The sequence below is a fragment of the Anabas testudineus genome, chromosome 4, assembly GCF_900324465.2.
Source record: "Anabas testudineus chromosome 4, fAnaTes1.2, whole genome shotgun sequence".
NCBI classification, from domain to species: Eukaryota; Metazoa; Chordata; class Actinopteri; order Anabantiformes; family Anabantidae; genus Anabas; species Anabas testudineus.
Genome location: NC_046613.1, coordinates 3,468,579 through 3,532,589, shown reverse-complemented (window position 1 = coordinate 3,532,589; position 64,011 = coordinate 3,468,579). Strand labels below are relative to the sequence as shown.

The 64,011-nt window shown below is 41.3% G+C and overlaps 1 protein-coding gene and 7 non-coding genes across 10 annotated transcripts; 4 read left to right on the top strand and 4 right to left on the bottom strand.

The window, feature by feature from the left end:
- Nucleotides 1-12,986: 12,986 nt before the first annotated feature.
- On the bottom strand, nucleotides 12,987-13,078 carry trnar-ucu. Its single transcript is given in 2 exon segments — nucleotides 12,987-13,022; nucleotides 13,042-13,078. It is a non-coding gene; the product is annotated as a tRNA-Arg (tRNA).
- A 1,708-nt stretch (nucleotides 13,079-14,786) lies between these two features.
- On the top strand, nucleotides 14,787-14,859 carry trnak-cuu. Its single transcript has one exon. It is a non-coding gene; the product is annotated as a tRNA-Lys (tRNA).
- A 14-nt stretch (nucleotides 14,860-14,873) lies between these two features.
- Nucleotides 14,874-14,945, top strand: trnad-guc. The gene has a single exon. It is a non-coding gene; the product is annotated as a tRNA-Asp (tRNA).
- Nucleotides 14,946-22,238: 7,293 nt separating this feature from the next.
- On the bottom strand, nucleotides 22,239-22,329 carry trnar-ucu. The gene is given in 2 exon segments: nucleotides 22,239-22,273; nucleotides 22,293-22,329. It is a non-coding gene; the product is annotated as a tRNA-Arg (tRNA).
- Nucleotides 22,330-24,037: 1,708 nt separating this feature from the next.
- trnak-cuu lies at nucleotides 24,038-24,110 on the top strand. The gene has a single exon. It is a non-coding gene; the product is annotated as a tRNA-Lys (tRNA).
- Nucleotides 24,111-24,124: 14 nt separating this feature from the next.
- trnad-guc lies at nucleotides 24,125-24,196 on the top strand. The gene has a single exon. It is a non-coding gene; the product is annotated as a tRNA-Asp (tRNA).
- Nucleotides 24,197-42,768: 18,572 nt separating this feature from the next.
- On the bottom strand, nucleotides 42,769-52,828 carry LOC113152877 (meprin A subunit beta-like). 3 transcript variants are annotated; one of them, XM_026346382.1, is made up of 15 exons: nucleotides 52,731-52,822; nucleotides 52,523-52,550; nucleotides 51,885-51,935; nucleotides 51,765-51,808; nucleotides 50,173-50,251; nucleotides 49,958-50,075; nucleotides 48,170-48,348; nucleotides 46,459-46,677; nucleotides 45,550-45,699; nucleotides 44,720-44,935; nucleotides 44,282-44,538; nucleotides 43,826-44,036; nucleotides 43,581-43,757; nucleotides 42,959-43,473; nucleotides 42,769-42,846 (listed from the first exon to the last, which is right to left on the bottom strand). In XM_026346382.1, exons 1-15 carry the CDS (start codon nucleotides 52,770-52,772, stop codon nucleotides 42,826-42,828), a joined length of 2,307 nt encoding a protein of 768 aa, XP_026202167.1. In that variant the 5' UTR covers nucleotides 52,773-52,822; the 3' UTR covers nucleotides 42,769-42,825. The 3 variants fall into 3 exon arrangements, with proteins under 3 accessions (XP_026202167.1, XP_026202166.1, XP_026202168.1); XM_026346381.1 differs by lacking the exon at nucleotides 42,769-42,846 and having other exon boundaries at nucleotides 42,850-43,473; XM_026346383.1 differs by lacking the exons at nucleotides 42,769-42,846; nucleotides 51,765-51,808 and having other exon boundaries at nucleotides 42,850-43,473; nucleotides 52,731-52,828.
- Nucleotides 52,829-63,057: 10,229 nt separating this feature from the next.
- trnar-ucu lies at nucleotides 63,058-63,149 on the bottom strand. Its single transcript is given in 2 exon segments — nucleotides 63,058-63,093; nucleotides 63,113-63,149. It is a non-coding gene; the product is annotated as a tRNA-Arg (tRNA).
- Nucleotides 63,150-64,011: the final 862 nt, after the last annotated feature.

The following is a 64,011-nucleotide window of genomic DNA, read 5'->3' as shown; positions in this document are numbered from 1 at the left end:
ACACCATCTCAGCAACGTGAGTTTGTTTTTGTTACAAGTCATTTATGGAGTTTTTTTTATTAATTTCAATTTCAAGTGATCAAGAAGTTATTTTAGATCACATTAAACTTACCATAGTTGTGTTTCTTCCTCTCTGTCTCTGTGTCTCTGGACCTTTCTACAGGGATCCTCAGCTTCAGAGCTGTATTGTACTGAGTGCAGCTGTGGACCACCAACCTGCTCAGTGTTTGTCTGCTGCTGGTCTTTGAGATCTGAACCTTATGATGTCAAGTGTCTGAACACAACTGCACTGAACTGAAAATGTATAAACTGTAAACTGTTATTATTTTGTGTCAATATGTCATGAAATATCTGAAATTGTTCTAAATTAAATATATTATTATTATAACATTCTCTTTGAACAACACATGATATATTGACTCTGGAGTGTGATGTAACCCAGAAATAACAGCAGAATATGATGTGTTGGAGAAAAATAGATTCACACAAATATCTACTCTTTCATTCATCACCTGTTACCTAATTATTGATCTTTTTTTTTTACAATAAAATGTAAATACTGAAACATAACTATATATTAATGGGACTAATGTGATTGGTAAATAAAAATTATATTTATTTTCAATCAACAGTAGAAATGGAAACATGTACATTACAGTTACATTGTGACCTCGTGGTTATGATGAGCTCAGTGTTAAAGAGTCTTTGACAAACAACATGATATTTGTATTTTCCTAAACTAAAAAGATAAATAATGTGTTTTTGAAAAAGTTTCAAACAGACAGTGAGTTTTCCTGCCCACAGGAAGCTCATTCTACACTTTGATGAACAAAGCCTTAATCGTCAATGTCACTTACATGCTTAATGAAATTGGTCCTCTGCTTTAACCATCACGCTGCTTTACTGATGACTTGGTTAAGCATCTGTGTCACCGAGGCAAGTCACCCATCACTCACCCAGCGGGGAGTAGTGTGGATGTCTGCTCACGACCACACTGTGTCTGTGACAGGGTTTGAACCCCAAACCTTCTGCATCTAAGGTCAACAATCTACCCATTGAGCACCAGGCCGCAAAGATGACTCTGGTGGGACGTCGACCCCACAACCTTTGAATATCACTAACTGTTTATAGAAGTCCAATGCGCTATCCTGTGCCACAGGCCCATTAATAACACACATTTAACAAAACAGCTTTTGTAATATGAAACTCTCTTTTGTTTTACTACCCTGAACAGTAGTACACATTTTTCAAATGTCATGTAAGTAGCAGTACTTAGTATCTTAGTAAAGTATCACTCTGTGACTAAAGTAGAAATGGGAAGGTCAAATCAAATTCACATTCCCCTATTTATAAATGCAATGTCAAAGTCCAGCATATTTAATATAAGTATATAAGTATTGTTGTGTTGAAATCAATTAACATAAAATGTGGAGATATTGACATTGGTAATATCCTGCAGAGACCAAGAAAAAGATGGTTGAACTTGTTTAATAATCTAGCAAATTCCTGTTGCTGTGATTGAATCCATGCTAACACATGTTCTCTTCAACAGATATTTAACTAACTTACTAATAAAAAACATGAAATCTACTTCTGTTTAACTGAAGAATAATTCACAGCAACTGTCTACACTCAGACAATAAATGTAATTTAATAAACGCATAAGTGAATTGCCTTTAGCCTGAGTTGTGAGCTGACACTTATTGTTGAGTCAGTCAGTTCTGCTTATTAAAGCTGAATGAAACATTTAATGAGAAAAATAAATAAGCATCTGTGTCTCCAACTACCGATGGCCAAGCTCACCTCATCACTTCACAGCAAAAGGTGAGAGATGAAAGAAAGAGATTGCATGTGGGTTTGAATGGAGATTGCAATCTAATAAACTATTTATCATGCAGCCATTGAAAGAGGTGTGTATCCCTAGTAGTGTGTGCCTATAGTGTCTAAATACTGCCATTTCTAAAGATAAAATCATTACTGATAAAAATAAGCTGCTGTCAGGCAGCATTTTTCAGTAAGTTCACAAATCTAAGTGTGCCTCTAAACAACAGCCATATTAACACTGAAATCATTTTGAATTGGTGTCAACATTGCTCCAATTGATGTTTGACTTTAAAAGTTGTTTATTTGAAAGTTTTCTTAACATCGTGTCAGTTCTTTCAACAACTGCTCAGAATACACTACATGAAAAGAGAACACATCGGTTATCACCAAGCAATTATTCAAATCAGGGCTTTCCTGTATTGATGAGCCTTCGTCAGAGACACAAATGACTTGCTCTTTGCACAGTTTTCAACATCGTGGAAGTTTCACACATACACTGCCTCATGTGGGTAGAAGGTGCACCTGTGTTTGAGGAAGATGATGATCAAACAGTGTGTGATTTTCGTGTCAAATACATCCAGCAGAGTCCTGATCCACATACACAGTCTGAAGACTATAGGAAAGTCACGAGAAGTGCAAATGCATCGCAAGACCACTCTAGAGTTGTTTTCACAAGTCTCAGCTCAGGTTGCAGATACCACCTTCCTTAGTTTGTAGCCGCTCCGGATAGATGCAAGTTAACACTCAGTGGGTTTGTAAAATGTCTCATGTGATCAATGAGTCCGTACAGTGATACAAAAGACTGCTGGGTAAATGGCGACAACCTCATCAATACTTGATGCATTATGTGAGCTTTATTCTAAATGTCTATTCTTGTGTGGTGTATTTATCTTTGTATATCATGAAAAAGGAGTCTGGTCTATCAGAGTACCTGAAACGGTCATTCAAAGCTCAAATATGGACGACATCAGTGAATGTAGTGAAATCATGAAGGGATACACAACAGAATAGCCCGGCTAGCTCAGTCGGTAGAGCGTGGACTCTTAATCTCAGGGTTTGGGTTCGAGCCCCACGTTGGGTGCTGTGGTTATCCTTCCTCGTTAGTATAGTGGACAGTATCTCCGCCTGTCACGCGGAGACCGGGGTTCGATTCCCCGAGGGGAGTATATCACACTTTTGGAGCAGCTCAGGTGTAGAGTAGTCGTCTACTGAACTCCAGGGGGAGTGTTCAGTTCCCTGTTCCTCCTGGCTACTCGCTGAGGTGTCCTTAGACAAGATATCAACAACATACATGCTCTTCTCAAACTGCCAAGAAGCTTCAAACCTCCCATCCAGATGTGAGATTATAAATGCTGAGAGTGATTGATGAAGTGTCTATGGTCTCAGAGCCCCTTTTGAAGGAATGTCAGTAATAGCTGTAGGAGGCTTGATCTATACGACAGACAGTGATGGATCATTTGCAACTTTACATAAAGTCCAAGCTGTGACAACTAGATCAGCTGTAGTCTCACTGGGACACATTTCTGAGTCTGGCATGTCATATGTAGCTGTCAGTAGAGTGACCTCCCTCAGTGGGCTCATATCCATATAGTGGATATGGATGAGACAAAGTTGTCTGTCCACCCAGAGCCATCATGAATTGTGTTTTATTCTTAAATGAAACTTATTCCATGGATCCTTTGTTACAGAGAGTCTTCACTTACAAGGCTTCACTATGTAACATGTAAATGTAACTACATCAACTACAAATGATGTGTTACTGATGTAACACCTACTTTCTGATACTACCAGCTACTGATATTGTATAATGGACATTTTCCATCCCACCTAATTAGTAACCAGCCCGTATGAGCTTTGATCAGACACTATACCTTCAACTAGTTTTCCTTCTTCTTGCTGGAGATATGTTTTTTCCTGAGTTCTCTGTGATGAAACCACTACATAAAAAATTCTGATGATCAGTTCACATCATAGGATCCCATGCTATACAACAGATTCACACTCAAACACCATTTATATGTATATCTATCTAAGATACTGAGATGATGCTGGAAAAGTCATTTATTCCATTGTTACTGCAACGTGCTGCCATTTGTTTTCACCATGAACAGAAGCTGTTTTTTAGTCATTTTAGTAGGAATCAAAATGTCCTGACTGCGTGATGGAGCTGGACTCATCCTGAGAACAGCTGATTGCTGGTTCCACATCAGCCTGTGATCTGTGTGATGTGGGAGGAAACTCTGCAGCTCACTAACTGGCTCATCCTCACTGATCCTGTCCCAGTGTGCAGAGTGCGTAAAATGCGCGCGGCGCCTCTTCCACCTGGAGACGACAAATGGATTCAGTGCTGTGATGACGACAAGTATTTAATAAGTCCAAGAAGAAAAACAACAACAACAACAATGAAGATGTGTTTGAGCATCAATCATACATACATACAATCAATCATACATCAGCTTTTGTGAGGACATGTGTGTACAAACCAAGACCTTCCGTACATACAACACAAGAAACCCTGGTTCACCCCCACCTTAGAAGGCTGCGACAGGACAAAGAGGAAGCTCACAGGAGCGGGGACTGGACCCTGTACAAGCAAGCAAGGAACAAACTGACTAATGCAATCAGGTGTGGCCAAGAGGAACTTTGGGAAAAAGCTGCAGAATAACATCTTTGCCTCTGATCCAACTTCAGTTTGGAGAAACCTTCAGTCCCCCCAACTACAGAAAACCATCCCCCCGCCCTGAGGAGAAACCAGTCACTTGCAGACGACCTCAACGACTTCTACTGCAGTTTGAAAAGGACCATTCACACCTCACACACAGCTGAACGACCTGCCAGCAACCCCCTCGTCACACCCACCCTGCACTGACGATCTGTGAAGATGAGGTGAAAAAACTCTTCTTGAAACAAAAGACCAGGAAAGCAGCAGGCCCAGACAAAGTCTCACCCATGTCTGAAAGCCTGTGCAACTGATTAGCACCCATCTTCACCAGAATCTTCAACCTCTCCCTGGAGCAGTGCAAAGTCCCCTTCTGCTTCAAACGCTCACCATCATCCCGGTCCCCAAGCAACCCTCCATCACGGAAAAACAGTTACAGACCAGTTGCTGTTTGTTCAGCGCAATGAAAACGTTGAAAAACTGGTTCTGACTTACCTGAAAGACATCACTGGACCCCTGCTGGACCCCCTGCAGTTCGCCTATAGAGCAAACAGGTCACGGACGACGCAGTCAACATGGGACTACACCTCATCCTACAACATCTTGACTCCCCAGGCACCTACGCCCGGATCCTGTATGTGGACTACAGTCGGCCTTCAATACCATCATCCCTGAAATCCTCAACCAGAAGCTCACCAGCTCACAGTGCCTGACTGTACCTGTAAGTGGATTAACAGCTTCTTGCAGACAGGACTCAGCAGGTGGGCTGGAGTATACATCTGGTATCGAACCATCCAGCACCGGCGCCCCCCAGGGGTGCGTACTCTCCCCACTACTCTTCCTCCTCTACACCAACGACTGCACCTCAGGAGACCCATCTGGGAGGATCCTCAAGTACGCGGATGACACCACGGTCATTGGAATGATCCAGAACAACGATGAGTCTGCATACAGACAGGAAGTAGAGCAGCTGGCTCACTGGTGCAGTCAGAACCATCTGGAGCTGAACCGCTCAAAACTGTGGAGATGATAGTGGACTTCAGGAAGTCCCCCCCTACTCTGCCCCCTATCTCCATTCTCAACACCACAGTACCTACAGTGGAGACTGTCAAAGTTCTGGGCTCCACAATCTCACGGGACCTGAAATGGTCCTCACACATAGACTCCATCAGGAAGAAGGCCGCAGAGGGTACTTCTGAGGCAGCTCAGGAAGTTTACCTGCCACAGGAACGCTGGTCACCTTCTACACAGGCATCATACAGTCGTTCTCTGTTCCTCCATCACTTCTGGTTTGGATCAGCCACCAAACTGACAAGAGCAGACTGCAACGGACAATTCGTCTGCAGAGGTCATAGGAGCAGATCTCCTCCATCCTGGACCTGTACAGGTCCAGAGTCAGGAACTAGGAAAAACATCTCTGCAGACCCCACACACCCGTAAGGACTGTCAGACTCTCCCCCTCAGGAAAACGGTACAGAGCCTGTCACAAAACAACACGTCACAAAGACAGTTTTTCCCTCGCTGTAGTCTGCTGAACACTGAGTGACAACAGTTCTTTTCTTCTTTGGCTTTTCCACAGGGTCGCACAGCGAACATCCGCTCCACAACTCTATCTGGGCACTTCTACCCAACACTAGACAACCCAATGTCTCTGTAAGACATCCAATACTCACTCTTTGGTCGTCCTCTGCCCTCATGCCTGGCAGCTCCACTCCAACACCTCTAACACTAATCACTCCTCCTCCTGAAACAGTCCAAACCTCTCAGTCGCCCTCTGACTTTGTCGCTAAACTGGTGACAGTCCTCACCAATAATTGTGTCCACAATATGGACTGGGGTATAATGTTTACAAGAAGTTCCATATATCGTATATGCACACACGTAATTTTTGCACTCTGCACATGCACAACAAAGACACTTGTCAGTACAGCACACTACATGTTGTAAAATCACACAGTTTTCATATTTGTTCCCCTTTCCTGAAAAAAAACTGTACCTGAGAGCGAAGTTACCGGAGTCAAATTCCTTGTTGAAAAACTTGGCAATAAGCTGTCTGATTCTGATTCGATGATTCTGATTCTGATTCTGATCTGAAACACGATCAAATGTAGCGAAGTGAAACAAGAAAGAGAAAAAGACGAACTCCAAATAGGTGAAGGAGACTTTTGGAGACGTGTCAGCGCGTCTCAGTCTGTATCATCAGGATTTGACTGAGAGAGAGAGTTTGTTATTTGTTCCGAGTTTGTTTTGGATGAAATAGAAAATGAAGAGAAAACCCAGATGACACATGAAGAAGAAGAGAAATGTGGATTTATTTCCTGTGGGGAAAATGTGGTCAAACAGCAGAGACACGGGGACTTGATGACAAGATGTGGACAGAAAGAGTGAAAGTGAACTTGGAGCAGAGAAGAAGTGGGACCAGTCAGATCCCAAAATGGAGGACAGAGATTCTGTGGTTGCCATGGTGAATCATGTCCATCAGATCACCATTTAAAATCAAACAACCTCAGCGGTCAAGAAAAGTTTTTCTCCGGGTTTCACTTGACGATTTCTTCCAGATTGTCTCTTTTACTGAGGACTTGTTCCGTCCTACGAAAACTAAAGACTCCCAGTCAGAGACAAAGACCAACATCCGAGTTTCATGATGGAAATGTGAGATCTGAACCCTTTGAAAGTCTCTGCTGTTTTCTTGTGTTTGTGAGTTGACTGAGACATGAACAGTGTCCACCCCGGTGCTCACAGCATCCACAAAACCCACCGATCAGGAAATGAGATTTATTATTTCTTGATTATTAAATGAGTGGAAACACACAGACAGGACGCATGAGCCAGTGTGAAGTCGGAGCAGACATTTGAATGAAATGATGGAAAGTGAAGTGAACCACGTCCATTTGTGTGTCATGAAATAGAGTTAATATACATCAAACAGGAAATAACAGCAACATCTCTTTAAAAACACTGAAATAAAGTGAACTAGAAGGAGAAAGTGACTTTTTGTGCAGGAAGCTGTGAATTGAAACGTCCACTGATGTGGTCCAAACACTGGAAGTCTGGTTGGAACTTAGTTGTTGTTGTGTGTCGTTGCAGTGTGACGACACCATCGAGCAGAGAGGAAGGAGAATCTCTGCACGTCGCTCGAGAGTGGAGAAGCTCGGAGCCTCCACAAAGTGTCCGTGCTGCAGGGACGACCAGGTAGACACTGACTTTTATATTTTAGATGAAAAGTGTCTGATTGTCCGTTGTTTAGGCAGCCTGGTGTAAAATCAAAGAATGTTGAAGTCGTGTGTTTCCATTTCCTACCAAAGCTCAACCAGGCTGCTGCTGTCCAGCGTCCCAGGAAGAGGAGAGACCTCAGAGGCTCTGCTAAAACAGCCGAGGAGGACGTGGTGTCCTCTCCTCAGACCTCCACCTCAGCTCTGCTGACTCTGGTCCCGAGGCCTCAGTCCACCATCCCCACACTCCCACCTGCCAGTTGTCTCCAAGTGGCCCCCGGCCTCCGACCTCCACTGCTCCACTGCAGCACGACGTCCCTCTGAGGATCCACAGTGCTCAGTGGGAGAGTACCAGCAGATCTACCAGGAGTGGTGGATGAGCTGCTGAAGTCTGTTCCCTCACCTTGAATCACATTATGTCCACATTTTTCCACATGTGAGATTTGGATCATAGTTTGGTTTTGTGTTCTTTCTGCTCCTCACAGGTACAAGAGCGGTCGACCTCGTCCCCACAGTTTGGAGCTGGGTCGTCGCATCAAGCAGAAGCTGTGGGAGACGCTGAATCGTCCCCTGGAGACGTCAGCCGGTGAGGACGGACGTTTGGACGTGGTGTGTCATACGAGGTTGGTGTCTGTCCTCCACTTTATGACGTGGATGTTTCAGGAGAACCAGAGCCTCAGAATCCAGAAAGAAAAAGAACAAAGAGCAAAAAGTAAAGAGACTTACTCTCTGCTTCCTGGAAATCCACCTAACCCCCTCCTCCACCGTCAGCCTCTGCCTTCAACATCCTACAGCACCACCTTCATCCTCCCACCTCTACCTCCACTCTTGTTCTGCTGCCTTTAACATCCTACAGCACCATCTTCATCCTTCAGCCTCCCTATGCTGTATTTAACATCATGCAGCACCACCTTCAGCATCCACCTTCACTCTGTGCTTTTACACATCATGCAAGCACCACCCTCATCCTCCAAATCCAGCCTCACTCAGCTGCTTTTAACATCTGGCGCACCACCTTCAGCATTTACCTTCTCTCTGCGCTTTTAACATCATGCAGCACCACCTTCATCCTCCCTCTGCTGCTATTATCTTCATGCAGCTCCACCTTCACCCTCCCTCTGCTGCCTTTAAATCTGGCAGCCCACCTCATCCTTCACCCTCCCTCCCGCTGCCTTCAACATCTGCAGCACCACCTTCGTCCTCCACCTACATCCACTATATACAGTCTCTAACATCCACTCAGATATCATCCACCTTCAACCTTTGTCTGTCAGCTTCTACCAGCTCTCTTCGTCGCTGCCTCCACCCACAGATTCCAGCAGTCACCTGTTCAAGTATTTTCTGCAGCTTTTCCCGTCTGATCATTTCAACCGTGTTTAGTGTTCATGAACCAAATGTCTTTGTGTTTCTCAGGTGTTTCCATGTTCTGGATGAACAGAAGAGAAGTTATTTTGATCACATTAACTACCTCGTTGTGTTTCCTCCTCTCTGTCTCTGTGTCTCTGGACCTTTCTGCAGGGATCCTCCGCTTCAGAGCTGTATTGTACTGAGTGCAGCTGTGGGACAACCAACCGCCGTCAGTGTTTTGTCGCGGGCTGGCTTGAGATCTGAACCAGAGGTCAAGTGCTGAACACAACGGCACGGAACTGAAAATGAATAAACTGTAAACTGTAAGTATGGCATATAGTGTCAAGAATACTGAAAATGTGCGAAAAAATAATATATACATTTCCTTGAACAACACAGATATATTGACTCTGGAGTGTGAGTTAACCCAAAATAACGCAGAATATGATGTGTTGGGAAAAATAGATTCACACAAATATCTACTCTTCATTCATCACCTGTTACCTCAAATTAATTGATCTTTTTTTTTTTTACAATAAAATGTAAATACTGAAACATAACTATATTATAAGGGACTAATGTGATTGGTAAAATTAAAACTAATAACTGATTTACTCACTTTTTGGTTGATATGAAATGTACCCTAAATTATAGAATGAGCCAGGTAAGTGAAAGAGCTTGTTACTGTGTGGAGGTTAGTGCCAGTGGACACGACTTCAGGATTCATCACAGTGAGCGGACATCGCTGGATAGATTTGAAAAGGCCACTCAGAAGCAACCTGACCTGTGAGGAACTATGAGTACTGACAGAACACGGTAAACAGGAACCACAGGAGATCCACGATATGGTTCCATAAAGTGTTTAGAAAATCCCGGGTATTCGACTTTACTTTATGTGTTCAATGCAATTAAATGGTTCTTTTCCAACGGGGGCTGGTTTAAAGGTATAAACTGCCCATAATTCGATGTTCTATTCTGTGAGTATAGTGTCCGTCTCTTCCTTTATGGTTACTTCAAGTCTTCACAGACATGAATGGAGTGATTTATGGGTACAGTTAACTCAGGTAATTCATGGGAGTTCAGCTTATTTGTATTGTAGCTATATACCAGGACTAAACAGAGATCTTGGCACCGTAGCCAAAATCATAGCTCTCACTGGTCAGTCTCATATCCTGGTATTTAAATGAATGAGTAGGTCTCCTGTCTTTTCATCTCCCATGTAAGATTTAAATGTGTGAGATAATGTTGAAACAATACAAACAGTAGCAGCAGAAACAAAGCAATTGTATGTGTGGGCTACAAGTAGAAAGTGAAACATTGTATATTTACAGTTCCAGTGTAACCTCATGGTTCTGATGAGCTCAGTATTAAAGATGCTTCAACAAAACACTCTCGCTCCACTTACTCACACTATGGTCTGTTGATAGTCAACAATACAAAGATGCAGGAAAACACAGTTTAGACAAAGAGAAAGTTCTGGTGAGATGTTGATCAAAGATGTGTTCAGATATGTCGGCCTGTTTCTGAAATCCTATAAAGTTCTACTGATTCAATGTTGATTCACTGGGAGTCATTTTAAAGAGTCCGTGAAGAATCATGGTTGACTTTGGAAATCTGTTGGAGATTGTTGATGTTTCTATGAGTGGATCAGTCCATTTTGGTGTCCTCTCCTTGTTTCAGAGAACAAGTGACAAAGCTGCAGCAGCGTTTCTAAACACACAGACCTTGAATGATCTTGAGTTGTTTTCTCTGCAGCATCAGTCAAGTGTTGTATTCAAAGCTGCTCTTTACTTTGTACGTGTAGTTTCCATGTTGCTGACTTCAATGACTGAGCAACATTGCAGCTTGACAAACGTCTCTGCAACTGTTCAGCAACTCAAACACAACATCAACATCTGTCTTCAAATAATTCTCTTTAAGCTGAAAAAAAAAAAGATTGAAAGATTTAATTGAAGTTAATGTTCCCATAGCTGCTGCTCCACCCTTCAACACCACAGCTCCTATTTACACGTTTTCAGAACTGGCAGCACAGTAGCCAATATTATACTGTAAAATTAAAAGAGCTTTAATGAAGCTACAATGTACAGTTTGGAAAGGTTTTTTAAAGACAGCTAAAAGCTGTTATTGTGTACTGTAACAGGAAGAAACTGGCTTAGAGGAAACCTTTGCTTCACAATACAAAAATACAAAACAATAGAAATACTCCCCTGTACACACATACATCGTCAGATGACACATACTGTAGATTACCGTGAACAGTCAGTAGGAAGCACTCAGACCTGTAAAGAGAGGTGCTGATGAGAATGATGCAGCTCCCGTATGTACTGAGTGAAGGAAAAGAAACCACGTGACCTGAGCACCTCAGTAGTTTAGAGCGTCCTCTGCTGGACTCTCTCTGTAATTACATTCTCTCCTAATCCAGTGTGAAACTGATACTGACATAAGACACAATACAAAATACTGTGTTTTAGTTCTGACAATAACATTATGAACATAAAACCACAAACAAAACAGACAGGACAGAAAGTGTTTCTCTAGAGGAACTGGTGTTTTGTTTTTAGTAGGACACCCTCATCCTCCACATCCAGCCTCACTCAGCTGCTTTTAACATCTGGCAGCACCATCTTCATCCTTCAGCCTCCCTATGCTGTATTTAACATCATGCAGCACCACCTTCAGCATCCACCTTCACTCTGCTACCTTTAACATCATGCAGCACCACCTTCGTCCTCCACCTACATCCACTATCTACAGTCTCTAACATCCACTCAGATATCATCCACCTTCAACCTTTGTCTGTCAGCTTCTACCAGCTCTCTTCAGTCGCTGCCTCCACCCACAGATTCCAGCAGTCACCTGTTCAAAGTATTTTCTGCAGCTTTTCCCGTCTGATCATTTCAACCTGTGTTTATTGTTCAATGAACCAAATGTTCTTTGTTTCTCAGGTGTTTCCATGTTCTGGATGAACAAGAAGAAGTTATTTTAGATCACATTAAACTTACCATAGTTGTGTTTCCTCCTCTCTGTCTCTGTGTCTCTGGACCTTTCTACAGGGATCCTCAGCTTCAGAGCTGTATTGTACTGAGTGCAGCTGTGGACCAACCAACCTGCTCAGTGTTTTGTCTGCTGCTGGTCTTTGAGATCTGAACCTTATGATGTCAAGTGTCTGAACACAACTGCACTGAACTGAAAATGTAATAAACTGTAAACTGTTAATTATTTTGTGTCATATATGTCAATGAAATATCTGAAATTGTTCTAAATTAAATATATTATTATATTATAACATTTCCTTTGAACAACACATGATATATTGACTCTGGAGTGTGATGTAACCCAGAAATAACAGCAGAATATGATGTGTTGGAGAAAAATAGATTCACACAAATATCTACTCTTTCATTCATCACCTGTTACCTCAAATTAATTGATCTTTTTTTTTTACAATAAAATGTAAATACTGAAACATAACTATATATCAATGGGACTAATGTGATTGGTAAAATAAAATATTAATATTTCATTTCAATCAACAGTAGAAATGGAAACATGTACATTACAGTTACATTGTGACCTCGTGGTTATGATGAGCTCAGTGTTAAAGAGTCTTTGACAAACATGATATTTGTTATTTCCTAAACTAAAAAGATAAAATAATGTGTTTTTCTGAAAAGATTTCAAACAGACAGTGAGTTTTCCTGCCCACAGGAAGCTCATTCTACACTTTGATGAACAAAGCCTTTAATCGTCATATGTCACCTTTACATGTTACAATGAAATTGGTCCTCTGCATTTAACCCGTCCCCCTGGGGGGAGCAGTGGGAGCTAGTGTGGAGTGTCTTGCTCCACAAGACCCACCTGATTTCTGTGACAGGGTTTGAACCCCAAACCTTCTGCATCTAAGGTCAACAATCTACCCATTGAGCCACCAGGCCGCAAAGTATTGACACTGGTGGGACTCAAACCCACAACCTTTGAATATCACCTCAACTGTTTGACTAGAAGTCCAATGCGCTATCCATTGCGCCACAGAGCCTCACTAATCACAACTCAATTTAACCAAACAGCTGTATTGTTAATATGAAACCTTTCTCTTTGTTTTACTACCCTGAACAGTAAGTACACATTTTTCAAATGTCAGTAAGTAGCAGTACTTAGTATCTTAGTAAAGTATCACTCTGTGACATAAAGTAGAAATGGGAAGGTCAAATCAAATTCACATTCCCCTATTTATAAATGCAATGTCAAAGTCCAGCATATTTAATATAAGTATATAAGTATTGTTGTGTTTGAAATCACATTAGCTATAACAAATGTGGAGATATTGACCATTGGTATATCCTGCAGAGACCAAGAAAAAGATGGTTGAACTTGTTTAATAATCTCAGCAAATTCCTGTTGACTGTGATTGAATCCAGTGCTAACACATGTTCTCTTCAACAGATATTTAACTAACTTACTAAATAAAAACATGAAATCTACTTCTGTTTAACTGAAGAATAATTCACAGCAACTGTCTTACACTCAGACAATAAATGTAATTTATATAAACGCATAAGTGAATTGCCTTTAGCCTGAGTTGTGAGCTGACACTTATTGTTGAGTCAGTCAGTTCTGCTTATTAAAGCTGAATGAAACATTTAATGAGAAAAATAAATAAGCATCTGTGTCTCCAACTACCGATGGCCAAAGCTCACCTCATCACTTCACAGCAAAAGGGTGAGAGATGAAAGAAAGAGATTGCATGTGGGTTTGAATGGAGATTGCAATCTAATAAACTATTTATCATGCAGCCATTGAAAGAGGTGTGTATCCATAGTAGTGTGTGCACTATAGTGTCTAAATACTGCCAATTTCTAAAGATAAAATCATTACTGATAAAAATAAGCTGCTGTCAGGCAGCATTTTATCAGTAAGTTCACAAATCTAAGTGTGCCTCTAAACAACAGCCATATTAACACTGAAATCATTTTGAATTGGTGTCAACATTGCTCCAATTGATGTTTGACTTTAAAAGTTGTTTATTTGAAAGATTTTCTTAACATCGTGTCAGTTCTTTCAACAACTGCTCAGAATACACTACATGAAAAGAGACACATCAGGTTATCACCAAGCAATTATTTCAAATCAGGGCTTTCCTGTATTGATGAGCGCTTCGTCAGAGACACAAATGACTTGCTCTTTGCACAGTTTTCAACATCGTGGAAGTTCACACATACACTGCCTCATGTGGGTAGAAGGTGCACCTGTGTTTGAGGAAGATGATGATCAAACAGTGTGTGATTTCGTGTCCAAATACATCCCAGCAGAGCTCCCTGATCCACATACACAGTCTGAAGACTATAGGAAAGTCACAGAAGTGCAAATGCATCGCAAAGACCACTCTAAGAGTTGTTTCACAAGTCTCAGCTCAGGTTGCAGATACCACCTTCCTTAGTTTGTAGCAGCTCCTGGATAGATGCAAGTTAACACTCAGTGGGTTTGTAAAATGTCTCAATGTGATCAATGAGTCCAGTACAGTGATACAAAAGACTGCTGGGTAAATGGCGACAACCCTCATCAATACTTGATGCATTGATGTGAGCTTTATTCTAAATGTCTATTCTTGTGTGGTGTATCTATCTTTGTATATCATGAAAAAGGAGTCTGGTCTATCAGAGTACCTGAAAACGGTCATTCAAAGCTCAAATATGGACGACATCAGTGAATGTAGTGAAATCATGAAGGGATACACAACAGAAGTAGCCCGGCTAGCTCAGTCGGTAGAGCGTGAGACTCTTAATCTCAGGGTTGTGGGTTCGAGCCCCACGTTGGGTGCTGTGGTTTATCCTTCCTCGTTAGTATAGTGGACAGTATCTCCGCCTGTCACGCGGAAGACCGGGGTTCGATTCCCCGACGGGGAGTATATCACACTTTTGGAGCAGCTCAGGTGGTAGAGTAGTCGTCTACTGAACTCCAGGGGGAGTGGTTCAGTTCCCTGTTCCTCCTGGCTACTCGCTGAGGTGTCCTTAGACAAGATATCAACAACACTACATGCTCTTCTCAAACTGCCAAGAAGCTTCAAACCTCCGATCCAGATGTGAGATTATAAATGCTGAGAGTGATTGATGAAGTGTCTATGGTCTCAGAGCCCCTTTTGAAGGAATGTCAGTAATAGCTGTAGGAGGCTTGATCTATACGACAGACAGTGAATGGATCATTTGCAACTTTACATAAAGTCCAAGCTGTGACAACTAGATCAGCTGTAGTCTCACTGGGACACATTTCTGAGTCTGGCATGTCATATGTAGCTGTCAGTAGAGTGACCTCCCTCAGTGGGCTTCATATCCATATAGTGGATATGGATGAGACAAAGTTGTCTGTCCACCCAGAGCCATCATGAATTGTGTTTTATTCTTAAATGAAACTTATTTCCATGGATCCTTTGTTACAGAGAGTCTTCACTTACAAGGCTTCACTATGTAACATGTAAATGTAACTACATCAACTACAAATGATGTGTTACTGATGTAACACCTACTTTCTGATACCTACCAGCTACTGATATTGTATAATGGACATTTCCATCCCACCTAATTAGTAACCAGCCCGTATGAGCTTTGATCAGACACTATACCTTCAACTAGTTTTCCTTCTTCTTGCTGGGAGATATGTTTTTTCCTGAGTTCTCTGTGATGAAACCCACTACATAAAAAATTCTGATGATCAGTTCACATCATAGGATCCCATGCTACAACAGACTTCACACTCAAACACCATTTTATATGTATATCTATCTAAGATACTGAGATGATGCTGGAAAAGTCATTTTATTCCATTGTTACTGCAACGTGCTGCCATTTGTTTTCACCATGAACAGAAGCTGTTTTTAGTCATTTTAGTAGGAATCAAAATGTCCTGACTGCTGTGATGGAGCTGGACTCATCCTGAGAACAGCTGATCTGCTGGTTCCACATCAGCCTGTGATCTGTGTGTGATGTGGAGGAAACTCTGCAGCTCACTAACTGGCTCATCCTCACTGATCCTGTCCCAGTGTGCAGAGTGCGTAAAATGCGCGCGGCGCCTCTTTCCACCTGGAGACGCACAAATGGATTCAGCTGCTGTGATGACGACAAGTATTTAATAAAGTCCAAGAAGAAAAACAACAACAACAACATGAAGATTGATGTTTGAGCATCAATCATACATACATACAATCAATCATACATCAGCTTTTGTGAGGACATGTGTGTACAAACCAAGACCTTCCGTACATACAACAACAAGAAACCCTGGTTCACTCCCAACCTTAGAAGGCTGCGACAGGACAAAGAGGAAGCTCACAGGAGCGGGGACTGGACCCTGTACAAGCAAGCAAGGAACAAACTGACTAATGCAATCAGGGTGGCCAAGAGGAACTTTGGGAAAAAGCTGCAGAATAACATCTCTGCCTCTGATCCAACTTCAGTTTGGAGAAACCTTCAGTCCCTCACCAACTACAAGAAACCATCCCCCCGCCCTGAGGAGAACCAGTCACTTGCAGACGACCTCAACGACTTCTACTGCAGGTTTGAAAAGGGACCATTCACACCTCACACACAGCTGAACGACCTGCCAGCAACCCCCTCGTCACACCACCCTGCACTGACGATCTGTGAAGATGAGGTGAAAAAACTCTTCTTGAAACAAAAGACCAGGAAAGCAGCAGGCCCAGACAAAGTCTCACCATCATGTCTGAAAGCCTGTGCAACTGAGTTAGCACCCATCTTCACCAGAATCTTCAACCTCTCCCTGGAGCAGTGCAAAGTCCCCTTCTGCTTCAAACGCTCCACCATCATCCCGGTCCCCAAGCAACCCTCCATCACAGGACTAAACAGTTACAGACCAGTTGCTGTTTGTTCAGCTGCAATGAAAACGTTTGAAAAACTGGTTCTGACTTACCTGAAAGACATCACTGGACCCCTGCTGGACCCCCTGCAGTTCGCCTATAGAGCAAACAGGTCAGCGGACGACGCAGTCAACATGGGACTACACCTCATCCTACAACATCTTGACTCCCCAGGCACCTACGCCCGGATCCTGTATGTGGACTACAGCTCGGCCTTCAATACCATCATCCCTGAAATCCTCAACCAGAAGCTCACCCAGCTCACAGTGCCTGACTGTACCTGTAAGTGGATTAACAGCTTCTTGACAGACAGGACTCAGCAGGTGAGGCTGGGAAGTATCACATCTGGTATCAGAACCATCAGCACCGGCGCCCCCCAGGGGTGCGTACTCTCCCCACTACTCTTCTCCCTCTACACCAACGACTGCACCTCAGGAGACCCATCTGTGAGGATCCTCAAGTACGCGGATGACACCACGGTCATTGGAATGATCCAGAACAACGATGAGTCTGCATACAGACAGGAAGTAGAGCAGCTGGCTCACTGGTGCAGTCAGAACCATCTGGAGCTGAACCCGCTCAAAACTGTGGAGATGATAGTGGACTTCAGGAAGTCCCCCCCTACTCTGCCCCCTATCTCCATTCTCAACACCACAGTACCTACAGTGGAGACTGTCAAATTTCTGGGCTCCACAATCTCACGGGACCTGAAATGGTCCTCACACATAGACTCCATCAGGAAGAAGGCCCAGCAGAGGCTGTACTTCCTGAGGCAGCTCAGGAAGTTTAACCTGCCACAGGAACTGCTGGTCACCTTCTACACAGGCATCATACAGTCTGTTCTCTGTTCCTCCATCACTGTCTGGTTTGGATCAGCCACCAAACTGGACAAGAGCAGACTGCAACGGACAATTCGGTCTGCAGAGAGGATCATAGGAGCAGATCTTCCCTCCATCCTGGACCTGTACAGGTCCAGAGTCAGGAAACGAGGAAAAAACATCTCTGCAGACCCCACACACCCCGGTAATGGACTGTTCAGACTCCTCCCCTCAGGAAAACGGTACAGAGCACTGTGCACAAAAACAACACGTCACAAAGACAGTTTTTTCCCTCAGGCTGTAGCTCTGCTGAACACTGAGTGACAACAGGTCTTCTTCTTCTTCTTTCGGCTTTTCCCATCAGGGGTCGCCACAGCGAATCATCCTTCTCCACCTAACTCTATCATGGGCATCTTCTACCCTAACACTAGCCAACCTCATGTCCTCTGTTAAGACATCCATATATCTCCTCTTTGGTCGTCCTCTTGCCCTCCTGCCTGGCAGCTCCATCTCCAACATCCTTCTACCAATATACTCACTATCCCTCCTCTGAACATATCCAAACCATCTCAGTCTGGCCTCTCTGACTTTGTCGCTAAACTGAGTGACAACAGGTCCTCACCAATAATTGTGTCAACAACAATATGGACTGAGGGTATAATGTTTACAAGAAGTTCCATATATGCGTATATGCACACGAGTAATTTTGCACATCTGCACATGCACAACAAAGACACTTGTCAGTACAGCACACTACATGTTGTAAATAATCACACAGTTTTTCATATTATGTTCCCCTTTCCTGAAAAACACTGTACCTGAGAGCGAAGTGAACCGGAGTCAAATTCCTTGTTGAAAAACTTGGCAATAAAGCTGATTCTGATTCTGATTCTGATTCTGATTCTGATTCTGATTCTGATTCTGAAACACGGATCAAATGTAGCGAAGTGAAAACAAGAAAGAGAAAAAGACGAACTCCAAATAGGTGAAGGAGACTTTTGGAGACGTGTCAGCGCGTCTCAGTCTGTATCATCAGGATTTGACTGAGAGAGAGAGTTTGTTATTTGTTCCGAGTTTGTTTTGGATGAAATAGAAAATGAAGAGAAAACCCAGATGAACACATGAAGAAGAAGAAGAAATGAAGTGTGGATTTATTTCCTGTGGGAAAATGTGGTCAAACAGCAGAGACACGGGGACTTGATGACAAGATGTGGACAGAAAGAGTGAAAGTGAACTTGGAGCAGAGAAGAAGTGAGGACCAGTCAGATCCCAAAATGGAGGACAGAGATTCTGTGGTTGCCATGGTGAATCATGTCCATCAGATCACCATTTAAAAATCAACACAACCTCAGACGGTCAAGAAAAGTTTTTCTCCGAGTTTCACTTGACGATTTCTTCCAGATTGTCTCTTGTACTGAGGACTTGTTCCGTCCTAACGAAAACTAAAGACTCCCAGTCAGAGAACAAAGACCAACATCCGAGTTTCATGATGGAAAATGTGAGATCTGAACCCTTTGAAAGTCTCTGCTGTTTTCTCTGTGTTTGTGAGTTGACTGAGACATGAACAGTGTCCACCCCGGTGCTCACAGCATCCACAAAACCCACCGATCAGGAAATGAGATTTATTTATTTCTATGATTATTAAATGAGTGGAAACACACAGACAGGACGCATGAGCCAGTGATAGAAAGTCGGAGCAGACATTTGAATGAAATGATGGAAAGTGAAGTGAACCACGTCCATTTGTGTGTCATGAAAATAGAGTTAAATATACATCAAACAGGAAATAACAGCAACATCATCTTTAAAATCACTGAAATAAAGTGAACTAGAAGGAGAAAGTGACTTTTTGTGCAGGAAGCTGTGAATTGAAACGTCCACTGATGTGGTCCAAACACTGGAAAGTCTGGTTGGAACTTCATGTTGTTGTTGTGTGTCGTTGCAGTGTGACGACACCATCGAGCAGAGAGGAAGGAGAATCTCTGCACGTCGCTCAGAGAGTGAGAGGAAGCTCGGAGCCTCCACAAAGTGTCCATGCTGCAGGGACGACCAGGTGAGACACTGGACTTTTATATTTTAGATGAAAAGTGTCTGATTGTCCGTTGTTTAGCAGCCTGGTGTAAAATCAAAGAAATGTTGAAGTCGTGTGTTTCCATTTCCTACCAAAGCTCCACCAGGCTGCTGCTGTCCAGCGTCCCAGGAAGAGGAAGAGGACCTCAGAGGCTCCTGCTAAACAGCCAGAGGAGGACGTGGTGTCCTCTCCTCAGACCTCCACCTCAGCTCTGCTGACTCTGGTCCCGAGGCCTCAGTCCACCATCCCACACGCCCACCTGCCGGTTGTCTCCAACGTGGCCCCCCGGCCCCCAACCCTCCACTGCTCCACTGCAGCACGACGTCCCTCTGAGGATCCACAGCTGCTCAGTGGGAGAGTACCAGCAGATCTACCAGCGAGTGGTGGATGAGCTGCTGAAGTCTGTTCCCGACTCTTTGAATCACATCATGTCCACATTTTTCCACATGTGAGATTTTGGATCAATAAGATTTGGTTTGTGTTTCTTCTGCTCCTCACAGGTACAAGAGCGGTCGACCTCGTCCCCACAGTTTGGAGCTGGGTCGTCGCATCAAGCAGAAGCTGTGGGAGACGCTGAATCGTCCCCAGATGGAGACGTCAGCCGGTGAGGACGGACGTTTGGACGTGGTGGTGTCATACGAGGTTGGTGTCTGTCCTCCACTTTATGACGTGGATGTTTCAGGAGAACCAGAGCCTCAGAATCCAGAAAGAAAAAGAACAAAGAAGCAAAAGTAAAGAGACTTTACTCTCTGCTTCCTGGAACATCCACCTACACCACCTCCTCCACCGTCAGCCTCTGCCTTCAACATCCTACAGCACCACCTTCATCCTCCACCTCTACCTCCACTCTTGTTCTGCTGCCTTTAACATCCTACAGCACCATCTTCATCCTTCAGCCTCCCTATGCTGTATTTAACATCATGCAGCACCACCTTCAGCATCCACCTTCACTCTGCTGCTTTTACCATCATGCAGCACCACCCTCATCCTCCAAATCCAGCCTCACTCAGCTGCTTTTAACATCTGGCAGCACCACCTTCAGCATTTACCTTCTCTCTGCTGCTTTTAACATCATGCAGCACCACCTTCATCCTCCCTCTGCTGCTATTATCTTCATGCAGCTCCACCTTCACCCTCCCTCTGCTGCCTTTAACATCTGGCAGCACCACCTTCATCCTTCACCCTCCCTCCGCTGCCTTCAACATCATGCAGCACCACCTTCGTCCTCCACCTACATCCACTATCTACAGTCTCTAACATCCACTCAGATATCATCCACCTTCAACCTTTGTCTGTCAGCTTCTACCAGCTCTCTTCAGTCGCTGCCTCCACCCACAGATTCCAGCAGTCACCTGTTCAAAGTATTTTCTGCAGCTTTTCCCGTCTGATCATTTCAACCTGTGTTTATTGTTCAATGAACCAAATGTTCTTTGTTTCTCAGGTGTTTCCATGTTCTGGATGAACAAGAAGAAGTTATTTTAGATCACATTAAACTTACCATAGTTGTGTTTCCTCCTCTCTGTCTCTGTGTCTCTGGACCTTTCTACAGGGATCCTCAGCTTCAGAGCTGTATTGTACTGAGTGCAGCTGTGGACCAACCAACCTGCTCAGTGTTTTGTCTGCTGCTGGTCTTTGAGATCTGAACCTTATGATGTCAAGTGTCTGAACACAACTGCACTGAACTGAAAATGTAATAAACTGTAAACTGTTAATTATTTTGTGTCATATATGTCAATGAAATATCTGAAATTGTTCTAAATTTAAAATATTATTATATTATAACATTTCCTTTGAACAACACATGATATATTGACTCTGGAGTGTGATGTAACCCAGAAATAACAGCAGAATATGATGTGTTGGAGAAAAATAGATTCACACAAATATCTACTCTTTCATTCATCACCTGTTACCTCAAATTAATTGATCTTTTTTTTTTACAATAAAATGTAAATACTGAAACATAACTATATATTAATGGGACTAATGTGATTGGTAAAATAAAATATTAATATTTCATTTCAATCAACAGTAGAAATGGAAACATGTACATTACAGTTACATTGTGACCTCGTGGTTATGATGAGCTCAGTGTTAAAGAGTCTTTGACAAACATGATATTTGTTATTTCCTAAACTAAAAAGATAAAATAATGTGTTTTTCTGAAAAGATTTCAAACAGACAGTGAGTTTTCCTGCCCACAGGAAGCTCATTCTACACTTTGATGAACAAAGCCTTTAATCGTCATATGTCACCTTTACATGTTACAATGAAATTGGTCCTCTGCATTTAACCCGTCCCCCTGGGGGGAGCAGTGGGAGCTAGTGTGGAGTGTCTTGCTCCACAAGACCCACCTGATTTCTGTGACAGGGTTTGAACCCCAAACCTTCTGCATCTAAGGTCAACAATCTACCCATTGAGCCACCAGGCCGCAAAGTATTGACTCTGGTGGACTCGAACCCACAACCTTTGAATATCACCTCAACTGTTTGACTAGAAGTCCAATGCGCTATCCATTGCGCCACAGAGCCTCACTAATCACAACTCAATTTAACCAAACAGCTGTATTGTTAATATGAAACCTTTCTCTTTGTTTTACTACCCTGAACAGTAAGTACACATTTTTCAAATGTCAGTAAGTAGCAGTACTTAGTATCTTAGTAAAGTATCACTCTGTGACATAAAGTAGAAATGGGAAGGTCAAATCAAATTCACATTCCCCTATTTATAAATGCAATGTCAAAGTCCAGCATATTTAATATAAGTATATAAGTATTGTTGTGTTTGAAATCACATTAGCTATAACAAATGTGGAGATATTGACCATTGGTATATCCTGCAGAGACCAAGAAAAAGATGGTTGAACTTGTTTAATAATCTCAGCAAATTCCTGTTGACTGTGATTGAATCCAGTGCTAACACACGTTCTCTTCAACAGATATTTAACTAACTTACTAAATAAAAACATGAAATCTACTTCTGTTTAACTGAAGAATAATTCACAGCAACTGTCTTACACTCAGACAATAAATGTAATTTATATAAACGCATAAGTGAATTGCCTTTAGCCTGAGTTGTGAGCTGACACTTATTGTTGAGTCAGTCAGTTCTGCTTATTAAAGCTGAATGAAACATTTAATGAGAAAAATAAATAAGCATCTGTGTCTCCAACTACCGATGGCCAAAGCTCACCTCATCACTTCACAGCAAAAGGGTGAGAGATGAATGAAAGAGATTGCATGTGGGTTTGAATGGACATTGCAATCTAATAAACTATTTATCATGCAGCCATTGACAGAGGTGTGTATCCATAGTAGTGTGTGCACTATAGTGTCTAAATACTGCCAATTTCTAAAGATAAAATCATTACTGATAAAAATAAGCTGCTGTCAGGCAGCATTTTATCAGTAAGTTCACAAATCTAAGTGTGCCTCTAAACAACAGCCATATTAACACTGAAATCATTTTGAATTGGTGTCAACATTGCTCCAATTGATGTTTGACTTTAAAAGTTGTTTATTTGAAAGATTTTCTTAACATCGTGTCAGTTCTTTCAACAACTGCTCAGAATACACTACATGAAAAGAGACACATCAGGTTATCACCAAGCAATTATTTCAAATCAGGGCTTTCCTGTATTGATGAGCGCTTCGTCAGAGACACAAATGACTTGCTCTTTGCACAGTTTTCAACATCGTGGAAGTTCACACATACACTGCCTCATGTGGGTAGAAGGTGCACCTGTGTTTGAGGAAGATGATGATCAAACAGTGTGTGATTTCGTGTCCAAATACATCCCAGCAGAGCTCCCTGATCCACATACACAGTCTGAAGACTATAGGAAAGTCACAGAAGTGCAAATGCATCGCAAAGACCACTCTAAGAGTTGTTTCACAAGTCTCAGCTCAGGTTGCAGATACCACCTTCCTTAGTTTGTAGCAGCTCCTGGATAGATGCAAGTTAACACTCAGTGGGTTTGTAAAATGTCTCAATGTGATCAATGAGTCCAGTACAGTGATACAAAAGACTGCTGGGTAAATGGCGACAACCCTCATCAATACTTGATGCATTGATGTGAGCTTTATTCTAAATGTCTATTCTTGTGTGGTGTATCTATCTTTGTATATCATGAAAAAGGAGTCTGGTCTATCAGAGTACCTGAAAACGGTCATTCAAAGCTCAAATATGGACGACATCAGTGAATGTAGTGAAATCATGAAGGGATACACAACAGAAGTAGCCCGGCTAGCTCAGTCGGTAGAGCGTGAGACTCTTAATCTCAGGGTTGTGGGTTCGAGCCCCACGTTGGGTGCTGTGGTTTATCCTTCCTCGTTAGTATAGTGGACAGTATCTCCGCCTGTCACGCGGAAGACCGGGGTTCGATTCCCCGACGGGGAGTATATCACACTTTTGGAGCAGCTCAGGTGGTAGAGTAGTCGTCTACTGAACTCCAGGGGGAGTGGTTCAGTTCCCTGTTCCTCCTGGCTACTCGCTGAGGTGTCCTTAGACAAGATATCAACAACACTACATGCTCTTCTCAAACTGCCAAGAAGCTTCAAACCTCCGATCCAGATGTGAGATTATAAATGCTGAGAGTGATTGATGAAGTGTCTATGGTCTCAGAGCCCCTTTTGAAGGAATGTCAGTAATAGCTGTAGGAGGCTTGATCTATACGACAGACAGTGAATGGATCATTTGCAACTTTACATAAAGTCCAAGCTGTGACAACTAGATCAGCTGTAGTCTCACTGGGACACATTTCTGAGTCTGGCATGTCATATGTAGCTGTCAGTAGAGTGACCTCCCTCAGTGGGCTTCATATCCATATAGTGGATATGGATGAGACAAAGTTGTCTGTCCACCCAGAGCCATCATGAATTGTGTTTTATTCTTAAATGAAACTTATTTCCATGGATCCTTTGTTACAGAGAGTCTTCACTTACAAGGCTTCACTATGTAACATGTAAATGTAACTACATCAACTACAAATGATGTGTTACTGATGTAACACCTACTTTCTGATACCTACCAGCTACTGATATTGTATAATGGACATTTCCATCCCACCTAATTAGTAACCAGCCCGTATGAGCTTTGATCAGACACTATACCTTCAACTAGTTTTCCTTCTTCTTGCTGGGAGATATGTTTTTTCCTGAGTTCTCTGTGATGAAACCCACTACATAAAAAATTCTGATGATCAGTTCACATCATAGGATCCCATGCTACAACAGACTTCACACTCAAACACCATTTTATATGTATATCTATCTAAGATACTGAGATGATGCTGGAAAAGTCATTTTATTCCATTGTTACTGCAACGTGCTGCCATTTGTTTTCACCATGAACAGAAGCTGTTTTTAGTCATTTTAGTAGGAATCAAAATGTCCTGACTGCTGTGATGGAGCTGGACTCATCCTGAGAACAGCTGATCTGCTGGTTCCACATCAGCCTGTGATCTGTGTGTGATGTGGAGGAAACTCTGCAGCTCACTAACTGGCTCATCCTCACTGATCCTGTCCCAGTGTGCAGAGTGCGTAAAATGCGCGCGGCGCCTCTTTCCACCTGGAGACGCACAAATGGATTCAGCTGCTGTGATGACGACAAGTATTTAATAAAGTCCAAGAAGAAAAACAACAACAACAACATGAAGATTGATGTTTGAGCATCAATCATACATACATACAATCAATCATACATCAGCTTTTGTGAGGACATGTGTGTACAAACCAAGACCTTCCGTACATACAACAACAAGAAACCCTGGTTCACTCCCAACCTTAGAAGGCTGCGACAGGACAAAGAGGAAGCTCACAGGAGCGGGGACTGGACCCTGTACAAGCAAGCAAGGAACAAACTGACTAATGCAATCAGGGTGGCCAAGAGGAACTTTGGGAAAAAGCTGCAGAATAACATCTCTGCCTCTGATCCAACTTCAGTTTGGAGAAACCTTCAGTCCCTCACCAACTACAAGAAACCATCCCCCCGCCCTGAGGAGAACCAGTCACTTGCAGACAACCTCAACGACTTCTACTGCAGGTTTGAAAAGGGACCATTCACACCTCACACACAGCTGAACGACCTGCCAGCAACCCCCTCGTCACACCACCCTGCACTGACGATCTGTGAAGATGAGGTGAAAAAACTCTTCTTGAAACAAAAGACCAGGAAAGCAGCAGGCCCAGACAAAGTCTCACCATCATGTCTGAAAGCCTGTGCAACTGAGTTAGCACCCATCTTCACCAGAATCTTCAACCTCTCCCTGGAGCAGTGCAAAGTCCCCTTCTGCTTCAAACGCTCCACCATCATCCCGGTCCCCAAGCAACCCTCCATCCCAGGACTAAACAGTTACAGACCAGTTGCTGTTTGTTCAGCTGCAATGAAAACGTTTGAAAAACTGGTTCTGACTTACCTGAAAGACATCACTGGACCCCTGCTGGACCCCCTGCAGTTCGCCTATAGAGCAAACAGGTCAGCGGACGACGCAGTCAACATGGGACTACACCTCATCCTACAACATCTTGACTCCCCAGACACCTACGCCCGGATCCTGTATGTGGACTACAGCTCGGCCTTCAATACCATCATCCCTGAAATCCTCAACCAGAAGCTCACCCAGCTCACAGTGCCTGACTGTACCTGTAAGTGGATTAACAGCTTCTTGACAGACAGGACTCAGCAGGTGAGGCTGGGAAGTATCACATCTGGTATCAGAACCATCAGCACCGGCGCCCCCCAGGGGTGCGTACTCTTCCCACTACTCTTCTCCCTCTACACCAACGACTGCACCTCAGGAGACCCATCTGTGAGGATCCTCAAGTACGCGGATGACACCACGGTCATTGGAATGATCCAGAACAACGATGAGTCTGCATACAGACAGGAAGTAGAGCAGCTGGCTCACTGGTGCAGTCAGAACCATCTGGAGCTGAACCCGCTCAAAACTGTGGAGATGATAGTGGACTTCAGGAAGTCCCCCCCTACTCTGCCCCCTATCTCCATTCTCAACACCACAGTACCTACAGTGGAGACTGTCAAATTTCTGGGCTCCACAATCTCACGGGACCTGAAATGGTCCTCACACATAGACTCCATCAGGAAGAAGGCCCAGCAGAGGCTGTACTTCCTGAGGCAGCTCAGGAAGTATCATTACTGATAAAAACAACATGTAGTGGTCAGTACAGCACACTACATGTTGTAAATAATCACACAGTTTTTCATATTATGTTCCCCTTTCCTGAAAAACACTGTACCTGAGAGCGAAGTGAACCGGAGTCAAATTCCTTGTTGAAAAACTTGGCAATAAAGCTGATTCTGATTCTGATTCTGATTCTGATTCTGAAACACGGATCAAATGTAGCGAAGTGAAAACAAGAAAGAGAAAAAGACGAACTCCAAATAGGTGAAGGAGACTTTTGGAGACGTGTCAGCGCGTCTCAGTCTGTATCATCAGGATTTGACTGAGAGAGAGAGTTTGTTATTTGTTCCGAGTTTGTTTTGGATGAAATAGAAAATGAAGAGAAAACCCAGATGAACACATGAAGAAGAAGAAGAAATGAAGTGTGGATTTATTTCCTGTGGGAAAATGTGGTCAAACAGCAGAGACACGGGGACTTGATGACAAGATGTGGACAGAAAGAGTGAAAGTGAACTTGGAGCAGAGAAGAAGTGAGGACCAGTCAGATCCCAAAATGGAGGACAGAGATTCTGTGGTTGCCATGGTGAATCATGTCCATCAGATCACCATTTAAAAATCAACACAACCTCAGACGGTCAAGAAAAGTTTTTCTCCGAGTTTCACTTGACGATTTCTTCCAGATTGTCTCTTGTACTGAGGACTTGTTCCGTCCTAACGAAAACTAAAGACTCCCAGTCAGAGAACAAAGACCAACATCCGAGTTTCATGATGGAAAATGTGAGATCTGAACCCTTTGAAAGTCTCTGCTGTTTTCTCTGTGTTTGTGAGTTGACTGAGACATGAACAGTGTCCACCCCGGTGCTCACAGCATCCACAAAACCCACTGATCAGGAAATGAGATTTATTTATTTCTATGATTATTAAATGAGTGGAAACACACAGACAGGACGCATGAGCCAGTGATAGAAAGTCGGAGCAGACATTTGAATGAAATGATGGAAAGTGAAGTGAACCACGTCCATTTGTGTGTCATGAAAATAGAGTTAAATATACATCAAACAGGAAAAAACAGCAACATCATCTTTAAAATCACTGAAATAAAGTGAACTAGAAGGAGAAAGTGACTTTTTGTGCAGGAAGCTGTGAATTGAAACGTCCACTGATGTGGTCCAAACACTGGAAAGTCTGGTTGGAACTTCATGTTGTTGTTGTGTGTCGTTGCAGTGTGACGACACCATCGAGCAGAGAGGAAGGAGAATCTCTGCACGTCGCTCAGAGAGTGAGAGGAAGCTCGGAGCCTCCACAAAGTGTCCATGCTGCAGGGACGACCAGGTGAGACACTGGACTTTTATATTTTAGATGAAAAGTGTGTGATTGTCCGTTGTTTAGCAGCCTGGTGTAAAATCAAAGAAATGTTGAAGTCGTGTGTTTCCATTTCCTACCAAAGCTCCACCAGGCTGCTGCTGTCCAGCGTCCCAGGAAGAGGAAGAGGACCTCAGAGGCTCCTGCTAAACAGCCAGAGGAGGACGTGGTGTCCTCTCCTCAGACCTCCACCTCAGCTCTGCTGACTCTGGTCCCGAGGCCTCAGTCCACCATCCCACACGCCCACCTGCCGGTTGTCTCCAAAGTGGCCCCCGGCCCCCGACCCTCCACTGCTCCACTGCAGCACGACGCCCCTCTGAGGATCCACAGCTGCTCAGTGGGAGAGTACCAGCAGATCTACCAGCGAGTGGTGGATGAGCTGCTGAAGTCTGTTCCCGACTCTTTGAATCACATCATGTCCACATTTTTCCACATGTGAGATTTTGGATCAATAAGATTTGGTTTGTGTTTCTTCTGCTCCTCACAGGTACAAGAGCGGTCGACCTCGTCCCCACAGTTTGGAGCTGGGTCGTCGCATCAAGCAGAAGCTGTGGGAGACGCTGAATCGTCCCCAGATGGAGACGTCAGCCGGTGAGGACGGACGTTTGGACGTGGTGGTGTCATACGAGGTTGGTGTCTGTCCTCCACTTTATGACGTGGATGTTTCAGGAGAACCAGAGCCTGAGAATCCAGAAAGAAAAAGAACAAAGAAGCAAAAGTAAAAAGACTTTACTCTCTGCTTCCTGGAACATCCACCTACACCACCTCCTCCACCGTCAGCCTCTGCCTTCAACATCCTACAGCACCACCTTCATCCTTCAGCCTCCCTCTGCTGCCTTCAACATCCTACAGCACCACCTTCATCCTTCAGCCTCCCTCTGCTGCCTTTAACATCCTACAGCACCACCTTCATCCTCCACCTCTACCTCCACTCTTGCTCTGCTGCCTTTAACATCCTACAGCACCATCTTCATCCTTCAGCCTCCCTATGCTGTATTTAACATCATGCAGCACCACCTTCAGCATCCACCTTCACTCTGCTGCTTTTACCATCATGCAGCACCACCCTCATCCTCCACATCCAGCCTTACTCAGCTGCTTTTAACATCTGGCAGCACCACCTTCAGCATTTACCTTCTCTCTGCTGCCATTAACATGATGCAGCTCCACCTTCACCCTCCCTCTGCTGCCTTCAACATCATGCAGCACCACCTTCGTCCTCCACCTACATCCACTATCTACAGTCTCTAACATCCACTCAGATATCATCTACCTTCAACCTTTGTCTGTATGCTTCTACCAGCTCTCTTCAGTCGCTGCCTCCACCCACAGATTCCAGCAGTCACCTGTTCAAAGTATTTTCTGCAGCTTTTCCCGTCTGATCATTTCAACCTGTGTTTATTGTTCAATGAACCAAATGTTCTTTGTTTCTCAGGTGTTTCCATGTTCTGGATGAACAAGAAGAAGTTATTTTAGATCACATTAAACTTACCATAGTTGTGTTTCCTCCTCTCTGTCTCTGTGTCTCTGGACCTTTCTGCAGGGATCCTCAGCCTCAGAGCTGTATTGTACTGAGTGCAGCTGTGGACCAACCAACCTGCTCAGTGTTTACATCTTATGATGTTATGTGTTTGAATAAAACTGAACTGAAAATGTAATAACCACTGTTTATTTGAATTTTATGTCATGAAAATAAATGTTTAAACTTAAAGAATTCAGTATCATTTTATTTGCACAACAACACATGATATAGTGACTGTGGAGTGGGTTGTAACACAGTAATGACACCAGTTCAATTCAAATCAATTTTATTTGTATAGCACGGAAAGAGAGAAAAGAGGAGAGATAGCAGTTAGTTATGATCACAGTCAGATAAAGTTTGAGGTGAATGTATATTTAGTATAGTGCAGCAGGGACTCCGGCAGGACTAACTATGACAGCCTAACTAAAAGGGAGGGCCAGAAGGAAACACAGACATGAGGGCTCCCTGGGATATAGAGCAACCGAACACTTCACCATCAACAATCCTGAGTGATCAGTGAGAGTGGGGAAGACAGCATCTAAACATACCAGTTCACCATAATGCTCTATGTCCATGAGTCCTTCCCAAATCTATTTACAAAATACTTGACTAAATAAATAGGTTTTCAGCCTAGACTTAAACGCTGAGACTGTGTCTGAGTCCCGAACGCTATTTGGAAGGCTATTCCATAACTTTGGGGCTTTGTAAGAAAAAGCTCTGCCCCCAGCTGTAGTTTTTATGATACGAGGTACTGACAGTCAGCCTGCATCCTTTGATCGAAGTAGGCGTAGCGGATCATAAGGCACTAGCAGTTCACTTAGATAATGCGGCGCAAGACCATTTAATGCTTTAAATGTCAAAAGTAGTATTTTAAAATCAATGCGAAATTTTACGGGGAGCCAATGAAGTGTAGATAAGATAGGGGAGATGTGCTCGTATCTTCTGGTTCTAGTGAGGACTCTCGCTGCTGCATTCTGAACTAACTGAAGCTTGTTTATGCACCTGGTTGAACAGCCAGACAGTAAGGCATTACAGTAGTCCAACCTAGAGGTGATGAAAGCATGGACTCATTTTTCTGCATCATTTAGTGACAAAATATTTCTTATTTTGGGAACATTTCTGAGGTGAAAGCTGCACTGAGGTCGAGTAGCACAAGCATAGTGACGCTATCCTGATCAGAGACCAATAGGAGGTCATTTACCACTTTAACAAGTGCTGTCTCTGTGCTGTGATGAGTGAAAACAGTTCATTCTCTTCAAGGGGAGTAAAGTATTCCAGGTACTGATCTGCTGTGGTTAGCTCATCATCTGCGTCAACTAAATTGTGTGGTTTTAAAGCTTGAATTTTATGCCTTATATTTACAATTTTGTTATTTGTTTTTTTTGTTATTGAAAAAGTTCATGAAGTCCTCACTACTGCACTCTACTACTCTTCTTTCTAGTTAATTTGGCTACTGTATTAAATAGAAATCTAGGGTTATATAAATACAAGTGCACCTTCTACCCACTCAACACCTTTCTGAGACCAAAACAATCTACAACTCTCCCGAGAACTGCATTTAACAAGATCAAATCTCTGAACAACGCTTCAACACGTTTATCAAACATGCGCGCTGTAAAATCAGTTAAATGGTTAAATGATGAGTCTCTGAATGAAAAGTCTGCACAAAAAGTCACGAGTCACTGTACAAACACTGGATGTAGCCAACAATATGGAATGTCCTTAAAAAGAATGAAACCACTACTGTACGGAAGAACTTCTGAACTTTTGTTTTATATTCATCCTTTGACGCCTGTATCACCTGTGTACTGTACACTGTACTGTGCAGCCAGCAAAGCTCAGATAGAAATTAAAACTACTATTGCAGTGCAGTATTTGGACATTTAAACATATTTAATTCAAAACAAGCTGTCTAGTCTTTTCAAATAAATAAATAAAGCCACGTATTTGGAGGCCAACAGCTACATCCAAGAAGACTCCAAAAGAATCGTTTAGGACGCTGCTTCATGCAACAACTACATCTCTTAAATTTTACTTGACTTGGTCAGGGCCATAAACCAGAATCAGAATTATCCTTGGTATTGCCTCCATGCTGTTCTGACTAATAATTTCCCCTCCCCCAGCTCACAAGTGTGCCTGCCAAAAATAAGTCACACACTCTAATAGGCGCTAAAGCGCCTTTAGCTGTGATTACAGCACACAGTCACTGTAGCATTGTTTCAAAAAGCTTCTGTAATGTCACCACATTTATTCTTGTTGAGTTTCATTCATTTTTCTCCAAGATCTTGTATTGATGATGAGAGAGTCAGACACTGCACAAAGTCTTCTCCAGCACATCCCAAAGATTCTCAATAGGGTTCAGGTGGTGGCCAATCCATGTGTGAAAATATTGTGTCATGCTCCCTGAACCACCCTTTCACAGTGTGAGCCAGATGAATCCTGGTATTGTCAGGATAATATAAGACATTTACAATAAGAAATTTGTTTGATGGATCTTATCAACATGTCAGAATCATCCCTACCACTGCAGATTTGATTGATGTCTATCATAAAAGTCCTTTCCATCTTGACATAATGATCCTAGAAGGGTATTTCTGTGAGTTTTCTCATTCTCAACAAGCATCTCAGCTCATCATTTAAATACATCAAGTCACAGGTACACTTTAAATTGTTGAGTTGTGTTTTCTAAAGTTCAAATTGACGTCTGTGTGTGTCAAAGGTCAAAGGCAGGGATTCCAGTGCAGTAAAATATTATAACTGAGTAACACAGCATGTTTAATTCCAGCTCAGTAACCCGTTACCTGCCACAGGTTCAACACCTGCTACATTAGTTTCACTCTGGCCCTGTGACACAATCTTTGAACAGGACCACTGTGTATTTAAAATTAAACAGTAAACTGTAGCAGCTGTTGGCCACAACTCAGCTCTCTGATATAAACTTAATATGAACATGATATGAAGCAACAATTAATAAATTAACTACTTCTTAGTTGTGGCAATAAAAGAAAATAGCTGTTTAATCAGGTCAGATTTCTAACCATTGTCAGCCATCCCAGTCCTGCTGTTGCACACCTGAACAATGAGGAAAGGTTGGTATGTGGCAGACATGTTGGCCCCATTGGCTGATGATGGAAAAGCTATGGTGGTGGAGATTTTCAGCATGTAGTCAAAGCAGGTCTTATCAGTCTTTATGGTTTACTGATGATGTGTTACAGCTAATTCAGCAAGAGCATCGAGTCCCCAACCTGTTCAGGGAGACAGATGATGAGGCAGTTATTAACGCTGACGTGAGGCACGAGGAGACATATGTAGAGTAGGTACAGTTTTTATATCTTTTAGGTCACACAGAATCTGTGTGTCTTGCTCTAGTCTGTTTGCTTGCTGCCATGGCTGAAGCATGCTGTGTCCGCCTGCCTGTGTGGTTAATGTTAGGGTGTCCAAATGTTACAAAGCAAATGTGCAGCAGGATCATACAGACCTAAACAGAAACAGATGTTCTAGACTGGTTCATGTCTGAGAAGCTAATATTTCAACTTTGATTTCTGATGACAGTTCCTGCTCACTTTTTAATGTAGTGTAGTATCTGATGAGACACAAACTGCATGTACAAACTGAACCATCAGCAGATGAAGATATGTTGGTCAGAAATAACAATAATAGAACATCTTTCATTTTTAGAGAACGACGAGTTTTCAGAGTGAACTACATGTTAATCATTCTGCTACTAAAACAGACTGTTCAATGATCAGTATCAGCCTATTAAACAGCATGTTCTGCAAAGAGAATTCTTCACATCCAGCTGCTTTAATTCTTAACCCTAAGACGTACCGTTGAAGTATTTGTTGAAAAATAAAGTCCTGAAAAAGAAAGAGAAGATGGCAAAGAAGACTGAACAGCATGAACAGAAATTCAAGAGACTCATGAATTCAAATTCATGGCCAGTAAAAAGAGATTGATTAAATCTCAGTTAAAAAAAACAAACAAACTGTCCATGAATAAAAACAAAAAGACAAAATAAAACTCAAGCAGCAGCCCGTACATGATGTCAGCTACGTAGTTGTTCAGAGTTCATTGTTTCTTCCTTTTTACACTGAGTTATTCAAACACATCAGCACATAACAGGCTTCACATTTAATAATGAACATTAGAGGACCTTTGTTCAGTTCAGTTTATTGATTTAACACCAAATTACAGGAAAGTCATCTTCAGGCACAGTGTCAGGTTAAGACATTACTAAATTATGTGGAAAAGCCAAGTGTGGTATTTACTTTATTATTTATTAAGCTTCTTATGGGAATTCGGTTAAGATAGATAAAAAAGACTTGTTACTCTAAGCTAATTACTCCAGGCTCACTGCCTTTTGGGGTATTCCTTCAATCAGCTTGTGCTTGTAATCCTCCAAACTCTCCTCACAGTGCTCACCATAATAGTCCTTCTCACACACACACACTGGAATGTGGTTATCCAAAACCTGACAATTGCCTTTTCCTTCATCACCACAGTTGAGTTTGTCACAGGGATTTTCTCCCATCATCTCTTCATCACTTTTAATCAGAACTCTAAAATGTCCAGTGTTTAATGCATTATATTTTCTACAAACTCCAGTATAAATGTAAGGTGTGCGAGATGGGGTGTCAAGACTAAGGTATTCTTCATCCGGTGCTTGTTTTGCATCCAGTGCATTAAAGCTGTCATGGCTTTCACTAATATAGGCATGAACAGCTGTATACGTCTTATCTATTTTAATTCCGTCCACAGACTCCTTACACTCACTAAGTTTATTTGCTATGTTTTGACAATCCACTGATTTATCAAGACAGTTCTCAATGGCCTTTCTGACCTTATCAGCCTTGGTGTGATTCCCTTTAATCTGTCTAGCTACAGCCACAGTAACATCTCCTTTGGTCATGTTAATAAATCCTGACAAGATGTGTTTGTTAAATAGTTTAGTGACCTTGTTTGTACCAGTAGAACCTTTGGTTCGAAAACCAACAGTAATCCAGTTGTACCTGTCGTATGTTCTCTCCAGAAACAGCCTGCTGAACTTTGCTAGTTCATCACGATCTTCGATGTCAGGAATTTGTTTCTCAATGTCTTCTTTGACATATTTGAGAGAGTTGGAAATACAGTTGTTGTGGATTTCAAACATCACTTTAGCACATTCAAATGCAATATTGGCTAGCTCTTCTTCACTAGAAACTCCAGCTAGTCTGTCATAAAAAAGTTTCACAGAGTTTCCTTTATAAATAAGAGTGTTGAGAAAAATAACAAATTCTTTGATATCCTTTTCATGACATTTAAAATGTTCACTTAGGAGCTTTGAAAAGTCAGTTTGGAAAGATGTTTTTGTGTTTGTCAGGATCATATGGATCTTCTGTGTGGCAGTACTAATATGTTTAAATGTTTTCTTAAAATAACGTACTATATTTTTCCTATCCTCTAGATTATCTGTGTCATTGAAAACTTGCACAACTTTCTCAAATTCATTCCAAGCTATTTCAATATCGACCTCAATGTTATAATATTGACTTGCCCATTGGTCCCATTTCTGCTCTACATGATATTCGTCAATCTTAAGATTTAGATTTTTAAATTCTTCGAGTAAAGCTTTTGTTGGATCTGGTTGACCTTTCAATACACTAATGATAAATTTTGCTAAGCCTGTAAATTTATTTATATATTGTCCAACAATTGGTATCATCCCAATGAAAGGGCTTGTTGCCGATGCAAATTTAAAAATGTAATCACCAGCAGACAACACACTTCTTTGCTGTGGAGCCTCTTTTCTGCAGATGATGGACCTCCTGCAGATGATGGACCTCCTGCTTGTTGGAGGATGAAGGTGAAGTCATGCTGGAGAGGAGCGGAGAGGACAACATCAGTAGCAGGAACAGCAGACCAGGAGACGCCATGGCTGACAACAAGTCAGTATTAGTTTGTTTAATCAACCCTGTTTCATAGAAATTACAAATATATTACAGTATAGTATTGATTTGCAACAGAATATGTTTTGAAATGAATAAACTTGGAACCTTCTCATAATGTAATAAGTCAAACTACACTAAATAGTATATCTGGCAAGTATCTAAATGTTGATATTGAATGTTTGAGTAATATTTTCTGGCATCCTGTTAAATTTGTTTTCCACCAAAACATGATTTTCTCCTTGCAGCTAAACCCTGTTGTTAAACACTTCTGCTGTGTTTGATGCCTCTCAGCTTAACAAAGACTGGTAGAATGTCATAGTATGTAGGAGACGCATCCTGTTGTAATGACACATATTTAATATAATAACCACTAAAATCATTGATTTTAGTGGTTTTTGTGATCATGATCATATTTGTCTTAAACAATAATGTACTGATCATATACATATTTTTTTTTCAGAAATGATTCAAACAGCAGGAGGTTGTTTCTGATTAATAATTATCAACTTTAAAAAGCATTAAAAAGCTAAATAAACAGATCTCAAACCTGGAGGCAACTGAAGACAAGATGTGTCTGTGTGGTTTTCAGCAGGATGGTGTGAAGCCTGGTGAGTTGGTTGGTGGGTAGGTTGGTTGCAGGGATCAGTGTGGGTGAAGCCAATCTGGAAGTTGACTGCGTCTTAGAGGAAGCTCGATAGGACAGTTGTTTTTAAAGGTAGATGACAGGCCACGCCCTCTTGATAGTCAAATTATTAACATGTTTTTGTCCTGGCAGGAGAATGATGGAGACAGATGTTGACCTTGTATAGTCTGAATGTTCTGTGAACTCATTTGACTTCATTAAAAGGAAAAAGTAATTACCTTAGAAAGACTACGTGGAAGTAAAGCCACTGATCATCTGACTATGCCGTTACAACTGACTGTCTTACAGTAAATTTTACAGACAAAGTAGCAAAAAAGTAATCAAAGTGTCACTATGATGAGTAAAATTGAAAGTAATAACATTAAAGTCCTAAGAAAGTGGAGCAGTTTCCTAAGAATTATTCCTTGATAAAACAAAATCCTAGTAAAATGTCAAATTTATTCACAAAGCATCACATTTAGTCATTTGGCGACTTTAATACAAGTAAATGTAACATTTTCGTCCTTTCTCTAATTTTGCGGTACTTAGTATTCAGTACTTGGTAAAGTGACAATAAAGAACAAACTAAAAGTGCGTTATCCTACCTGATCTACACATCAAGCTCATTCTCCACTTTTGTCACATTATTAATAAACCAATTTAATGCTCATTCTATCATTTAGGGTACATGTCCACTCCATGGGCTGTATTTATCATATTTACATTTATTTACTTAAAGCAATGATCTGTTTTCTATTGGGCCATATTTCTCCTTCATTTAATACAAAAAAGTCAACAGATCCTATAATTTATTTTGCAAAAAAATCTATGGTCACTGCTGCAATTTTCTTTTTTTTGTTCAACATAATGATTAAAATAGGAGAAGGGTGTTTTAAACAATTTTGCGTATTCATGTCTTCTTTAGATGGTATATTAACAAATACGTGAGGAAAGTACATAAAAACAAGAGTTGATCAAGGTAATGTGGCGAGAATAGAAAGGTCTGCTGTTAGCATAAGGTCTTAAAATGGCCAAAATGTCAACTGTGTTAGTTGACAGGGATTGAAATTATGACAATGTTAGCAATCTTTTGTCAATTACATATTAACTCCCTAAAATTGTTTGCATGTTATATTAAACAGCGTGATTTGTGTTTTTTGGTAGATGGGTTCATCTAGCTTGGACTGATGTTAATCCTGAGAGAAGGGCTGCATATTGACTTAAACACAAAAAGTGGCATGACAACAAGAGAAAGACTGCAGTAATATTCAGAGTCAGAAATGCAATTTCTATCTGTTTTGTGCTAAGCTGCACCAGTGGGTAAATACAAGGTAAATAAATTCAAAGTAAAATAGATTTCTGTTGATCGACTATGATCGTGGCTCTGAACAAATTGATGTTTGATGTTGATGTTTGCTTGTTGGTATGTTGGACATCACAGGCTGTAGTGAGACAATTTTTTATAAATGCCAGTATCTACTCAGAGTAGTAGTCGGAAGTGTTGCATTTGTATGTGTGTGTGTGTTGTGAAGCACTGACAGTAGCCACACGGTGTTGGCCAGCAGGTACAGAGAGAGGAGATGATGTGAAGAACAGAATCAAACGCCTTCAATGCTTTGATGAGTGATGAATTGACAGCAGCTATCTCCCAGTGAGAATGTGGGGAAGCTTCATGTCAAACACAGGGCAGACATACGTCTTTGTTCTGTAAAATTTAGTACGGAAGCAGAAAGGTTGTTGCTCTGGTCCCTCCGAGTCCTTCATTCTTGTCTTTGGTCCTGTCTCTGTGGTTCTGACTCAGACGAGCCTTCCTGATTCAGGTTTTGTGTGGACACGAAAGGGAAAATCTTTACATTTTAAACACATACTCACTGCTATTTGGGTCTATTTGTGACCTTAAGTCAGTTTACCTTCCATTTTCCTCTTTTTTGTCTTTGCAGCTCAGTGTGGGTCCTTTCTGCACTGACAGAAGTTCAGGGTTGTGTTTTAGTTTCATAGCATATGAACCTTAGAAGACCTGACTTTTATAAGCTTGCATATGTCTGTGTGTGTGTGTGTGTGTGCGCACATGTAGAGGAGGACACAACTGTTGGAGGCAGTGTGTATAAGCTGCAAGATCTGTTTACTTGTGTGTGTGATATGTCTGTGTGAAACATCCATAACAGTGAGTTGGTTTTTTAACTACTTTGTGTGCTAGTGTTTGCTTGCAAAAGGCAATCTGAAATCATTTAACATCACTTGTGTAGCGTAATGAAGGGTGAATTTGTAACTGAAGAATGAATAGCATTTACTCATATCATGTCTATAGCAAGCATTCCCGTTGACAAGCACACATTACATAAGTTTACCTTAAAATTTTTGAAGCACAGTAGATAAAAGCTGTGTAACAAAACCTAAAAGATCAAATGAAAGTGAACCAGTGAGCTGTTTTATTCTGCTGACACATGAAGTCAGCTCATAATTTTTACCTTCAGCTTGTGAATAAGAACAATAACACTACAACGGTGATAAAATGTTGACATGTAAGGAGTTAGTGTGATGCATGATGACAGTGTGTGATGCAAGTGTTCTAGTAATACAAACTCACTGTGACTTTATGTGAATAACAGATGTTGTTTTACTTTGTAATTGTGATTTAAAGCTGCAATAGTTAATGAATTTGGCCAGCTTGAAAACCAAAACAAACTGTAAATAAGTAAAAATGGTGATAATGGGGGATAATTATTTTTGAGTTGGTCACTATGAATTCCAGCTTCCATATTACACACAGTCATATGGTCTATTCAATAAAGAAAATGCTGATCATTACAGCTTTAATTGTCTGTGACACATTAGAATATTTAGCCTAAATAGCTCCCATGAGCCTGAATGTAAAGAAATATTCCTTTTCTTCTTTTTTAGTGTGAACCAACCTAAAGCAGCACAAGTTCTGAGGGTCTAGAATTACCAAATTATCAGAGAAGTGAAACTAAATGATTTGATCAGGACGGCTCCAGTCATTTTAAATTAAATTAAATTTAATAAATTATAATAAGACAATCAATGAGACAGTTGAAGTCTTCCTTGTTTGTGAAGGGTTGTCAAAGATAACAGCAGGATGTTTGAAGAAGTGGGTCAGTTGAATTGTAGATGTTTCTCAGTATAGAAATGTTTGTTTCTATTTCTAGTTGAATAGAACTCAGGAGTGCTGCTCCATCAAATGTCAAATGAAAGCAAATGATTGTTTTTCATCTGAGCACAAAAAAACACCAATGTGAGAAGGTCACTGTATGAAAGACACATACAACATGAATGAATGTGTGAGTTAGTTTGTACTTTACCTTCCAGTTGAGGATGAGTTGTGGCGCTCATGGTGTCCTGTTTGAGTTTGTCATAATAAAGAGGATACTAGACTTGAAATTGACTTTGTCTGGTGTTTTCCCATTTATGAAAGATGGATGTAATATTCAACAGGAAAACAGATTTACATTAGAGCTGGACCCCAAACGCTCTTATTCAATCTAATAATGTATATGACGAAGAGAAGCACCAAAAGTAAAAATGAATGTACTGTACAGTGTGTGTAGAAGGTTTTCACCCTGTACTTTTTACCAACACTGAATCATGGCCAGTGTAATTAGTCTTTTACCAAACTGATAAACAGAACATGACAAATTCATGTCACAGTGGAAACAGACCTCTACATAGTGATCTAAAGCAATTACAAATGTCAAACAGAAAGTATAGACAAATGTGGACAACATTGTTGGTACCTTTCCATTAAAGCAGTGCTTCTCAAATGCACCCCCCCCCCCCCCCCCCACCCCCTTAGTGCAATGCTAAGGGGGGCGCGTGTGACCCCAGGAAATATGCGACAGCTCTTAGAGGGCGAAGCCTATACGAAATAGAAGCTTTTTGGCCATACTAGAATAAAGTGTAATTGCACATCTAGCACAGTAGATGTCAGTGGCGCTCTCAGTACGCACACAGAGTATTAGCTCTATGGTGTTATTGCACCGCGTAACAGAAAATAATTGAGAATCACTGCATTAAAGAAAGAAAAACCCATAAAGGTCACTGAAATATGACAAAAGTTATAATAAATAAAACATTTACTAAAAATAACTTAATATTTTGTTGCACAACCTTTTGAGGCTGCTCACTGCAATCAAGTGTATTTCTGTTTGGTGCACTCCTCGTGAGCAAACTGCTCCAAATGTGTCAGGTGTGAAGGGTCCCTGCATGTTTCAGCTCTTTCCACAGAGGTTCAGTAGGATTTAGATCAGGACTCATAGAAGACCTCTTCAGAATAGTCCAATGCTTTGTTCTTCGCCATTCTTGGGTGCTTTTAGCTGTGTTTTGGGTCATTATCCTGTTGGACTATGACCTGTGGCAAAGACCAGGCTTTCTAACACACTGACCCAAAAAAGATACACACGCCTTGTAACTCCAGGTGCAGCTATACCTTTGCACATTGGTTCATTGTAGAAGCCTTTTTGTCAATGCCTCTGAAAATGGACCTATTAAAAAGGTACAGCCTGTGAACTGACACGTCATTTTGAACCATTATGAGGACAAAAACTCTCAAATGACTGTTTCCATTAAACTATTAGTTTACATAACGTACATGAATGGACATGTAAACCTTTTAAGTGCATTTTAATCAAGGTTTTGTTAAAAGTTTCAGCTTGTGACAAAAAAAAGTATTACGTTATTACATTAGGCTTTAGTACAGTCTTATAGTACGGATACAGGAGACAGGCATGTGCTGCAAGTACTTTGTCCCAAGCCAGGACAAGCTCCACTGTTTCAACAGACACATGTAGTCAGTAAGTAGAGCATCAGAGAGCAAAGAGACAGATGAACAGCATACAGTGCTAAACCACAACAAAGTCTCTGGGCACTTTTCAATGAAGGACGTGATGCCAACCTTCAAACCAAAGACGATTTCAGACAAGACACATAAAACTAGGGGTGTGAAATGCACAAACATGACCTTTGTGCAGTTAACCACATCTTCAACAAGTCCAGTGTTTCAACTGAAGCCAAACGTTATTATCATGACTATTAATATTCTTACAGACTGCATGTATTTAGATTGTGAGAGGAAACCGGAGCACCCAGAGAAAGAGGACTCGTCTCCAACCCAGTTGTTTCTCATTGGACTCCTGTCCCTCTTCTTCTGTCTTCAGCTCTGAGACCCTGCCCCTGTCTCTGTCTCATGTTCTTGGCTGATCCTCCCAGCTCCTCCTCTGCTGCTGCTCTGGCAGTGTGGCTCTTGTGTTGGGCTCCTCCTTCTTCATCACCAGCTTCTGTTCCTTCATTTGCTCTCTATGATGTGTCCTCCTCTTCTCCTCTTCTCCCTGTTTGGCCTCATTCTCTTCTCACTTCTTTCTTTCTGTCTTTTCAGCTGACAGATGGAGAATTAATGCTATGACACATTTTTCCTGTTCAGCTCTAAGACCAGGGAAAACGTGCAGAGAGAGGGAGACAGAGATTCAGAAGCACAACTAGAGCAGCAAGAAGATGCAGAAAATGACGGCATAGGAGAGGAGTGCACAGAGGGATGTCCCCCAGCAGTTTAAGAACCCTATGTACCTGCAGGTCCAATGGCAGCTCCCAAACACAGCTCTTCTCCAAATGTCTTCAGCATTAGTCTGTTGTATTTTTTTAGTCTGCGCCTCCTTGTGGAATTTTTTATGGCAGCAGGAGAACTTAAATGAATCGATGTGGGAGAAGAGGTGCTGTCTGTTTCTCTGTGTGTTTATACACAGTAGGTGGTGCAGTGCAATTGTAGTGCTCATTTCAACCAAAATAGGGTTTGTATTAGAACCTCCTCACAACCTTATATTTTTCATTGCAGATGACATTACCATGCCATCAAACTGAGACTGTTCCAAAATCTTTTTTTTTTTAAATCTCAATTTATGGTTTGTTGCTCCTCAAAACTTGCTGAGACAAATGTAGACCTGATACTGACGTGAGAAACCAGTTTCACATGAGCATACATTATGTTTCTTATTGTTCAAACCTGAACCACAGCAGAACAATGCAGCCACATCACAAAAAATCGAACTTTTTTTTCCACTGTCTCACACCGATTAACAGGTGGAGCTGCAGGACGCAGCGGACCAGGTAGTCCAAGATTGTTTCTGTATCATCTACAGTAAGTACCACACAGTTAGAAAATAGCCACAGCATCTTTAATCCCTGTTTTTCTTCAGACTTTGCTGCCATTTAAAGGTGAAGACCACATTTCTAGACCCATTTAAAATAAACTTAAATATCGAGGCTGGCACTCTGATCACTGATGGAGAACTTGTGATAATAGGAATAAATGATAAAGAAAAATGCTGCCAGAAAGTTTATTACACATTATAGATTAAAGAAGCAGAAGGAGAGATGAATACATGTTGTAGAGATCATTTGGTTTAGATTCTTCTTTTGATCAACACCTCATGGAGTGGTGAAAAATTATCCTTTAGTTGGGTACTCCTGCAAACAAAGACACACACATTCAGTATCTTCTTCCACTGAATCACAGGACAGTTTGTAAATGAGTTCAGGATGTGAATTAGTAAACTGTCACTGTCTGACTTATGCTCACTTCCAAGGATCCAGGCACGTGCTTGATGATCAGCACATCATCACTCAACTCCCCTTTTCCCTTCTTCTTCCCACAGACATTTCCTATCATAACAATGGAAACTACCAACACTGCAGCTGCCACACATGCTGTTATTAACCCTACCATGTTGGGGTTCATAACAGCTTCATGTGGAGCACTTTGGTCTGCAGCCTTAAGCAGCATCAACATGTTGGGGTTAATAACAGTTTCCAGTGGAGCACCTTGGTCTGCAGCCTTCAGCAGCCCCACCATGTTGGGGTTAATAACAGTTTCCAGTGGAGCACCTTGGTCTGCAGCCTTCAGCAGCCCCACCATGTTGGGGTTAATAACAGTTTCCTGTGGAGCACCTTGGTCTACAGCCTTTAGCAGCCCCAACATCTTGGGGTTGATAACAGCTTCCTCTGGAGCACCTTGGTCTGCAGCCTTGAACAGACTGGCATCAGCGTGCAGTGCAGAGTGAGGGAGAGGCTGAGGTTTCAGCAGGTGGGATATATCTGAAGACAAGATGATCAATTATAACTTTTCAGACACAGTGAAACTGAGTTAGAGGTTCTAGTTGTCTGTGATGTCCTGGTCCTGTCTAATGGTTTAGTGTCCGTACCTTCCAGACTGAAGAGGAAGATGGCGTCATCTCCTTTGATGAAGTTTCTGCTTCTCAGTCTGCTGTGGGTGATGAAGGTGCTGGTTCCATAGCCTGGACCTCTATAATAAACGCTGCCGTCAGAGTCAGTCACTTTGGAGCCCACTTTCCTGGGATCATCCCAGAAGAACTCAGTACCTGAGAGAAACAGGTGAACAGTCAGTCTCTGATTGACCACCTCTAAACTCCAGTCAAGATTCTCTTACCATCAGAGGACTTCTTGTTAGGGTCGGTGGTGATCATTTGGTGCATGTTCATCTGCTGTCTGATGTCCGACTGTTGATCCATCAAAGCCATGGTTGCCATCTGCCATGGACACGGCCACTTGAGCTTCTTGTCGTTAGGCCCTGAGGTCAGGTAGAAGTAGAGGGCCATGTAATCTGGATTGGGGCTTAATCCATTGAGGTACACACCTACCTACAGAGCACAGAGCAGCATGAGGTCAAGGTGACATCATCACATGTCTTACTTCAACAATTACTTAATCAATAATCCAAAACTCCTCGTACCATTAAATTTTGGGCTCACGAATGACTGACCTCTAACTTCTGTCTAGTACAGTACATAAAGTAAACTTGTGCCCACCAATATAGTAGTGCAGATAGAAATCCATGTTCAAAAATGGCTGTTTCTGGCACAGAGGAATAAAAATAGGTCTTTACCTGGAAGGAGTAACCTGCAGGAGACAGGAAGCGAGGGCTGAAAAGTTCTTTTCCTGGTGGTGTTTTGGCCATTTGGCCCTTGATGTTGCGGATGTGCCAGATGTGCTGAGGGCACTTTGTGGACGACAGGTTAATGTCGTCCAGAGAGAAGCCTCCTTTTGATGGTCTCTTTCCCCTCACGCCCTGAAACACCACGCGGGCCTTCTTTTTCACATTTAAATTGACGTTATGTAATTCCCAGGAGCCCTTGACACCTCCTGTAATAAAATAGAATTCACAAGTTGCACTTGACAAGTGAGAGAGCCGCAGTGCAAAGTGATGCAGTCTACATGCAGCTTTTAAATACATTCATGTTGCTGCTCACAGCAGCTTTGATTGAGTAAAATTAGCTTTTCATTTAATTAAGCTGTTTTTTGTATTCAGTGTTTCATTTGTTACCTGAAATGCTCTTGAAGAGCTTCAGTTTGCCATTGGCGTTGGCCTGGTCGTACTCTCGCACCCAGATATTAAGAACATCATCAGCTGCAGCAGTGCTATAGAGGAAGAACTGCAGACACTGGACTCCAGGTTTGGGGTAAAGCCAGCGACTCTCCAGAACCGCTTGGTGACCAGGTTTAGCAGAGGACGTGCTGAAGTGCATGAAGTAGCCTTTTCCTGAGTACAGAACATACTGGAAAGTTGTACTGCTAAGACTTAGAACATGTCTTGTGTTCACAATGGAATACAATGACAAATTATTGTTGGGGGCCTTTTTAAAGGTTTATAAAGGTTTATACTACTTTAGGGTTGTTAACTGTGGGATAGAAGAACAGACAAAGAAGAATCATGTTCTGCTGTCTTGAAATATCAAGAGGGAAACATCCAAAAATACATTAAGGGCTACTGTGATGTCAGAGTTGTTAGAAAATAAAAGAATATTTATCAGTCGATCCCTCCATCTATCAACTATACTAGAAGTCAAGGTCGACCACTTCTTACACTTTCGAGTAATTTAATCTGTCTTTAGACTGTCAGGCACAGGAAGAACATGAAGACCTTTGTGCTGTGTGCTATCCAAAGTCAAAGAGGTCATAATTAATCTCCTTTTCAAGCAATATCACACGAGAGGGGGCACTGTTGTGCTGAATGTTAGCACGGCCGTAATGTGTTTGTAGGTACGAGGACGCAGGTCGAGTGCTGAAGATATCAGTCGTGCTGATGTTTAGTACAACAGTGCCCCCTCTCACGTGATACTAAGTTGATGTACATTTGTAATGATGGACTGTCACCTTGGCACTGTCCCATGTTTGTGAAGTCTGTTTTAGGTCCTCCCCTTACAGAACTGCGGCGTTTCCACTTTGCTTTCCCTGGTCCCTGAATCGTCCCACAGATATTGTCCTCTTCAAAGTCGCAGCTGTCCACAAAGGTAGAAGAACTGGCTGTGGAGACAAAGTGCTACATTAAGGTGAAATATCTAGTTTCATTTGAAGGATCTCAGTTGCCCTCGCCGGTAAAAAGCCTAAAATACCATGTAAGGTTCATTTTTTTTGCGTAGATAAATAATGAATACTTTATTGATCTACCTGGGGAAATTGTGGGTGGACAGCTGATAGACGGTATGTCAGCGCTACACTATGGGGTTTCAGTGTCTTGTCCAAGGACACCTCAGCTAGTAGCCAGGAGGAACAGGAAATCGAACCACACCATGGGCGACTGTTTTACCCCCTGAGCTACTGCCGCCCCAGATGATTGAGGTTTTCAATTTGTTTGGCTGATATGAAATCACCACAGACATTGTAAACAGAAACAGAGCTGTTGTATAAAAAACATCCACTCCTTATGTAGAACAAAAAGGCTCATTCCAAGCTAAAGAAAACACAACTAGTTATTTCCTTGTGATTTACAGTGTAATGGAATCTTAATTATGAATTCCATTTTCCATTTCTGCAAATAGATCCCTATGAATCTTATGCACCTTCATGTTTTGGAACAGAGAAAAAACAAGAGTACCCACGCCAAGCAAACTCCACAATCAGATCAAACCCCAAACCTTCTTTCTGTGATGTCACCACACCATCATAACTACTGCTCCACAGTATCATATTACAGTATCTGTAGTACATGTAGCACGAGGCCTTCCTCTGGTGCAATGATGGTATCTTGACCCATTGTTAGTCGTGATGTACAAAATGACTTACTGCAGTTGTAGAGGCGGTTGAGTTTGGTTAGGTCACTGGCGCTGAACTCCATCCTCTGACCAATCACATCCATGAATTGGGGGATCTTGGTGACAATGGTGGGCTCAGAGCCAATGCTGAAGTCCATCTTCCCGTAGTGCATCAGAGAGTCATAATCATAAGGAACACCCAGAGCAGTCGACACTGTGTCATCATATTTATTGAAGTTGTGCTTATTATCTGAAAAAGGCAGTTTTTGGAATTTAGTCTATGGATGATGCAACAATTAGCTTTGTCTCATAGTGAGAGAAAATGTGTATAGACAGCCTAAGGAGGAAAATACAGCTAATTTCTCAATGTATTAGTTTACTGCATAAGTATATACCCAGGCTATTTTCCTAAAATACATCACAGATTATGTATTTGATTATTTTTACGCAACTCGGGTGATTACCTTATTAAATATATGGGTTTGTTTTAGATATTGGATATCCCATGCCGTAAAGAAGCTTAATAGACTCGCAAAAAAAGAAGACGAGCCTTACATTGTCAGTGTAGATTAGAACTAAAAATGAACAAACAAAAACAGTGTTTCTCAGAAACTCATCAGTTTATATTGTTTCAAGAAAGGAAGTCTATTCTTATGTATAACCAAGAAATTCTATATTTAGATCAGGGGTCTCAAACTCAATTTGCCCGGGGGCCGCGGGAAGCATAGTCTGGGTGAGGCTGGGTCGCATCAGGTTTTCCAAAGGAAAAGCTTTGTTAAAAAAAAAATCCTATCTTCTCAAATCTCTTTATTTTTATTTTTTTAATACAAAATAAATAAAAACAAACAAAAAAAAAGATAAGAAAATAAATCGGTGATAATAAAAATAATAATGAAAATAATAATAATTACATTCCTCTAGTCAGCGACTAAATGTGGTTTCTATATCTTCTGTTTTCGGATTCAAATGTCTGTATTAACAGTTCTTTAACCTTTAACCTTCTTCTGAACATCACTATGTGACTGCAGGCTGCATTGAGCTCCTTACTTTTCTTTTAACCCGCCGCGAACGCATCTCTTTGACTTATAATGTCCTGCCGGGCAGCAACTTAAAAAAACTTTTTTTTCAAGTGTTGTGAACAAAATGAACTGGGACAAATGTCCGTGTGTGTTTCATAGAAACGAGGCCGCTAGCCAGGCTGAAAACGCTCCATGGCAACGCTGCTGTCACTCATCGAGAAATCTTTCTCTGATTGGATTAAGCCCGGCCGATGTCCCGCCCCCCGAGACCCATGTACCATGTATGGTTGATTCGTTCAGCTCCGCACACAACACTGTAAAGTGTCAAACATAGAAAACTCGCGGGCCGCACTAACATTAAACTTTCATATTGAGGCGGGGGCCACAAATTATCGTCCAACGGGCCATTTGCCGCGAGTTTGAGACCCCTGATTTAGATGTACGCTATAGTCTCCAGAGGCTGGAGACCTGGATCCAATCAGGACTGAATATGCAGTGGAAGGCCCAAGTGCACATCTGTCTTCACTGAGCTGCACAGTATATGTCAGAATGATGATTATGACACAAATGGTGAAGGATGTCAAAGAGTCCAATGTTTAGTTGCTGTGGATAAATGTCTGAGAGTAAGAAGACAGTTTTTGCTCAGTCACTGAAATTGTGTCTGCAGGCAAATGAAGCTCAGAGTGTAAAGCAGTAATTCAAAGTATTACTCATCAGTATTACCAGGTTCAATTTGATCCCACATGATGTTGACATAATCATCGCGGTCAGCTCTGGACTGCTCGTGCCAGAAGCCCAGAGCATGCAGGAATTCGTGCTCAACAATTCCTAGACGATCACAGTTACTACCAATAGACAGCTCCTGTTTCCCCATACGCTGGTTGCCTACAGAGGAGAAACATCTGCAAAGAGGGAGAGGGAGATCTAAGTCTGTCTACACAGTCTTTAAAGACCTGGACAAAAGATGATATTCACATGATAAGACTCTTTAAATTGCTTTGCTAACATGGTGTCCAGCAGCCTTTACTGTATGTAGCCACATCCTAGTCTTAAAGTAGATAATGTTAATGTAGAAGAAATGTGATCTCTTGCTAGTTCCAATCAGAGCTCTGTGTGCAGGCTTTTTAAAGAGTTATGAGAAGTAACAAATGCATGGACTAGTTTTTTAGCATCACCTTGAGACAGGATGCTCCTAATGTTTGCAATATTCTTTAGATAGAAGGAAGTCTTAGCGATTTCTTTTACGTATCGGGTAAAGAAGATGTCAAAGATAACTATTATCTAGATTAACAATATAATTAAATTAAATGTTTCGTGGGTCTTTAACAACTAAATAAAATAACTTCTGTCTAAATTGAGGACAATCAGACCTGTTTGCCTTTTAAACATGCTTGAAGTTTGACTAATTGATTTGTTCTATCTGGTTTTCTATAGATAAATATTGCTGGGTGTTATCTGCATAGCAATGGAAATTTATAGATGCTCTCCTAATAATATTACCTAAGGAAGACATATACGTGAAAAGACTCGCTCCAAGTGTTCCTCTGTCCAACCAGCACACTGTGTAGTGGGTGGGAGGGATCTGTACTATGACTCTAAATCCAGACTGGAAATCTTCATACTGGTTATTCCAGTGCAGGTGGACACATAATTGTTTTGGAACTACATTCTCAATGATGTTAGAGATAAATAGCAGATTTGATATTGGTCTATAATTGGCCAAATCCCCTCAAGGTTTCACTACAGTGATCTTAAAAGCCTCTGGTATATAGACTGTTACTAAAGAAGTAAAGATAGATCTAATCTAATATGGACATGCTGATTGAAGGTAAAACACTTTTGAGCAGTTTATCAAGGGTAGGGTCTAAGAGACATGTTGATTATTTACTTATTTAAATAACTAAATTTACTGACATTTACTAACATGACCTGAAGCAGTCTAAGTAAGAGTAATGTCTTACAAGTGAATCTAGAGCTGTACATCCGAATTCATCAATACCAGTTGCATGGAGGATTAAATATTTTTTCTTAAAATGTTATGACTTCATTTGTAAAAGTAAGTAAAATTCATTATATCAAATATATAATATATAATATTCATTATATTATATAGGTAAAATATGTTAAATTATGTTGGAATTATTTCCTTAAATTTGGTAACACCATGTTCATCTACTGTAGAATTTCTGTTGAAGGCTATTGCAGGATCTAATAATTCAAAATTCCAAAAAAGTACATTTAATCAATATGTTAAATATCCATTTATAATTTTCTGCATTATGTTTGTTGCATATACATTCTCTGAAAAAGCTTGTGATTGGATTGTGATTGCAGTTTAGCTGTATAAAAATTTAATTTTCAGGAGGTGTTGCAATGCAGAGTTGGGTGATAATATTCTCTAGGTTAATGATTATACATATGTGACCTTTTTCTTGTTACACACAATAATTTTGCTGATTATCTATATAATAACATTAGCTTGTGTTTAAAGATTTGCTGGATGCTGCTCACCCGCTGCCGTTAAACACAGATATGTAGTTCTCCTCTCCTTTCCATGGTTTGAAGTCAATGCAGGTCTTCAGTCTGTACTGGTCGAACGCCTTCAGTATCACTCCCTTTGCATTCATTTCTACATGTAACAAAGCAAAGGAAAAATGAACATAAAGAAGCATCCTAATAAAATGATCAGTGCTGAGAATGGGGGTTTCCATAGCACTGTGTCTTACCCAGACTGTCCTCCAAGTAGTAGGGAACAGTTGTTGGCCAGCGATACTTGTCTCCTAGGATAATGTTTCTGGTGAATGGCTGATGGGGATGAAGAGAGCAACAGATACAATAAGAGATGGACAAAGGAGAAACAGAGCACTTGAACTAGCTCACATTAAGTCAATTATATAACTGTATCCATGTATTTTCTAATTTGTTAGCCTTGTCAAGCAGATAGATGAGATGTTCTCAAAGATAGTGATATCAGAAGACATCACCAGCTGTAAACTGGCTGTTGTATTAAACTTATCTAATCAGGGAATTGGAAGAACTCATTGTTTTTTGGTCAGGAGGTTTCTAACATCAATTGGATTTTTACCTGATTAAAAAATGTTATGTACATTTACATTTAGTCATTTAGCAGACGCTTTTATCCAAAGCGACTTACAAGTGAGGAACAAGGCAAGCAAACAAAATCTAAGTCAAGGAGAAAAAACATCAAAGCAAAGTGCTATCAAAAAAGTGTTTCTGTTTCAAGAGATGTAAGTACAAGAGAGTAGAAAAGTGCAAAGGAAGATGCGGAAGAGTTCTGTTTTCAGCAGTTTTTAAAGATTGCAAGTGAGGTGGCTGAGCGTGCAGAGATAGGCAGCTCATTCCACCATTGTGGGATCACTGAGCTGAACAGTTTTCCTTGGTGTCGACTGTGTGGTGCTGGTACCACTAGAAGTCGTTCACCGGTTGAGTGCAGTGGACGGGAGGGGATGTAGACCTGAATGATTGAACTGAGATAAGATGGAACTGTGGAGTTGACCACTCTGTAGGCAAGAGACAGAGCTTTGAACTTGATCCTTGCAGCTACAGGAAGCCAATACAAAGATCTGAAGAGCGGTGTGACATGAGACTTTGCGTGCTGCTGCATTTTGGATCATCTGTAGGGGTTTGGTCGTGGATGCCGGTAACCCCATTAGCAGTGCATTGCAGTAGTCAAGACGAAATAAGATCAACGCCTGTACAATGAGTTGGGTCGCATACTCTGTCAGGTAGGGTCTGATCTTTCTGATGTTGTGGAGGGTATATCTACACGACCTAGAGACTGTGGCGATGTGTTCCGTGAAGGTCAGCTGATCATCAATGATGACCCCCAGGTTTCTGGCTGGGTTAGTAGGGACAATCACCGCAGATTCAATGTTAATGCTGATGTTGTGTTGAGTTGAAGGTCTGGCAGGGAAGAATAGGACTTCAGTTTTGGGAATGTTAAGTTGAAGGTATCTTTTTCTCATCCAGGCAGAGATGTCAGAGAGACAGGCAGAGATGCGAGACGAGACAGTTGAATCATCTGGCGGAAAGGACAGGAAGAGCTGTGTGTCATCTGCATAGCAGTGATAAAAAAAGCCATGAGAATGGATGATAGAGGCTAGAGAAGAAGTATAGATTGAAAAAAGAAGAGGACCAAGGACTGAGCCTTGCGGTACACCGGTGGAGAGGTTATGAGAGTCGGAAACATGCCCCTGCCAGGATACCTTGTAAAATGAAAAAGTACAAGTGTGCAAATACTTAGGCACATAGTACAATGCCCAATCAGATATCAACAGTTTTTGCTCTCTGCACATACTTCTTCCAGTTTGATATCTCCCTCCAGCAGGTCCAGCCCAGCTTCTGTTAAAAGAAAAATTGTACTGGTTGATAAAAATTCTTAGACATATAGAAGAAAAAAGATAAAGCATCTGCAGACCTTCATTAATGTCGACAATGTCCCAGTCACGACCTTCATCAACGTCAATTTCTGTAGAAAGAGCAATCAGTAATAATGGAATTTATTAGAGAAACTATAATAACACAATAATCAGATTGTATCAGTACTTGAGAAATTATGTTATTTGATAATCTCCAGTACCACAGTAACAATGCTAAATATATTAAAGCATCACCTTTAAATGCAAAAATTTTACTTGCTAAGATTTTAAATAACCCCAAGTGTCTGTCCCAAGTCATTCATATTGACATCATCATTTTGTATGTTATCTTTTATCTTGAATGTAGATCCCTCTGCATGGAACCACGCAGCTATTTTGTTTGTTTTTTGTTTTTTTGCTGGATGCTGAAGACATTGATTTGTAAAGGGACAGTGTACATTATTAAACATTTCTGTAAATGCACCAGACTGGATTTAAGAACAACAGATGAATATGTGGTCAAGGTTTTGTTAAGACTGCATCTTTTATATCATGGCGGTTTATCAATTAACAACAAACACTAGTCTTCATGGTTAAGACCCAAAGCTGAAGCAGACAAAAGTCATTTAGAGTTATTATTGTTAAAAAAAAATTAATAAGACACACCTGAGTAACAACAAACACTTATCTTACTCACCTGTTTCACTTGATAGCCTGGCTGCTGTCTATAAAGCACATGTGAAGGGACAGTAACAAAATTAAACGGTGAAATTATTTATGTATTAGTAAAACTAAAGGAACTGATATTCTACCTTCATTCCTATAAAAGACAATAAAAAGGCAGTGCAGATCTTTTAGCACACAATATTCTGCATCTACTTCATATTTGCATATGTTCCACTTACCAATCCCAAACCAAAGAGCAGAACTAGAAAACTGTGTAACATGATTCCAGCTGCAGACACACACTCAGTGGAAGACAAGTGTTTGTTCTGCACTATATAGCTGAAGATGTGAAAAACTGCAAGCTGGACGTTGTTCATGAGGTGAGAAATGACAACAAAATTAAAACAAGTGTGACATCTGCTATTTAAAAACATTCCACTGTAAGACACTCAAACATTCCCACGGTTAAAAATGTTGCTTTGCATGTCTCTGAAATGCTTTTAGAAGACCTGTTGATGAGGTTAGATAAAACCTTATACCAAACAAGTGTGTCTCCTTTATGATGTAAATGCTTTTGCTTGCTTTGTTCTTTTTTTCTTTTTCTGTAGACTGACATAAAAGCAAGCTATGGTTAATAAATAATAAAGAAATAATAAATTATTCGAACCGCTTGTCACCTTAAGAATTGCCTGGACAGGTTAACAGTCTATCTCAAGACTGATATAAAGAGACATTCATACACACAGTCACACCTATGGGCAATTGAGAGTCCCCTTTCATGTCTTTGGATGATGAGAGGAAGCCGGAGTACTTGTAGCACAAATGTCACAGAGACATTGAGTACAATAACGTGTCTGCATGTATGCACACATATTACTGTTCTCAATTGTAGTCAATATTACACCTTTAAACTGACTGCTTAGAGTCATCACCAAAAAAACACCAACCGTTTCCAGTGAGTATAGAATAAAAGGTATTGTGTTTAAGGAAGGTTGAAGAACCTGACTACACATATAATCTGACATGCTGACAAGCCTTAATTCACTAGTTATCTTGATAAGCCTGTGTAGAGCTGTACTCAACGCTCAGTATTGGTGGATGCTGGAATGGTCACATCTGCTCTGCATTCTGAGCATAAACAATACAAAAACCAAAACCAACTAACCACAAAAAAACAGGAACTTTGCACCTTGCAAACAACCTCAGAAAAACAAGCATCTTTGAGTGATATCTGCAGCACAAGTTAAAAATGCATGGGTGACCTAGCGAGTGTTTTGATGTCTGCACATCATTTACATGATCTCAGCTATCTGAAAGGGTGGCAAACATGGTTTGTTTCTGGTGTATGTTCAGGAAATCAATTTGTCTGACAATGCCATGCTGTTTAACAACTTCATTTAATCTAACATCATATTAGCAAACACACAGGAAGAGTCTAATATTCTAATACGCCTGCTGCTGCATGTCTGCAACATTTGCATCTGGGGAAAAGGTTGTGAGAGCGCAGTTAGAGAAACAGGAAATGAAGATCCTGTTTTAGCAGCCGCCTTTGTGACCACGGTCACTGCTGCGTTGCCTAGAGATACTGGACCTGTGACAAATGGTGTGAATGGCTTTGTAAGTCTAGTTAGTGCAGTCTGGAGAACCAGCTTCAAGTGAGTCAATGTTCTTCTGTGTCTGTCCAAGTCACTTTCAGTGCCTCTCACTCATTTAGAATCCACTGTTCAGGATGGATTCAAATTGAAATCATTCTTTTTCCATGTGTTTCACAACAATGTGTGCCAAAGCTGATCACAGTAGCTACACTGACTTCTTTCTTATGATATCACTATGTAATATATTAAGTAGTGTAAAACTGAACTGTTACCATCCTCCCTGGTGTTTTACCATTGAGCAAACATTTAATACCTGAATCTCCTCCTCTGAAACATATCCACTCTGATTCTGGTTTATGTCAGTTGGGCAAAATTAACATCATAGAAACGTAATTTATTCAACCATGATGTTTTATGGTTGTACCCTTACTGTCCCTTAATGTGTTAACTGTTAACTTGATTACTTCCCAACTGTCATAATAATGTTGTTTTACTAATCTTTATTATCATATATTCTTCTGTGTGTATTTCAGTGCTAAACTACGTCAGCATACTTTGAGCTACAGAAACAGTTCAGCAAATGTCAGCAGTGTTTTTGAAGTTTCTGCAACTTTCAGCAATTCTTCAGGAATAAATTTACCATTAGAGCATTCACAGTACAGGAAATGCTTTTTTTTTACTCAATTGTTGTTGTTTGTACGATCTGCATCATTGCTAATAGTGTGAGTATGGAGCAGAGACAGTGTGGCTGTGTTGTGTTTGTCTTCCTGTTTGTTTGTTGCACAAATGTGCAGGACATCCGTGGGACAAAGAGCCGGTTCAGCTCCAGGTCTGATCGATGTGGAAGGTACAGCTTTAGTAATGCTCCATAGAATTTTTCAGCATATATTTTTTTTGGACGGTAGAATCAGGACAGCAGGCTTATCATGTGCTTAGCATTTGAACAAACCCCATCTGATCCAGCAGTTGTTCTGTTGGCCATAGACAAACCTACATGTACTGTAGCTGCAGAGTCACCCAAGCACATGAGCTCATACTCTGGTGTTTCTGGTCTGCACTATTTGTCAGTCAAAGCGTTCATCCACACATTTTCACTTTCTGGTGTTGTGTCCTCTAGCTGTGACATGGGACGATTCGTCTCTATGTCTCTTGACTAGTTCTTACACATGTATGAACACAGGTAGACCACAACACTTCCAGGGTTTAAGCTGTACGACAGATCTAAGCTTCCATCCCAGGCTTCCAGCAGATTTGGATTATATGCGTTTACCCAGCAGTCCTTTAGATCACACTTCAGTATCACTTTGATAGATTTCGTCACCAAATGCAGGCATTGCTCATGCTCTGCGAGTGTCAAACCACATCGAGTGAGGAGCTGCTCTAAACTCAGGGAGACAACGTCAGGTACATTCAGTAGTCTGTTCAATAGTTTGAGTTTGTTCTTTGCTTCTACCAGTGCCACTGACTCATCTCTGCTTTCTTTTGGTCTTACTATCATTGTCCTTTTGGCTGTTGGCTTGGGAAACCCCAAATGGCAATCTGCTCGAATGTATTTGAAACATGGCTTGGAGTGGTTTCTGCTGTGTACTTGCACTTCTGTGCCTTTCTTGTACAGCTCAGGTTGTGTGTGTTGGTCAGGAAGCTGAGCCGTCATGTAGTTGGACACCAAATTACACACTGCTCGATCATCATCTATTTCAAATACAGGTGCACCTTCTACCCACGCAACACGATTCTGAAACTGAGTCTTATAAAATGATCTACAACTCTCCCGAGGACAGAATTTGATCAAATGTCTGAACAATGCTTCAACACATTTATCAAACATGCGCATCGCTTTAACAGGATTGCTTCTCAATATGTCCGTTTTATCTGTCCAGCTAAGCTCATGAAACTTGACTTCTTTACCCTACTCCTGTTTTATTGCCTCAGTCACTTCAGGCCAAAGCATTTCTGCTGCTGAGAATGTGCAAAAGAATGTAGGACTCCCCAACTGTCTGATCATGGCTAAAAAATCCTTTGTTGTTTTCTCACAGTATGCTGGCGTTCCTCTGAGTGGCTGCATGAATCTGATAGCATCTTTGTTCCTCCCCTGTTTCTCAACCTCTCATTTATCTCACAACATCAACAGCATTCACATCTGATGACCTCTGTAACACAAACATCTCTTCAGTTTCACTCTCAGGACCTGGGACTCACTTCTCACTCTGGGTAAAGCAGCTGTTTCCTGTACCTCAGATAGAACGCCGTCACACATTTTTACCATGTTTTGACAGCTTACAAGTGGAATCTGAGAATTCAACAGTATTTTTCTAGTTGACTCACTGTCATGTGATGGGTCTGGATTCAGGGAAAAGCAACTTTCAGTTTCCATATTACCAGATGTGATGTGATGACTGGGCTTCTCAGGGTTAGTGTTTCACAAAGACCAGTCACAGCAGAGTTTGATTCAGAAGTAGCATCATTCAACGGAGCAGGAGTCACAGTTGTGTGAGGTGTAGGTCTGCTTTCTGTCTGTTGGATAGCATCATTCAGATTGTGAAAGTTCACAGGCTTCAGTTCATAGGTATAGGGCGACTGTGTGCCCAGAATCTGGTGACATCTTGTGAGCCTGTCAATCATATCACTGAGATGTGAGCATTACAGCAGTACTAGTACTGTTTGATCCCAGAGGCAAAAGCAAACCTGTGGCTGTCCATGAGTGAGGATCAAAAAACCCTCTTGCTACTTGTTTGATCTGGTTCTGCAATGCGTACCCCACAGCTGATAACAAACAGCTCAAACCTGCCTCAAGTCCAGAAAACTGTCCACAGCTCCAGGTAAAAGAACTAAGTCATAAAAAACTAACAGAGGAGGAAGGTTAAGATAGTACTCACTGACTTGGGGTGGGGGGGGTGCTCAACTCCTGTTGATAGGCAACAGGAGTACAGTATAGTACAGTATAGTTTAGTAAAAACACTCTTTCTATTATAACCATTAGTGATTCTGACTCCTAATTCGCAGGCAAGAAGGTAAGGAATTAGAAATTATAGAAATTATTAGAGAATTAAAGAGAAACGTTGATAAATAATCACTTTTGCTAAATAGTTAATTATTAATTAGTATTTCTTGTTTTCTAACCTTTTGTGGTAACTTAATAGTTAGCTTTAAAGAGCAACTTCCAAATTTGGGGTTCAGGAAGAAAGACTAAGACCTTCCAAACCATGTAAAGATGCAGTAGGAATCTAACTCTCTACTTTAAAACCTGTGAAAACAAAAAGTCACTCAAAGAAGTTATATTTTCTCATTAAACCTAACCTCGGTTACCACAGACTATTTCCATTACAGCTTCAGAGTTGCAAAAGCTTTATTGGAAAATGGTTTTAAAGGTTCTTTAACTTTAAGATTCTTAAATATCACAGTAAAGTCATCTTTTTCAGAAATATTGAGGAAAATTTTAAAAGCATGAATAATGATAAAAATCCCTCTAAGACACTCATTTAAACTGAGTAGTTAAGTCTCAGATATGCTGGGAGTATACAGTAGCTGCTCCTGTTTTCTGTATGAAGGACACTGATAGGCTGCTGAGACTTAGGCTGCCTCCTCAGCCCTGTCTGCTTCCCTCCTGGATTCTCTGCACTTTGCCCCTCCTCTGAACTTTGGACATTGTTACCTGTTTTTCAGTGAGTTGTTTTCCCGCCATTGATCAGTGGTTTTCTTTGGTACTTTGGTTTCTTGGTTGTTAATTTGTTCCCCGCCATTTTGGTAGTTTTATGTTGTCACTTTGTATTCGTGTTTCCTGCCTCCTTTTGTAGTGTCTGTGACACCCCCCTTAGTTCCCTGTTTTTGTAGTTTTTCCTTAATAAATCCTGTTTCAGTTCATACCTGCCTCGTCCCCTTCCCTTAATTCATGACATGTAACACTACATATGTTTTACATGACACAACATTTGTCCATAACACAGTTAACACAAATGAATGAAATGTTTAATGTCAATAAAACATCTCAAAAGTCATTAAGCCTTAAGCTTGGCAATACATTACTTTAGCACATTAACGTGGTCTATTACAGAAACATCTAGTGTAACAATCAAAATAAAACACTGATTTACTCACTTTTTGGTTGATATGAAATGTACCCTAAATTATAGAATGAGCCAGGTAAGTGAAAGAGCTTGTTACTGTGTGGAGGTTAGTGCCAGTGGACACGACTTCAGGATTCATCACAGTGAGCGGACATCGCTGGATAGATTTGAAAAGGCCACTCAGAAGCAACCTGACCTGTGAGGAACTATGAGTACTGACAGAACACGGTAAACAGGAACCACAGGAGATCCAACGATATGGTTCCATAAAGTGTTTAGAAAATCCCGGGTATTCAGACTTTACTTTATGTGTTCAAATGCAATTAAATGGTTCTTTTCCAAAGGGGCTGGTTTAAAGGTATAAACTGCCATAATTAAATGTTCTATTCTGTGAGTATATGTGTCTCGTCTTCCTTTATGTTTCCTTCAAGTCTTCACAGACATGAATGGAGTGATTTATGGGTTACAGTTAAACTCAGGTAATTCATGGGAGTTCAGCTTATTTGTATTGTAGCTATATACACAGACTAAACAGAGATCTTGGCACCGTAGCCAAAATCATAGCTCTCACTGGTCAGTCTCATATCCTGGTATTTAATGAATGAGTAGGTCCTCCTGTCTTTTCATCTCCCATGTAAGATGTTTGTTTAAATGTGTGAGATAATGTTGAAACAAATACAACAGCAGCAGCAGAAACAAAGCAATTGTATGTGTGGGCTACAAGTAGAAAGTGAAACATGTATATTACAGTTCCAGTGTAACCTCATGGTTCTGATGAGCTCAGTATTAAAGATGCTTCAACAAACACTCTCGCTCCACTTACTTCACACTATGTGCTGTTGATAGTCAACAATACAAAGATGCAGGAAAACACAGTTTAGACAAAGAGAAAGTTCTGGTGAGATGTTGATCAAAGATTAGTTCAGATATGTTCGGCGTGTTTCTGAAATCCTAATAAAGTTCTACTGATTTCAATGTTGATTCACTGGGAGTCATTTTAAAAGAGTCCGTGAAGAATCATGGTTTACTTTGTAAATCTGTTGGAGATGTTGATGTTCTGTGAGTGGATCAGTCCATTTTCCGTGTGTATCAGAGAACAAGTGACAAAGCTGCAGCAGCGTTTCTAAACACACAGACCTTGAATGATCTTGAGTTGTTTTCTGCAGTCAAGTGTTGTATTCAAACCTGCTCTTTACTTTGTACGTGTAGTTTCCATGTTGCCGACTTCAATGACTGAGCAACATTGCAGCTTGACAAACGTCTCTGCAACTGTTCAGCAACTCAACACAACATCAACATCTGTCTTCAAATATTTCTCTTTAAGCTGAAAAAAAAAAAAGATTTAATTGAAGTTAATGTTAATTGAAGTTAATGTTCCCATAGCTGCTGCTCCACCCTTCAACACCACAGCTCCTATTTACACGTTTTCAGAACTGGCAGCACAGTAGCCAATATTATACTGTAAAATTAAAAGAGCTTTAATGAAGCTACAATGTACAGTTTGGTACAGTTTTTGTAAAGACAGCTAAAAGCTGTTATTGTGTACTGTAACAGGAAGAAACTGGCTTAGAGGAAACCTTTGCTTCACAATACAAAAATACAAAACAATAGAAATACTCCCCTGTACACACATACATCGTCAGATGACACATACTGTAGATTACCGTGAACAGTCAGTAGGAAGCACTCAGACCTGTAAAGAGAGGTGCTGATGAGAATGATGCAGCTCGTGTATGTACTGAGTGAAGGAAAAGAAACCAAGTGACCTGAGCACCTCAGTAGTTTAGAGCGTCCTCTGCTGGACTCTCTCTGTAATTACACTCTCTCCTAATCCAGTGTGAAACTGATACTGACATAAGACACAATACAAAATACTGTGTTTTAGTTCTGACAATAACATTATGAACATAAAACCACAAACAAAACAGACAGGACAGAAAGTGTTTCTCTAGAGGAACTGGTGTTTTGTTTTTAGTAGGAATCAAAACGTCCTGACTGACGAAGTGAAATGAGATTTATTTATTTCTATGATTATTAAATGAGTGGAAACACACAGACAGGACGCATGAGCCAGTGATAGAAAGTCGGAGCAGACATTTGAATGAAATGATGGAAAGTGAAGTGAACCACGTCCATTTGTGTGTCATGAAAATAGAGTTCAATATACATCAAACAGGAAATAACAGCAACATCATCTTTAAAATCACTGAAATAAAGTGAACTAGAAGGAGAAAGTGACTTTTTGTGCAGGAAGCTGTGAATTTAAACGTCCACTGATGTGGTCCAAACACTGGAAAGTCTGGTTGGAACTTCATGTTGTTGTTGTGTGTCGTTGCAGTGTGACGACACCATCGAGCAGAGAGGAAGGAGAATCTCTGCACGTCGCTCAGAGAGTGAGAGGAAGCTCGGAGCCTCCACAAAGTGTCCATGCTGCAGGGACGACCAGGTGAGACACTGGACTTTTATATTTTAGATGAAAAGTGTGTGATTGTCCGTTGTTTAGCAGCCTGGTGTAAAATCAAAGAAATGTTGAAGTCGTGTGTTTCCATTTCCTACCAAAGCTCCACCAGGCTGCTGCTGTCCAGCGTCCCAGGAAGAGGAAGAGGACCTCAGAGGCTCCTGCTAAACAGCCAGAGGAGGACGTGGTGTCCTCTCCTCAGACCTCCACCTCAGCTCTGCTGACTCTGGTCCCGAGGCCTCAGTCAACCATCCCACACGCCCACCTGCCGGTTGTCTCCAACGTGGCCCCCCGGCCTCCAACCCTCCACTGCTCCACTGCAGCACGACGCCCCTCTGAGGATCCACAGCTGCTCAGTGGGAGAGTACCAGCAGATCTACCAGCGAGTGGTGGATGAGCTGCTGAAGTCTGTTCCCGACTCTTTGAATCACATCATGTCCACATTTTTCCACATGTGAGATTTTGTATCAATAAGATTTGGTTTGTGTTTCTTCTGCTCCTCACAGGTACAAGAGCGGTCGACCTCGTCCCCACAGTTTGGAGCTGGGTCGTCGCATCAAGCAGAAGCTGTGGGAGACGCTGAATCGTCCCCAGATGGAGACGTCAGCCGGTGAGGACGGACGTTTGGACGTGGTGGTGTCATACGAGGTTGGTGTCTGTCCTCCACTTTATGACGTGGATGTTTCAGGAGAACCAGAGCCTCAGAATCCAGAAAGAAAAAGAACAAAGAAGCAAAAGTAAAGAGACTTTACTCTCTGCTTCCTGGAACATCCACCTACACCACCTCCTCCACCGTCAGCCTCTGCCTTCAACATCCTACAGCACCACCTTCATCCTCCACCTCTACCTCCACTCTTGTTCTGCTGCCTTTAACATCCTACAGCACCATCTTCATCCTTCAGCCTCCCTATGCTGTATTTAACATCATGCAGCACCACCTTCAGCATCCACCTTCACTCTGCTGCTTTTACCATCATGCAGCACCACCCTCATCCTCCAAATCCAGCCTCACTCAGCTGCTTTCAACATCTGGCAGCACCACCTTCAGCATTTACCTTCTCTCTGCTGCTTTTAACATCATGCAGCACCACCTTCATCCTCCCTCTGCTGCTATTATCTTCATGCAGCTCCACCTTCACCCTCCCTCTGCTGCCTTTAACATCTGGCAGCACCACCTTCATCCTTCACCCTCCCTCCGCTGCCTTCAACATCATGCAGCACCACCTTCGTCCTCCACCTACATCCACTATCTACAGTCTCTAACATCCACTCAGATATCATCCACCTTCAACCTTTGTCTGTCAGCTTCTACCAGCTCTCTTCAGTCGCTGCCTCCACCCACAGATTCCAGCAGTCACCTGTTCAAAGTATTTTCTGCAGCTTTTCCCGTCTGATCATTTCAACCTGTGTTTATTGTTCAATGAACCAAATGTTCTTTGTTTCTCAGGTGTTTCCATGTTCTGGATGAACAAGAAGAAGTTATTTTAGATCACATTAAACTTACCATAGTTGTGTTTCCTCCTCTCTGTCTCTGTGTCTCTGGACCTTTCTGCAGGGATCCTCAGCCTCAGAGCTGTATTGTACTGAGTGCAGCTGTGGACCAACCAACCTGCTCAGTGTTTTGTCTGCTGCTGGTCTTTGAGATCTGAACCTTATGATGTCAAGTGTCTGAACACAACTGCACTGAACTGAAAATGTAATAAACTGTAAACTGTTCATTATTTTGTGTCATATATGTCAATGAAATATCTGAAATTGTTCTAAATTAAATATATTATTATATTATAACATTTCCTTTGAACAACACATGATATATTGACTCTGGAGTGTGATGTAACCCAGAAATAACAGCAGAATATGATGTGTTGGAGAAAAATAGATTCACACAAATATCTACTCTTTCATTCATCACCTGTTACCTCAAATTAATTGATCTTTTTTTTTTACAATAAAATGTAAATACTGAAACATAACTATATATTAATGGGACTAATGTGATTGGTAAAATAAAATATTAATATTTCATTTCAATCAACAGTAGAAATGGAAACATGTACATTACAGTTACATTGTGACCTCGTGGTTATGATGAGCTCAGTGTTAAAGAGTGTTTGACAAACAACATGATATTTGTTATTTCCTAAACTAAAAAGATAAAATAATGTGTTTTTCTGAAAAGATTTCAAACAGACAGTGAGTTTTCCTGCCCACAGGAAGCTCATTCTACACTTTGATGAACAAAGCCTTTAATCGTCATATGTCACCTTTACATGTTACAATGAAATTGGTCCTCTGCATTTAACCCGTCCCCCTGGGGGGAGCAGTGGGTGCTAGTGTGGAGTGTCTTGCTCCACAAGACCCACCTGATTTCTGTGACAGGGTTTGAACCCCAAACCTTCTGCATCTAAGGTCAACAATCTACCCATTGAGCCACCAGGCCGCAAAGTATTGACTCTGGTGGGACTCGAACCCACAACCTTTGAATATCACCTCAACTGTTTGACTAGAAGTCCAATGCGCTATCCATTGCGCCACAGAGCCTCACTAATCACAACTCAATTTAACCAAACAGCTGTATTGTTAATATGAAACCTTTCTCTTTGTTTTACTACCCTGAACAGTAAGTACACATTTTTCAAATGTCAGTAAGTAGCAGTACTTAGTATCTTAGTAAAGTATCACTCTGTGACATAAAGTAGAAATGGGAAGGTCAAATCAAATTCACATTCCCCTATTTATAAATGCAATGTCAAAGTCCAGCATATTTAATATAAGTATATAAGTATTGTTGTGTTTGAAATCACATTAGCTATAACAAATGTGGAGATATTGACCATTGGTATATCCTGCAGAGACCAAGAAAAAGATGGTTGAACTTGTTTAATAATCTCAGCAAATTCCTGTTGACTGTGATTGAATCCAGTGCTAACACATGTTCTCTTCAACAGATATTTAACTAACTTACTAAATAAAAACATGAAATCTACTTCTGTTTAACTGAAGAATAATTCACAGCAACTGTCTTACACTCAGACAATAAATGTAATTGATATAAACGCATAAGTGAATTGCCTTTAGCCTGAGTTGTGAGCTGACACTTATTGTTGAGTCAGTCAGTTCTGCTTATTAAAGCTGAATGAAACATTTAATGAGAAAAATAAATAAGCATCTGTGTCTCCAACTACCGATGGCCAAAGCTCACCTCATCACTTCACAGCAAAAGGGTGAGAGATGAAAGAAAGAGATTGCATGTGGGTTTGAATGGAGATTGCAATCTAATAAACTATTTATCATGCAGCCATTGAAAGAGGTGTGTATCCATAGTAGTGTGTGCACTATAGTGTCTAAATACTGCCAATTTCTAAAGATAAAATCATTACTGATAAAAATAAGCTGCTGTCAG

Excerpts from the sequence above, each read along its gene's own strand:
- LOC113152877 (XM_026346381.1), bottom strand. The coding sequence starts at position 52,772 with ATGTTACACAGTTTTCTAGTTCTGCTCTTTGGTTTGGGATTG. Across the intron at positions 52,551-52,730 it reads TGCTCTTTGGTTTGGGATTG|ACAGCAGCCAGGCTATCAAG; the intron begins GTAAGTGGAACA and ends TGTGCTTTATAG. Across the intron at positions 46,678-48,169 it reads GTGGGATCAAATTGAACCTG|ATAATAAGCACAACTTCAAT; the intron begins GTAATACTGATG and ends TGCCTTTTTCAG.